The 68,406-nt window shown below is 41.2% G+C and overlaps 2 protein-coding genes across 2 annotated transcripts; both read right to left on the bottom strand.

The window, feature by feature from the left end:
• Positions 1 to 22,730: 22,730 nt before the first annotated feature.
• Positions 22,731 to 23,292, bottom strand: LOC147894762 (uncharacterized). Its single transcript, XM_087385370.1, has 2 exons — positions 23,226 to 23,292; positions 22,731 to 22,972 (listed from the first exon to the last, which is right to left on the bottom strand). Exons 1-2 carry the CDS (start codon positions 23,290 to 23,292, stop codon positions 22,731 to 22,733), a joined length of 309 nt encoding a protein of 102 aa, XP_087241496.1.
• A 2,962-nt stretch (positions 23,293 to 26,254) lies between these two features.
• Positions 26,255 to 27,862, bottom strand: LOC147894761 (trihelix transcription factor GT-3b-like). Its single transcript, XM_087384815.1, has 2 exons — positions 27,511 to 27,862; positions 26,255 to 27,396 (listed from the first exon to the last, which is right to left on the bottom strand). Exons 1-2 carry the CDS (start codon positions 27,787 to 27,789, stop codon positions 26,809 to 26,811), a joined length of 867 nt encoding a protein of 288 aa, XP_087240941.1. The 5' UTR covers positions 27,790 to 27,862; the 3' UTR covers positions 26,255 to 26,808.
• Between the last annotated feature and the right edge of the window lie 40,544 nt (positions 27,863 to 68,406).

Genomic DNA, 68,406 nt, shown 5'->3' with positions numbered 1-68,406 from the left:
CATCAACTAAAACTATATTCATCAAATAATGTTGTTTATCAATTTTTGGCATACCCCCCCCAAAATCAAGACCCCCATTGCAAAGAAAGGTAAGGAACACAAGTGCTTGTTCTTATGCTCATGAGACAACAAAATGCATGAAATAGGTAACCAACGGGGTCCTAATTTTGCTATATGTATGTAAGTATGTATATATGTATGTATGTACATACATATATATCTATATGTGTATATATATGTGTGTGTGTGTGTGTGTGTGTGTGTGTATGTATGTATATATATATATATATATATATATATATATATGTATGTATATGTATATGTTGATGCATATATGTATATATTGATGCATACAATTTTGATATATGGAGAAAATGGACATGAAAACCATCTAAATTGGTTCTTGTCATTCGATTTGATATATAACATGATCCCATTTGGTTTGTAAGTCCAAAGATACGGGGTCCTACTTTTAGGGCCTGGATGCCTAAAATAGGTAGCGTGTTAACGCGTTGCCTATTTTAGGCATCCAGGCCCTAAAAGTAGCACCCCGTATCTTTGGACTTGCATATCCAAATGGGGTCATGTCATATATCAAATCAAACGTCATGTCATATATCAAATCAAACGGCAAGATCCAATTTAGATGGTTTTCATGTTCATTTTCTCCATCAACTAAAACTATATTCATCAAATAATGTTGTTGATCAATTTTTGGCATACCCCCCCAAAATCAAGACCCCCATTGCAAAGAAAGGTAAAGAACACGAGTGCTTGTTGTTATGCTCAAGAGACAACAAAATGCATGACATGGGAAACCAATGGGGTCTTACTTTTGATGTTTGTATGTATGTATGGAGTATGTATGTATGTATATATATGCATGTACATACATACATACATACATACATACATACATACATATATATATATATATATATATGTATGTATGTATGTATATGTTGATGCATATTTGTATATATTGATGTATATATTGATGCATTCAATTTTGATATATGGAGAAAATGGACATGAAAATCATCTAAATTGGCTCTTGCCATTTGATTTGATATATGACATGACCCCATTTTGATTTGTAAGTCCAAAGATACAGGGTCCTACTTTTAAGCCTGAATGCTTGAATTAGGCAGTGCGTTAATGCGCTGCCTATTTCATGCATTTAGGCCTCAAAAGTAGGACCCCATTGGCAACAAACGCACTGCCTATTTCATGCATTTAGGCCTCAAAAGTAGGACCCCATTGTATTGCCAATGGGGTCCTACTTTTGAGGCCTAAATGCATGAAATAGGCAGCGCGTTAACGCGTTGCCTATTTTAGGCATTCAGACCCTAAAAGTAGCACCCCATATCTTTGGACTTGCATATCCGAATGGGTTCATGTCATATATCAAATTGAATGGCAAGATCCAATTTAGATGGTTTTCATGTCCATTTTCTCCATCAACTAAAACTATATTCATCAAATAATGTTGTTTATCAATTTTTGGCATACCCCCCCCAAAATCAAGACCCCCATTTTGCTGTATGTATGTAAGTATGTATATATGTATGTATATACATACATATATATCTATATGTGTATATATGTGTGTGTGTGTGTGTGTGTGTACACACACACATGTATGTATGTATGTATGTATGTATCTATATATATATATATATATATATATATATATATACATACATACATATGTATATATTGATGCATATATTGATGCATATCTTGATGTATATATTTATGCATACAGTTTTGATTGATGGAGAAATCAGGCATGAAAACCATCTAAATTGACTCTTGCCGTTCGATTTGATATAGGACATGATCCCATTGGGATTTGTAAGTCCAAAGATACGGGGTCTTACTTTTAGGACTTAAATTCCTGAAATAGGTAGCTTGTCAATGTGCTGCCTATTTCATGCATTTAGGCCTCAAAAGTAGGACCTCATTTGGTCCTACATGGGGCCCTACTTTTGAGGCCTAAATGTATGAAATAGGCAGTGCATTGGCACGCTGCCTATTTTAGGCATTCAAACCCTAAAAGTAAGACCCCATATCTTTGGAATTACAAATCCAAATGGGGTCATGTCATACATCAAATCAAATGGCAAGAGCCAATTTAGATGTTTTCATGCCCATTTTATCAATTTAATAAAACTATATTCATCAAATAATGTTGTTTATCAATTTTTGGCATACACCCCCAAAATCAAAACCCCCATTGGAAAGAAAGGTAAGGAACACAAGTGCTTGTTCTTATGTTTAGGAAACATTAAAAAAGAGGCCTAGTAGCCCAAAAATGGCAGCGCATCAATGCACTATCATTTTTGGGTTGCCAAGTCTCTTTTTTGTTGTCTCACGAGCATACATATGGAGGTTATTATACAATATAACTAAGAAGTAGTATTGAAGTAGTTCTACAATTTGGATGCATTAAGAGCATTCATATAGCAAGGAAGAATATAATAATTGAATACATTTTTTTTTCAATACATATTGCTAGTGAGACTACCAAAAAGAGGCTCTATCCCTCATGATGTCTCTGGATATAGAATATGAGATTGCTTGAGGCTTGGATTGCAGCTGGAAACATTGCATGGGCAAAGCCACTATATGCCGCAAGTGTTGGAAATTGATATATGGCTCAAGTGCTAGAATGTGCAAATCATGGCCAAAATCAAGACCCCTTAGAGATTCCATGAGGGCTATCCTTTTACTACTACTACACACGTCACCTTTAGTCGAGGGCACAACCATTTGTCGTCATAGGCAGCAGGTTCATGGGACCCCATCCCATGATCCAAGGCATTATTCAAAGACAAAGTATTTCTGACCATTCCCAAATTGAGTTTGCCAATTCCTAATCTGATTGATTTCATTTACTGGACTTGCAATGCTTGCAAAGCCCTTGCTTAAGCTTGAATGAGCCTCTTGATTTTGGGGGTATAATGGTCAAAAATGGCTTAACACGCCCAAAATCAAGAGGCTCATTCAAGCTTAAGCAAGGGCTTTGCAGGTCTTGTTTTTGGGTGGCAAAAGCACGAAAAATGACAGCGCATTAAGGTGTTGCCATTCTTATGCTTCCCTTCTCCAAAAACAAGACCCCCAAGCTATTTATTAGAGACACCAAAATGAGGAGAAGGATGACGTGAGGAGGGACAGCCTTGGAATTGCCAGCAACAAGCATGATGCAAGGAGGTGAGAAGGCAAAGAAGCAAGGAGGTGAGGAGGTGAGGAAGCAAGGAGGCGAGGAGGCAAGAGGCAGTCTTGAAGGGCAACAAGAGGGTGGAGGTGGCTGAAAGAGTAAGCAAGAAAGGGAGGGATGGAGATTGCTTGTAGGAAATGCTTGGATTAATGCTACAAATGCCATTTTTTTGTGTGTATTTTGCAGCATGAAATGTTTATGGCATTTTTCTTTTAAAAAATACAAAATTGTTGTGATTAATTGTGCTACAAACAACTCAAGCCCTAAAGCACCATGGATTAGTACAACAATATACATCACAAATGGATGCATACACTCATACACATCACCGATGGATGCATACACTTATACTCACATCAATTTCCAATATTGTATTAGATGGACCCTTAGCATATATGTGTGCATAGAAGACCATTTCCTACATTGATCCCTGATTTCATAGTTAAATTATTCCCTTTCTCACATTCTAACATGTGAAGATTTAATGTACATGCATTATGGGCACATTATATTGCAGTTTATGACTAACTTTTTTTATGAATGCATGATACTTGTATATGGTCAAGGAAGGTATATTATCATTTTTGAATGATAACATTACTCTATGCTCCATTTTATCCTATATTAGAAACTATGATCACTAGATATTACATAAATGTATTGCTCCATTATATCCTATACTAAAAACTATTTTGACGCAAATACATAATGCCAATTGAGGTTAGTACTGATGACAAGTGATGAAAACAATCTAATGGTATGAATGAGATCTTGTAAATTTTGGATATATAATATGTGTACTATGTTGATTGAGCTATTTTTCTAAGGGAATATTTTCAACTTAATTACTAAATACATACTTACAATGGTGACCTGATTCCCATCTATATGTATAATCAAGTTTTACTTTGTGTTTAAAAAAAAGCTTTTGCATAAGGTTAAAATTTGAATAGTATTTATATTTGTTTAAGACTACCCATTGAGCTGGCTCCTATCCTTATATTGAACATGATAATGTTCATAAAGATTTTATGAATACAAATAGATAGCATTGGCTCTCTTTTTAGTGGTTGGGAATGAACCCTAAAAGTACCCTAAAATGACTATGTATTCCCTTATTTGTAGCATGGAAGTGATCATGGTAGAGTGGCATAATCCCTATTTTGCATTTTTCATAGGTTCTTTTGCTACTCATGGTTGGCGGATACACCACGGCATAGATCCGAATAGATATTTGGTTTTTTGCTTCAACTTGCTTGACTAGACTTTCCTTGATGATTGTTTGATTGTGCATGATGAGTAGTCACTGGCTTAACTGATGCATTAAGTGAAATGTTTTCCTTAAAGTTTTTCATACTACAAGATACGAGTTTGCTTATACGGGTGGAAATAAAAGCTTGTTAATGCCTGGTGCATATTTTTCGTTAGATGCAGTAGGATACTAGTTACCGAGTGTCTTTGCCAATTATTTCACTTGAATCATGCTCCTCTTATGCTTGAGTTTGTGGTCACGTATTGACTTTAACATAATAGTCTATAGGATACTGGATGATTCAACATAGTGGTTAGATGCATTCATTTCTAGTTCCGATAGAACTATCATTCAGACATTGGTCATAATAGAAATATGGAGGGCTAAAATCCTTTTTTGGCTCCCTAAGTTTTTTAAAGCATGGTATTGTCCAGATTACATACGTATTTTCACTAAGCAAAATTAATCCTTATGATGAAAATGTGTTTTTTTTCTTTTGACATAGTTAGTTCTGTTTCCATGTTTTTGGATCGAATGTATGGATGATCTTCTGCAAGCATAAAAGACATGATATGTATATGTAGCACATGATCATGTTTACATATTTTCAGTCATATATTCTACATTGTGATCTATCATTATCTTGCTGTGTGGATGTTCAATCTGAGTAGTGTTTGCTTTTTTTATCGCAAATTTTATGTATTGTTGTGTCTCTACCTCTCCACAATGACTCAAATTGATAGTATGGGGATGAAAGAGAAGTTAATTGTGAGTTTCAGGCATGCCTTCATTGTTGGAATATGTTTAATTTGCTTATGATCACATCAATTGTTCCAATGATATTGAGAGGAATAAGATGCTGGATGAGGTTCTCGCTCGCTTGAAACCTATTTAATCTTGCTCGCTTATTTGGGGCTGCTCGCTTTTCTTCGCTCGCTTTTTGGTAATCCTCAATCAGCATCAGTGTATCCATGCAACTGTATCTGAACCCTAGCCTCATAAAATAGTCCATACTGCAATGTGGACTTCACATACTTGAGTATGCATCTAGCAGCATCCAAATGCGGTTTCCTTGGAGCCTACATAAACTGACTTACCAATCCAACAACATAGCTTAAATCTGGCCTGGTAATAGTCATATAAATCAAACTTCCTACTATGCGTCTGTACATAGCAGGGTCTTCCAGAAGCTCACCTGCATCTGTGCTCAGCTTCACATTCTGCTCCAGAGGAACTGAAATAGGCTTACAGCCTGTCATCCCATATTTGGACAGCATGTCCAATCCATAGTGCCTCTGCAAGAGCTGTATCCTACTTGGTGATCTAATCACCTCAATGCCCAAGAAATAATGCAGCTCTCCCAAATCCTTCATCTCAAACTTCTGCTTCAATAGCATTTTCATATGAAGGATATCTTCATCACTATCACCTGTGATGATCAAATCATCAACATAAATGACAAGCAGCATAATCCCTTTCTCTGTTTTTCTCACATAGAGTGAGAAATCTGCCTTGGAAATCTGAAAGCCAATAGTGACAAGATACTGTCCTATCTTGTCAGACCATGCTCTAGGTGCTTGCTTCAAGCCATACAAGGCTTTCTTCAACTTGCAAACAAACTCAGGATGAATAGCATGAACATAACCTACTGGCTGCTCCATAAAGACCTCTTCTTGCAAATCACCATGCAAGAAGGCATTCTTTACATCCATCTGATGTAAAGACCATCCCTTTGATGCAGCCATAGCAATGACTGCTCTTACAGTTGCCATCCTTGCAACCGAACTGAATGTTTCTTCATAATCAATGCCATATGTCTGTGCATACCCCTTGACAACTAATCTTGCCTTGTATCTATTGACAGAACCATCTGCATTGTGCTTGATCTTATAAACCCACTTACAGCCAATTGCATTCTTGTTTTTAGGCAAAGGCACCAATTCCCATGTAGCATTGGCTTCCAAGGCATCCATTTCTTCATCCATGGCTTTCTCCCATTTTTCATTTCCCATGGCTTGCTCAAAAGAAGTGGGTTCTGGTTCCTATATCACTTTGACCATATAAGCATAGTGAATGGCTGTAAATCCATCATATTTCAGCCTATCCACAGGATACCTAGCTCTGGTAGACCTGTGCAAAATAGGCTCACTTCCAGGTGCTCTCAAAACATCCCTGGTCTTCCTTACTCCAGGTGTAACAACAGAAGGAATACCCAACTCATCATCAATGCTCTGTTTTGAGCCACTGGATTCACCATCCACATAAGAGTGACTTGCATTCACATCAAACATGGGCTGATCTACCTTCTCTTTTCCTTTTCATGATACCTGCGTACCACTATCTGCATTGCTTTGAGGAGATTCTCCTGATCTCAATCTACCTGTCCATGGCAAAGTATGTGATCCACTGCTAGAGGACACTGCAGGTCCACTAATATTTTGTGATTACTGCTGTGAATTCTGTGCAGCATTACCATTTTGTGCATCTACATCAATCATCACATTTACTGGTTTATACCAACTGCTCATCTCATCAAAAACAACATCTCTGCTCACTGTAAACTTACGAGTAGAAGGGTTATAGCATCTATACCCTTTCTGCTGCAGAGAATAAACAATAAAGATGCACTTCTCAGCTTTTGGATCCAATTTGGACCTCAACTCATCTGGCACATGAACATAGGCAATGCAACCAAAAATTTTCAAATGAGAAATGTCTGGTTTCCTACCAGTATACATCTCCTCTGGCGTCATGCCATGTATCACTGCAGTGGGAGTCCTGCTCATTATGTAAACTGCTATAGCAACTGCTTCAGCCCAATAATAATCTGGTAGATCTTTTTCATTTAGCATGGCCCGAGATACCTCTCCAATATGCCTATTTTTCCTTTCTGCAAGTCCATTTTGCTGTGGGGTATGACTGCATGTTGCTTTATGCCATGCTCCTGCAGGAACCTTGCAAACTCATTTGAGAGGTACTCTCCCCCTCCATTTGATCTTAGGAATTTTATTTGCTGGCCTGTTTCTTTTTCAACCATAGCTTTAAAAGCTTTGAAGTGCCCAAACACTTCACTTTGCTTTTTCATAAAATACACCCAAACTTTTCTGCTGAATTCATCAATAAAAGTGACAAAATAGTGACAGCGTCCAATAGATGCAGCTTTAGTAGTCCACACATCAGAGTGGATTAATTCCAATGGCTTTTTACTCTCTTGAACATGCCTAGGAAATGGTTTCCTTGCCTGTTTTCCAAATTGATAGGCTTCACAAACCTTATGCATTTTTGCAACCTTGAATTTAGGCAATCCTGCAATAATATTTTGGGCTTGCATTGATTTAAGTCGCTGTATATTAACATGACCAATGCGTTTATGCCAGATATCAATATCTACAACTACACCGGTCCCATGTGCAAACATTGCTACACTCAATTCAGGCATGTCTGCATCCAACGTAAACATCCTGTCCTTCTTCTTTCCTTTTGCTGTCAAGCGACCGTTATTTTTCATATCCTCAACAAAGCATCCATGAGGATTAAATCTAACCTGCAAGCCCTGGTCAACCATTTGACCAAGAGAAACCAGGTTCTTAGTGATGTTCGGGACATGAAATACATCAGACAGGTATTTATTTTTCCTATCCTGCATAGACAAAGGAATTTTACCAATCTGCACAATAGGATGTGCAGTATCATTACCAGTCTCCACAAATCCTAGTTTTTCCATTTTCCTTGCATCCTGCATCCATTCTGCATGACCTGTCATGTGGTTTGATGCAGTTGTCATCACCCTGTCTACTAGAAGATGCATAACTGCCTTGCTGCAATTTTCCATTCATAATGTCATTCTGCTTTTTGTAGCAGTCCTTAGCCATATGACCCATTTTACCACAGTAGTAGCATTCAACATTGTTGTTTGCATTTTGGCTTCTCTGCCATCCACCACGGCCTCTTTGGCTCCCCCTGCCTCTAGAGTTACCACGTCCTCCTCCATAGGATTGGTTTTCTTGAGTTTGCTGCATATTTTGATTTCTACCACAGCCTGTAGATCGGCCTCCTCTACCTCTACCTCTACCTCTTCCAGCATTTGAGTAGAAGATAGTTTCTTTTGAAGTTCCTCCTGAAGAAGATGCACCCCCATTTCTCTGCTCTTCAGAAATTAGAAGAGCAAACAACTCTTCAAATTCAGGAAATTTTTCAGGGACGGCAATGGATGTCTAGAACTGTGCATAATCCTTTCCTAGACCATTCAAGGTCACAGAAACTAGATCATCATCTTCCACTGGTGACCCAATGGAAGTAAGTGCATCTGCAATTTTCTTCACCTTCATGTGGTAGTCATTTATGCTCAAATTTTCTCTCTGCACATTGTGCAACTCCTGTTTGAGCTGCATTTTCCTGGCTTGCATATTTGTGCTGTACATTTTTGCCAAAGTATCCCATGCCTCCTTTGGCGTACTTGCATCCTGAATATGCACAATCATAGAATCCGAAATACTAATAAACAGCTAGTACATAACTTTTCTAGCTCTCTCATGCCATCCTTTAAATGCCTGCATTTCCTGTTGATTGGGAACATTAGGAAGAATTGGTTCTTCTTCATTTCCTGTAATGAACTCCCAATAGCCTTTTCCCATAAGGAAATTCGTCATTCTAAACTTCCATGCCTGGAAGTTGTTCTTGTCAAGTTTTTCTGTGACAATCTGTGAAAGAGAATCAGACGCCATTATAGAACACTGCAAAATATTCTGTCACTACGAAAAACACAGCTTTTGCCTCACACGGGTAGATTTGCAAAACTAACGAAAGTGGTATTTGACCACACAGTCACTTCCTAGTGAAGATTTTGCATCAACAGGCAACAAGCATGAATCTGCAACTCCCAATATCTCTGCAAACAGGCATACGATGCAATTTCTACGGCAACTTTTCACCGACCAACCGAGCAGTGGTCGCACAGCGAAAATAGGGCCATATCTAATGAATCATTTGAAAAGTACATGTCTAGTGAGCCTGAGAATGAATCTTGTTGCATTGCTTTGACCGTATGCTTGGGAATTTAATTTGGGACCTGCAGATGATGATGACTCCTCAAGTGAATTGCCCTCTTTTTTATGAAGGCATGCCTTGCACGGAGTCCAGCTATTAAGCCAAAGGAGCCAAAGGAGCCATAAAAGTGGACTCTTAGTTCCGAAGGAAAGGGAGTGAGAAATTTGGTTGAGTGTTGTACTTTGAACTAAGAGAGAATTCCTATCCTATTTCAACACCCTGCGTAACTCCCAACAAGAAGGATATGCTTGCATGGGAGGTCTCTTCATCGAATAGTCCACTTTGAGAAATGAAGATTCTAAGCCCCTGTGGCGAAGCTCAATTTGCATCTCACATCACTCAATAATCGAGCCCGACAAGTTAGGACCTCCATTACTAGAGGATCGAGCCCGACAAGTTAGAACCTACATTCTGGCTTAGTACATGAGGATCAAGCCCCCCCCACTAGTCGCATCACCTTTCTTTGTCAATACTATAGACCTTGGGTGTGTCCATCCAAAGGATCAATCATCCTTTTCATGATTAATTTAGTACTAAATTAGTAATGATATATTAGTGTTAATTTAGTACTAATATATCCTTACCTTTTCATGATTAATTTAGTACTAAATTAGGATTGAATTAGCACTAAATTAGCAATAATTAGCACTGATATAGTAGTATTAAATTAGTATATAAAATCAACATATTAGCATTAGCACTAATCATCATATTAGTGTTGATTTAGTGCTTCATTAGTTTTACAATTACTACTAAATTAGGACTAAATTAACACTAATGTATCAGTACTAATGTAGTATTAAATCAACATATCAGCATTAGTACTAATCAGCATATTAGTGGTCATTTTGCACTTCGTTAGTTTTACTATCCTGATGAAGAAATCTCACTGAACGAGGCTCGTGAGGACATGCACAATTTCAAAAGGGGGGAAATAAATGTTAATGCCAAAGAAATTTGTGGTAACACCAGAGTAACACCAAAGACTAAAGGATGCCAATGCTAAAGGATGAAGAGTGAAGATGAAGACATTGACAAAGATCAACAAAAGAGTCATTATCTATCACTGGCCTCCGTGGTAGAATCATTTAGGCAGGACTAAGAGATTGTAGCTTACCTTGCGGTGGATGCTACCGGTTCGTGTTGCTTAAGTATAGAAGAACCTTGATCCCCTCAATTAGTAGAAATGTGGAACTGCCAAAGGGCTTTTTCCGAATTAAATCTGCTCTTTCATGTTGGCATCTGTCTTTCCTTGAAGTCATTTTGTCCTTGGAAGTTGAGAATCTTGGAAAGCTTGGAATTAGTCTCAAAAGTGTAGAATGTGGATTATGGGGGTTAGTCTCCACAGGGGGCTTTCCCTTTTCGAGCCTAAACCCTCGAGCTTCAAGCTTGCATTGCCAAGATACCTTCCAAAAAGAGCCACCCAAACTACTCTTTCTTGCAAAAAGGGTGAAATATATGTCCTTTGAAGGAAGTACTCAACCATGTGCAACGTGAGTCTTGAAGTCTTGGAGTTTTACCCAAGTCCAAGAGTCACACTTGACTATTGTAATTGTCATAGGATGTCTCTGGAACAAGATGAGTTCTAAACTCAAATCACATATTCAAATTCATGTGTATGTGTGCATGTGTGTGTGTCTGTGTCACACACACATACACATGTGCATAAACCCACACACACACAATAGTTTTGCATACTACCTACATCTTTGAGTGAAAGGATACTATTTTACACATGCATTATACTTTTGTATATAACTTATGATAAAAGGAACACACACGCGCGAGAGAGAGAGAGAGAGAGAGAGAGAGAGAGAGAGAGAGAGAGAGAGAGAGAGAAGGGGGGGAGAGAGAGAGAGAGGGGGGAGAGGGGGGGAGAGAGAGAGACAGAGAGAGGAGAGAGAGAGAGAGAGAGAGAGAGAGAGAGAGAGAGAGAGAGAGAGAGAGAGAGGACATTAGATTAATAGTGGCGTATGTAGCGGTACAGCTTCCCTCGAAAACTGTCAATGAATACAACACGTGGTGTCTCCTTCCCCACAAGCTGCAACCTCCTCGACTGTGCACCACCATCTAATGTCAAGGTACACTACTCATACTGCTGCCAACGAACCATCTGCACATCACAAGTATCTAGTGCAACTCGTGGCACTCTAGTAAAGTCACCACACAAAGTACACGTGCCTTGCTAATAAAGGGGTTTATTAACCCTTGAAAACCCTCTTGTTGGGCTTCATCATCATGACTTGTATTGGTTGGGTGGATGAACCACATCTCTCTTCTCCCTACTTTGTGATACCAGTAGGAAAGCCGAGATCTCATAGGGGAAGCAACTACGGGCAACTAAGGCCCTCACACCTACAACACCTTCAACCAGTTGCAACTACAAGTTGCAACTACAAGGTGGCTCCTCCAAGGCCCTCTACAAGACCAACTGCATCAACGGTCTACAAGACCAACTGCATCAACGGCTCCAACCGGGCTTGATGCTGCTGAAATGCAAAGAGCTCCTACACACCAGATCCAGTAGTGTGAGCACTAATAGGACCAAGAAGCAGCACGATGTGCAAACTCAAGCCTCTAGGTACATTGTCGTGAAGCTACGTAGCTCCATAGACAATCATCCTGACAAGCACCTTCTATATGATTGCTTCTTCAATGCTCACAGCCAAGTCATTGACAACAACTAGCTCTCTAGGCTCACAGCCTTCAATGCTCAAGGCTGACTACAGAAGCCTCTCGTATGAACTTTTGCTCCAATGTCCTTCAAGCTCCAGTCGGCTCCATGCACGCTTTCACACAACGACCACTCCTTACACATGACTGTAGCTCTAGCCCGCCGTCTGCTCCTGCAAGCCTTGCCATATTAAAGAGATCTCCCAATGAATAGCCGTTCCATTGCCAAGCTTCAACCCTCACCACATGCTTCTCTCCAGCCAGTTGTGCCTCTTGTAGTGACGGACTCCTGTGTCAACAGCCCAAATGAACCTCCAAATGAACTCTCAGGTGAGCAGCGGCCAGCCACCTTCCATAGCCTTCCCTACAGTTGTCTCCAGCATAATGTCTCCAACAAGCAAGCCTTCTCTACATGACGGGAGCCATCGAGGAAGCTGCTTATTTCTCATCGCCATAGCCAATCCTTATCTCTCACAAGGTATCTTAAGGTTCTTAAAAAGTGACACGTGACAGGTACATAAATCTTTATAAATACATCTTTTTACATCCCATCAATCTGAGCTATAGTTTGAGAGTTATGACCATTTTTACTTCTCATCACGTCTCCATGGACCCTTTCATTGCCGAAAGGATACTAGAAGGATGAAAAGACTTAATTTTGATTTCATGGCTAGATAGAAAAAAAAGAAACCTAATATTTCTTTATTAAAAATTTTACTTTTGATTACATGGTTAGATAGAGCACAAAAAATCCATCTTTTTTTCTTTTTGGAGCTCTTTAATCTGAGCTATGATTTGAGAGTTATGACCAAATTTTCACCATCATCACATCTCCATGGACACTCTATGGCGAAAGGGTCTTATAAGGATGAAAAATATTATTTTTAAGTGCATGGTTAGATGGAGCACAAAAATTACATCACTTTTTATTTTTACACCTCAGCAATCTGAGCTATTGTTTGAGAGTTATGACCCATTTTTTTACATTCATCACACGTCTATGGACCCTTTCTCTAGCCAAAAACTTACTTTTGATTGCACGGTTAGATAGAGAAAGTGTCCTAGAAGGATGCAAAAACTTACTTTTGATTGCACGGTTAGATAGAGAAAAACATTTAAATCACTTTTCCTTTTTACAACTGAGCTATGGCTTCCAAGTTATGACCATTTTTTCATTCCCATCACATCTCCGTGGACCCTTTCATTGGTCGTCTCGAAGGAATATTATATTTGATTGCATTGTTAGATGGATCACAAAAATTACATCACTTTTTCTTTTTTTATCTCACCAAATTTGAGCTACGGTTTGAGGCTTATCACATATCCATGGACCCTTTCATTGGCGAAAGGGTCCTAGAAGGATGCAAAATACTACTTTTGACTACATCTTGGCTAGGAAGAAATATATCCTCGCATACTTTTAAATTTTTTTGTTGCCAAAAGTGTGAATGAACCAAAATTTCATAAGTTTTTTAGGCTCTTTAGTAAAAAATAAGCTCATAGGACCCTTGGTTCAAGGAGATGTGATGATGGTCATAACTCTCAAACTATAGCTCAGATTGATGAACTATAAAAAGGACAAGTGTTTATAAAACTCTATCCAGCCAAATGATCAAGATAATTTTATAAAAAAATTTGGTCCTCCCAACATTATGAGAGAGAGAGAGAGAGAGAGAGAGAGAGAGAGAGAGAGAGGAGAGAGAGAGAGAGGATTACCATGCCAAACATGATTATATACATGATGTAGTGCACCAAAAGAGGCCCTTCCTCTAGAGGAATAGGAAGAAGAGCTTCTCCATGATATTTAGGGGAAAGACCAACATCATGATGAGAAGGAGGAGAGCAAGCATCAAGTATGTAGATGATAGTGAGATAGGTGGGGATCACATTGGTTTGGAGGCCAATGATGCCAACTTTGAATTGGCAAGCGGGGGAGATATCATTAGCAAATGGAGGGTTTTTAGTTCAAATTAATATCCTTGAATACCCTTATGTAGACCAATCATTTGTTCAAGGGTTAGGTGGTATGTAGTAGTCCTTAAGGTGTGTGGGGACTCCATACCCTAGGGTACATATCTAATGTTATGGTTTTATGCTATTTTCAATTGACCAATGTAGTGGTTAGATTGCATGTTGTCAGAAACACTTTGACTATGATATGTTTGCTTGTTTTTGAAGCATGGATATGATCATGACTACAATATGCAGCTTTACATCTTTGGTATATGCTTGAAGGAATGCCCTTGTGGTATGACAAGAATAACATCATATCTATAGTGTTTTGTGGTTTGTGGTTTGGGTGCACATTCTATGTTGGTATTGTATTTTTGGTGCTACATGGTTAGTAAGTATCTATGCTGACCTTGGAGACAATCCTATAGGGTATGGGGTGGAAGCATCAAAAGGGTTCACAACACCATTTCTCTAGGAAAGGGTGTATCATGAAAGGTCATTGGAATCAAGCTCGAAACTATAAGATTGTGGGTTTGAACTTGGGAAAAAATCATACTCGTCTCCACGGTATCTAGATCTTTGGGATAGAAAGGACAATATCTCGCAAATCGGAAAAATTCATGAAATTATGGCCAATAAAGAGATCTTTCTCCAGATAAGTATCACTCTATTTATAACATTTCCCTTCATGCTCGGGTTCACTATCAATAAAGATTAGAGAGAAAGAACATGGAACTCGAAATATGGTGTGCGGGGTGTTGAGATATCAAGCTCTATCCCCGACATATCTCCTGGATGACTATCATTTATGTCACCGTCTATGTTAGTTGTACTCGTGGTGTAGTTAGACTACCACGTATGTTTTGGTTTGGGTTCACATATGAACCACGTATTCTAGGTTTTGACATATAGGGTATTTCCCTCTTCTATTGTATTGTTGTTGTGTGCAAAAGTGAAGAAAGGCTTCACCCTCCAACCTTGTGTCTCCTCTCTTTTGTGTGTTGTGAAGAAAGCTGAACTTGAGTCTCCTATCTCTCTCCCTCTTTCTTTACATGGTATCAGAGCCTTGTTCGTGGTAAGGAGCTCAAGAAAGCTAGCCAAGTTTCTGGTGTCCTGGTAAGAGGACCAGTGTAGCTTTCCTATTTCGAGTTTGGGAGCAAATCTCTGCAGGTAGCACAGCCAAAAGTGCAGGAGTGCACTGCTTCAGATTGAGAGGCCCTTCGTGGTGCGGCGAGAGCGCAGTATATGCTGCGGGATGGGGCGAAGCCCTCGGTGACTTTCTTTTTTTGATTTGAGGCCGTTTCGGGGCCCGTTTTGAAGGCGGAAGTTCTTCGCAGGCACTCAGAAAAAGGCTCTGTTTTTGCTGTGCGACCACCGCGCGGCTAGTCGGTGGAAAGGTGCCGCAGAAATTGCATCGTATGCCTATGTGCAGAGATATTGGGAGTTGCAGATTCATGCCTGTTGCCTGTTGATGCAAAATCGTCACGAGGAAGTGACTGTGTGGTGAAATACCACTTTCGTCAGTGTTGCAGATCTGCCCCTGTGAGGCTTTTCGCAGAAGTTTTGCTATTTGCCCTTGTGAGGCATTTGCTGTGTTTATAGGTTGCTGTTGCAATTCGTGATTTGTAAAATGTCTGAGAATCTGTCTACCATTGTCAGTGAGAAGCTTGACAAGAACAACTTCCAAGCATGGAAGTTCAGGATGACAAACTTCCTTATGGGAAAGGGAGTTTGGGATTACATCAGTGGTGAAACTGCAGAACCAGTTTTGGGTACTGCTCCCACTCCTGCTGAATTGAAGGCCTTTAAAGAATGGCATGAAAAAGCCAGAAAATGCCTGTATTGGCTGTCCGTTAGCATTTCAGATTCTATGATTGTGCATATACAGGATCTAGAGACACCTAAGGAGGCATGGGATACATTGGTGAAGCTGTATAGCACAAATACCAAAGCACGAAAGATGCAGCTAAAGCAGGAGTTGCACAATGTGCAAAGGAAAAATCTGAATATAAATGAGTATTCCTTGAAGGTGAAAGGCCTTGCAGATTCTCTTGCCTCCATTGGAGCACCTGTTGATGATGAGGACTTAGTGTCCGTGACCTTGAATGGTCTTGGGAAAGATTATGCACAGTTTCGGACATCCATTGGAGTCCATGAAACATTTCCTGATTTTCAGGAACTTATTGCTCTCTTGCTGAGTGAAGAGCAAAGGAATGGTGGTTCAGCCACCTCAGCTTCTCAAGAGACTGCTTTCTACTCAAATACAGGTAGAGGCAGGGGTAGAGGAAGAGGCCGTTTTGGTGGCCGTGCAGGAAATCAGAACCAGCAGCAACAACAGGAAAACCAGTCCTATGGAGGAGGACGTGGTAGTTCTAGAGGCAGGGGGAGCCAAAGAGGCCGTGGTTCATGGCAAAGGAACCAGCAAGTAAATAGCAGCACAGAATGCTATTATTGTGGAAAGCCTGGACACAAGGAGAATACATGCTATAAAAAACAGAATGACATCAAAAGTGGGAAGTTGCAGCAAAGCAACTATGCATCATCAAGTGGGCATGGTGACGACAGAAATGAGCACCTTTTTGTGATGCAGCATATGGTTAACTCCATGTCAGGAGATGCTGCAGCTTGCAATGATGTTTGGTATGTTGATTCAGGTGCCTCTAATCACATGACCAGTCATGGTGAGTGGTTTCATGATGTTAGAAATTTGGATAAGCCAGGTTATGTTGAAACAGGTGATGATACTGCGCACCCAATTACGCAGGTTGGTAAAGTGCCATTGGCTATGCAGGATGGCAAAACAAAGTATTTGGCAGATGTACTTCATGTTCCAAAAATCACTAAGAACCTGGTTTCAGTTGGCCAAATGGTTGAGCAAGGTCTGCAGGTTAGATTTAATCCTGATGGATGCTTCATTGAAGACCTGAAAAATAAATGCCGCTTGGTTGCGAAAGGCAACAAAAATGGAAGAATGTTCACCTTGGATGTTGATATGCCTGAGGTGAAAGCTGCTATGTTTGCGCATGGGAGAGGTGTCATTGCAGATATTGAGATATGGCACAAGCGCATTGGGCATGTGAATATACAAAGGCTGAAATCTATGCAAACGAAAAACATTGTTGCAGGTTTGCCTAAATTCAGAGTTGAGGGAATGCAAAAGGTATGTGAAGCATGCCAAATGGGTAAGCAGGCCAGACATGCATTTCCAAAAAATGCTAAGGTGAGCAAAAGACCTTTGGAAGTGATCCATTCAGATGTTTGGACAACAAAAGCTGCTTCTATTGGTGGATGCCATTATTATGTGACGTTTATTGATGACTACACTAGGAAGGTGTGGATTTATTTTATGAAGCACAAAAGTGAAGTGTTCAGCCATTTCAAGGCTTTTAAGGCCATGGTTGAAAAAGAGAAAGGTGTGCATATTAAAGTGCTAAGATCTGATGGAGGGGGAGAGTACTTTTCAGAAGAATTTTGTGAATATCTGAAAGAACAGGGAATTCAAAGGAAGTACTCATGCAGGTCTACCCCTCAGCAGAATGGGGTTGCAGAAAGGAAGAACAGGCATATTGCAGAAGTAGGACGGGCGATCCTAAATGAGAAAAACATGCCTGATTATTTTTGGGCTGAAGCAGTAGCAACTGCTGTTTATATTATGAACAGAACCCCCACTGCAGCTGTCCATGGCATGACGCCTGAAGAAATGTATACAGGCCAAAAACCAGATATTTCTCACTTGAAGGTATTTGGTTGCATAGCTTATGTTCATGTTCCTGATGAGAAGAGAACAAAGCTGGATCCAAAGGCAGAAAAATGCATCTTTATTGGATATGCTCAGCACCAGAAAGGGTATCGCTGTTATAACCCTTCCACCCGCAAAATGCAAGTGAGCAGAGATGTTGTTTTTGATGAAATGAGCAGCTGGTATGCACCAACTGTTATGGTAGGAGATGCAGATGCAGGAAATGGGAATGCTGCAATAAATGCAGAGCAGCAATCTCAAGCCTTGAGTGGACCCAGAGAGTCCTCTACTAGTGGATCTAATGCATGGACAGGGAGATTGAGATCTAGTGAATCGTCACATGGCAGTCCTGATAGTGTTGTGCAGGTATCACATAAGGGAAAAGAAAAAGTGGACCATGCTCCAGTATTTGATGTGTCTGCTGGTAGCTCTCATGTTGATGGAGAGTCAAGCGGCTCTGAAATGAGCCTTGATGAGGAACTTGGGATTCCTTCTGTTGTTACACCTGGTGCAAGGAAAAGCAGGCATGATTTAAAGACTCCTGCAACTGATCCAGTTGTACGGAGGTCCACTCGTATTAAGTATCCAGTTGACAGGCTGAGATATGATGGGTATACAGCACATCACTATGCTTATATGGTCAAGGTTCTAGAGGAGCCAGAGCCCACATGTTTTGAGGATGCAGCAGGGCATAAAAATTGGGAAGCAGCTATGGATGAAGAGATGGCTGCCTTGGATGCAAACCACACTTGGGATTTGATGCCTTTGCCTCATGATAAGAAGGCTATTGGCTGCAAGTGGGTTTACAAAGTAAAGCACAATGCTGATGGGTCTGTTAGCAGGTACAAGGCAAGATTGGTTGCCAAAGGTTTTGCGCAGACATATGGAATTGACTATGAGGAAACTTTCAGCCCAGTTGCAAGGATGGCAACCGTGAGAGCAGTAATTGCTATGGCTGCTGCAAAGGGATGGTCTTTGCATCAGATGGATGTGAAAAATGCCTTCTTGCATGGTGACTTGCAGGAAGAGGTTTATATGATGCAGCCAGAAGGTTATGAGGATAAAGCACACCCCGAATTTGTATGCAGGTTGCGCAAAGCCTTGTATGGCTTAAAACAGGCGCCGAGGGCATGGTCAGACAAGATAGGGCAATATCTTGTCACTATTGGATTTGAGATTTCCAATTCAGATTTTTCACTTTATGTGAAAAGGACAAACAGAGGGATTGTGCTTATAGTCATCTATGTTGATGACTTGATTATTACAGGTGATAGTGATGCAGACATTAATGAAGTGAAGCTGCTGTTGAAGCAGAAATTTGAGATGAAGGATTTGGGAGAGCTGCGTTACTTCTTGGGCATTGAGGTTATTAGATCCCCGAGTGGGATATGGCTGTTGCAAAGGCAATACGGTTTGGACATGCTGTCCAAATATGGGATGACAGGCTGTAAGCCTATTTCTGTTCCATTGGAGCAGAATGTGAAGCTCAATGCAGAGTCAGGTGAGCTTCTTGAAGATATTACTATGTACAGGCGCATAGTAGGTAGCTTGATTTACATGACTATAACCCGACCAGATTTGAGCTATGCTGTGGGGCTGGTGAGTCAGTTTATGCAGGCACCGAGGAAGCCACATTTGGATGCGGCTAGGCGCATATTGCGGTATGTGAAGTCCACATTGCATTATGGACTGTTTTATGAAGCTGGGTGTGCATTACAGGTACATGGATACACAGATGCTGACTGGGCTGGTAGTGTCTCAGACAGGAGATCTACTAGTGGTTTTATGTTTTCCCTTGGGAGTGGTGCCATCAGTTGGAGCAGCAAGAAGCAGCCAACAGTTGCCTTGTCGAGCACAGAGGCTGAGTACAGGGGTGCAGCAATGGCTGCATGTGAGGTAGCTTGGTTACGGAAGCTACTTGCAGATATGGGACAGTCAGTTCATGCAGCAGTTGTCATTCATTGTGACAACATTAGCAGCATCATGCTTGCTAATAACCCAGTTTATCATGCTAGAACGAAGCACATTGAGGTGCATTATCACTTTGTGAGAGAGAAGGTTCTAGCTGGTGAGATTGATCTTGTCTATGTCAGCACTGAGGAGCAAGTGGCTGATATCTTTACGAAGGCATTGGGTACCGAGAAGCTTCGCAGATTTAGGAGCTTGCTTGGTGTACGTGAGATGGATTTGAGCTTGAGGGGGAGTGTTGAGATATCAAGCTCTATCCCCGACATATCTCCTGGATGACTATCATTTATGTCACCGTCTATGTTAGTTGTACTCGTGGTGTAGTTAGACTACCACGTATGTTTTGGTTTGGGTTCACATATGAACCACGTATTCTAGGTTTTGACATATAGGGTATTTCCCTCTTCTATTGTATTGTTGTTGTGTGCAAAAGTGAAGAAAGGCTTCACCCTCCAACCTTGTGTCCTCTCTCTTTTGTGTGTTGTGAAGAAAGCTGAACTTGAGTCTTGTTGAGATATCAAGCTCTATCCCCGACATATCTCCTGGATGACTATCATTTATGTCACCGTCTATGTTAGTTGTACTCGTGGTGTAGTTAGACTACCACGTATGTTTTGGTTTGGGTTCACATATGAACCACGTATTCTAGGTTTTGACATATAGGGTATTTCCCTCTTCTATTGTATTGTTGTTGTGTGCAAAAGTGAAGAAAGGCTTCACCCTCCAACCTTGTGTCCTCTCTCTTTTGTGTGTTGTGAAGAAAGCTGAACTTGAGTCTCCTATCTCTCTCCCTCTTTCTTTACACGGGGTGCAAAATGCGCTCTGTATAAGCTTCAAAGCATGCAAAAGACCTTCCCTGCCGTAGGTGTTGGAATTATTATGCTTAGTAGGGCCCTCTCCCTCCGATAACTTACCCTGATGAGCCCGAGACACTGGTGGGGGTTTCTTTTTCCCCCCAATAGAAACATGAATGGTTGTAATATCACCAAGTGAAGTTATCATATTCCAATAATATGAATTTGGCTGAAATGTAGTACATATTGGTAGTAGCGGTGGTACCAACCACACCCTCTCATTGTTCAAAAACCAACCCTCGTGCCCAGGTGGAACAAAAAAAGCAAAAGCAAATGAGAATTACCTGCCTGATGGGGGAGATTCCTAGGTAGAGCTACCAATCATAACATTTCTATTATTCCCAGTGGATTTGGGAACAAGAACAAATGAGAGTGACCCTTCTATGATATGAGTTTTTTTGAACTAGCAACAGACAACACCATGATAGATGCCCGGAATTGTAGGAATGGTGGAGGAAGTAGTGATGGTTAAACCACAAGAATGGTAATGACGTCACTCATGGCAAGTGGACCATGGAGTGCAAATCCACTGAGAATTGTCCAAGGAATGGGAATCCAATCTTGCCCTTTCTTTCTTAGGCGTACTCAGAAAATAAATTTTTGGAAGGAATTTTGAAATTGCATATTCTGTGGATGCGGCAAAGGCTCGTCGCACCCACCAAGAAGTTGGGCTCGCACTATCATACCTATTGGGGGAGCGTTGGCTCACACTCCCCTACAAGTTGAACTACTGAATCATGTTGGTACACCATTGAATTTCCCTCGGCACCATTCCATGAGTTCATGAATGACAATGGTGGTCCCCCGAGGGCTAAGGAAAGAGAAGAGATAGGTGGGAAGGAACGAAAGTGGGTTTTCCATGTCTAGTAGTTTTGAGTGTAGTAAAAAGGTTTTGGGTTTACTTTTTACCAGGTGGCCCGTGACTAGAAAATTTCATCACAATAGAATGGTAATGCCAAGTCCCTTTCATTGCCGTGGTTAGGACATCATCTTTTCACATCAAAGACATGGGTTCAACTCTATGATAGCCTTAAACTACCATGAATATCCCAAGCTTGAATAACCAACACCTCAAGACATGCCTGAAAATGGAAGAATGATTACAGATCCAATGGTGACGAGTATCGAGGGAAATTTGAGGATTATATAGGGTGACTTCACCAAAGACATAGGCACGCTAAGAAAATTCCCTGAGGCGAGGCGAGGCGATCTCATGAGCTCTTGGAAACCCTTTTGGTTATTCGTAATGCCATCGTGTTGGATATGCAAGTGGTAGCAAGGCCTTTGGTGTTCCAAATTCAGTCAAGGCCTTTAGCCTATCCTACTTGTATTAAATATGAGTTGGGATCAAGTGGGAACTCACGTAACCAATATCACTGAAAAGGTAAACCTGGGGTTGGACGTGTGAGTCTTGGATTATTTCAAGCTGAATTTATTTATTTTTTAATGTATATAATCTCTCTTGTGTATGGAATCTTGGATCTCTAATCTTGGCAATCATTGTACCATTTCTACTAGGAGTAGCCTTTCCAGTGTTAGCCAAAGTCATGGCTTCCATGCAATGTCGGAGGGGTCCTGGTCTCGTGGGATTATTTGGGTTGTAAAAACTTTTAGTAGCAGATGGTTTAAAATTAATTCTAAAGGAACCCATTTCACCTTCAAAGGCTAATTTCTTTATTTCTATAATGGTTTTGGTAATGTTATCTATATCACGTTTGGTTGCTTAAGCTGTTACACCTTTTGATTATGGTATGGTGTCGATGGATTTCCACGCAGGTATGCCCTATCTATTTGCTATATCTTCTTCGGGGGTTTATGGCATTATTATAGCGGGTTGGTCTAGTAATTTTAAATATTCTTTTTTAAGAGCATTACAATCTACCGCTTAAATGGTTTCTTACGAAGTGTCTATTGGTCTTATTATTGTTATTGTATTAATCCATGTAGGTTGTTGTAATTTGAGTGAGATTGTCATAGTGCAAGAGCAGATATGGTTTTGTGTTCCCTTGTTCCTCGTATTGATTATTTTTTCCATTTCTCATTCAGCAAAAAATAATCGATCTTCATTTGATCTACCAAAAGCAGAAGCTGAATTACTGGCAGGCTATAATGTGGAATATTCCTCAATGGGGTTTGCTTTGTTTTTTTTGGGAGAGTATGTTCATATGATCTTAATGAGGTGTGGAGCTTTGCATCTGAGATTTGTTGGGCTTCCAATCTTTGCAAGATCCAACGTCCTCTCAAGGGCCTTGCGTAGTAAGCCCCTCTGAGCAATGATCCGAAGACTAATAGGTCTCACAAAGATTTTAGGGAGGGGTAGCCTGATGTGTAAGCACAGCAACAAACTGCAAACCTATTGGATGACCTTTCTATGATCGGGGGGTATCCTGAGTGGTTACCTTGTGACTCTTCCCTAGACCTATACTATCAAATGCTTATATGGGAAATTGTGTTCCTAGGTCTAGAACTAGGGAGGATTGGTTTGAGAAATCCTCTATCGTCCCCTCCATAGGGTGCGGACACATCTACATGGATTACATGTGACAGCTACAAAGATGGCGGGGAAGGAAATAGTACTCGACATCCACGGATGAATGTAAACCCATTGGATAGATAATCATTCTAGTACTAGGAGAGAAGACGATGGTGGTAGGCACTAGTCCAAGTGGCACAAAGTGCTATGAGTCATTGAGACGATGACAGGGCATGAAGCCCACCCATATACTCAGAACTATTTTAAGCAAAAGACTACTACTAGCATCCCCTGAGCAAATTGAGTCTCAACTAGGCAACTTAAGCCTTGATGAAGAGGGCTAATTTCTAAAAACTTGTTCGTTGGATGGAAGCTCTTTGGAAGGGTTGGAGAGAGACTTGTCGTGCCTCTTGTTAGGTACCTGCTTTGCTCGAGCCTGTGGGGGAGTGATGATACAACTTATTTATGAAAAAGCATTTCTTAAAATCGCATTTGGGGCCTCTTCCAGGGAATTTTTTTTCGTGCAGATGACTCTTTTTCAAAAAATGGGCTTCCGTCCCAAGTTTAGACATCTCACAAGATCATTTTTCATCGGCCTTGTAGGGGGTGAGAGAGGTGGCTTTTCCTTCAGAGTCACCCCTATTATGGAATATTTACTCGCATAATCCTGATCGAGAGATGGAGAGGTTTCGAGAAGAACACGAAACTCCAAAGGCTCACAGAAGAGAATCAGTTTTCTTTAGGATGACAGGTTGGGGGAACTAAAAAAACTATTGGTTTTCTCCCTTCAATAGATGACAAAACCATCGTGGGGGTGAAACGCATCCAACGTAAAGCGTCTCCTTTTCGGACCTCTAGTTGGAGGCCTAGGAAATTCAAAGAGAATTTATCTCTGACCGTGAGATAGGGCGAATTGCTTTTCACTTTCCTGGCTTCACCCCTTCCTACTTCCCTTACCTTGGGCCTTTGAGTTGAGTTAGAGTCGAAGCAAAGCCTTTGTGCCTTCATTCATAGAGCCAACGGTTTCACCTCGAAATGAGCAAAGGCCAAAGGTGAAGAACTCTACATGTTCTCCATGAGAAACCCCTATGGTGGTCTGATAAAGTTGGATGGGGAGGAGGGACTAGCTATCAAGTTGGGACGTAGATGCCTAGCTCATGAGCAAGGGCTATCCCCCATGGACTTCAATGACCTAGACTCCACTAGGATCCATTACGTCTGATATCCCAATGACTTCCCACTAGGAATTGTTGGTCCCATAGAGTTGATAATGAAAATCTAAGAACGTATCACCCACTCTCCATAATCTGACTCGAACCTTGAGGTAGGCTCTATAGGATTCACATAAATATCTGCAGGGATGGTAGAATTCCCCCCGTACGATCATTTGGGGAATCCCAACTTCGAATACTTCCCTACAATTCCTGGGAGATCTGGAAAAGCTTTTGGGAGTAAAACACTGTATTCATCCCATAGCTCCCTACTACTGATGCTTTGCCATCCATTCCAAGTCAAAGGACCAAGGGAAGAGTATCCCAATCTAATAGCTAATGAAGGCGATAAGAGAAACGGGGCATTTACAGGACGTGGGGCTTTAACTAGTAGAGACTCCAAAAATAGGAGGGGTCATCCCTAGGGGAGCATCTTACAGGAGACTGCCAGGGACATCTAACAAAGATTGAGAGAGATGGCACATAGCCCAAGTCGGAGCAATGTGCCATCATATGTTCAATATGCAATCCCATGATTGGGCGAATCTACTACACATGGGACTTTCTGGCCCACCTTAGGATCATAGTTGTAGATTGCTTTCTTCGATCTAGTTTGGGCTCGCTCAAATGTTCCAAGGGCCTTGGAAGAAATGATCGAGGCCATGGTAGTTTGAAGAATGTAATTTACCACTATCATCCTGATGCTAATGGAAGTTTTCATTGTTCTTACATATAGGAGTTGAAGGTGTCGAGCTTGGTTGTCCTCCTCATATCAAGGCTCATATGTGGGGCATTGACCCACTTCTTGTGATAGACCTGAAAGTGAGGTCACTTTCCACTTCTCACAAGCTCTAAGATCCACAATAAAATCGTTCAAACGAAGTCACCTAGAGCCTAGATGACTTTAGGTGCAAAATGTGACTTTTAGACTATGCATCCACCAACTAATTAGACTTAGTGAGTTTCATCTTTTTTTTGACTCATTTTATTGATGGTAAGTTGGTGTAGTGACTAGGAATCCCAATCACACCTAGTAGGTTTTTCCTAGTTTGTGTATTAAGAACATTGTTTGTCAATTTGCATATATTATGTGCTACTTGTTTGAATGTTTAGCTTATGTCACATTTCTAAAGTAATATCTCATTGATATGTCCTTATTATGAATAAATCATCATATTAAAATATCCCTCCTTTGGAATATACATTCTAGCATCGCATACTTTGAATACATCCCTTGGTCCAACTCTTATGAAGCGGATGTTGGTGTGAGGAAAATATCTTAAGGGAGATTGTCTCTATGGTATGGTAGTAGATTATTTTTCCATTGTTTATTAATATTTCGTTCATCAGTGCATTCAACAGACAAACTGCCATTTCTGTATTTGAACCAAAGCTATAAATTATAGCACAAAGCCTTTAAAAGCTTGCGTGTGCTTGTTTTTAAGGAACAATCTACTATTTGTGCAACCTATTTCAAGTACAACCAAGCACCAACTTTTGAAAACTGATGCTAAGACCCAATCGCATTTATTCCCTTTGAAAGACATGTCCTAGTGGGAACTAACTTAAAGGCTCATTTCCTACCAACTTAGCTATCCATCCATCAAACTAAGATAGTTGTGCCTCACTTCCTTTTATGATGTAAATGTATAAAAAATGACAGCGACTAAGCACCTTATAAGCCTTGTCTATAACATCTCGTAGAGGTCTTTGATGGTGTAGCAAGATTTAGCAAGCAAACGGGTCACTCGAATAGAATTTTACTTACAAGAAATTATGAGAAGGTACATTAATGTGTGCACAATTTTTCCTTACCCTTAAAAGTAAACATACTCATTTAGTAACATTGGCATTATAATACATGATCCCTCCATGTGCATTTTGCTGGTCGAAAACTATTTTGCAAGTTTTGTCTCCTCAAAGCGATTGATTTGCATTTAGTGCATTCACGTAGCTCAATTTCTCTTGGTTCAACCTTTTACAGAAGGTGATAGTTTAAGAGAGGAGGCTAGAAAGTTTGTGCTTCCTAGTGTGTGGACAACAATTGGTGCTAAAAGCTTGAGCTGCCGTAATGTAACACGGGAGGGAAGGGGAGAGGAACCCAACGAGGTGAAAGTGGGGTGGAGAATTGACAATGAGTGAGGGGGGAATGGGGTGGGAAAGTCCTCTCTTGAAACTTGAAGAGATTGGGATGAGGTATATGAGAGGGAAGGGAAACTACTAATGCAAAGAAAAGAGTTTATGAGAGGCTAGAGGCGTGCATGTAAGAGCCCACATGAGTTGGGGACCAAAGTTCTGTTGGTCTTCCGGCTTATCGTTGCAACAACAAGCAGGACAGATCCCATACTGGAGCTCAGCTCTAACTCTGGCTATGGCGGTTTACCTCAAAGTACATACTCTTTTAAGTTACTAATCCTTAATCCTCCCCTGCTAGCCTTGACAATAGCGCTGAGAAGAGGGCATCCCTCTTGGCCGCCCTTGCCTCCTCCATCGCCCTCCTATGCTCCTCTCTCTCCCTCCACATCCTCTCTGTTTCTATCCTTTCCTTCTCCAGCCTCTCCATCGTTTCCCTCCATTGCTGCTCCCTCACCCTCCTCTCCTCCTCCCTCCTCTGCAACGCCTCCATCCACTCCCTCTCCACCCTCTGCTGCTGCTGGAAGAAATCCTCTAGCACCTCCTGCATGGTGTTCGCCCTGCATTTCTCCGCCGTCGACCGCGTTCTTTCCCTCTCCGCTTTCCTCGGCTTCTTCGACCTCTTCATCGGCCGCTCTTCTTCGCTCTCTTCGTCCTCTTCCTCCTCTTCGTCCGATAAGTCTTCAGAGGACCTCTCCCCCAATACGCCCCTTCTTCCTTTCTTCTTGCCAGGCCTGTCGCTCTCCGCGAGAAGTAAACCATCCAAATTCTTGTCGGTCTCGGAGAAAATGGCGTGCAATTCGTCATAAAACGGGCAAGGCCGCCCATTCTCGAGGTCGGTGGCCTCCATTCCTTGCGTGATCGCTATCGTCTGCCATAAAAAGATCGGTTAATTCGCAGGGTCAACAGATAGATCGAGCCCTCGAGGGGCAACAAAGAACACGATTTGCAGGAGCAAAACAAACGATGCGAGGTCTGCCTTTACCTTGTATCGATTGTACAAGTTCTTCCATTTGCATTTGCACTGATCCGCGCTCCGGCGGTGCCCTCTCTCCTTCATCTTGGTGGCAATCATCTCCCACAGAGACTTATTGCGCTTGGTCTGGGTGAAGTCCTTCTCGAGCTCGGCGCGGATGGCGATAAAATCCTTGGTTTCTTGGTGACCCCACTGGGGGATGCGGTCCTCTTTGCGGGCACAGTTGAAGGAAGAGGGGGGGAGGTCAGCGGGGAGGTGGAGGGGGGGGAGGGAGGCGATGGCAGCCATGGAGTCGGGCCCGGAGCAGGGTTGGGGGTGACGGGAAGCCAGGGTGGGGAGGAAGAGCAGCAGGGAGGAGGTGAAGAAGACAATGGATTGCTTGAGTGAAGGGGGAAGATGAAGAAGATAAGAGGGGGTGGTGGAGTGCGTTTGCGCCGTGTGAACGCGGAATGCAGGCAGGTGACCCATGGGGACCCATGGCACCCAAGATCGAAGGTGCAGAAAACGCGTTCTGGAGTCGACTTCGAGGGGTTTGCAAGTCAAACAAGCAGGACCTTGTATCCCTTCACTATTTTATCAGATGCCCCGATTCCCATGCAATTGTTTTGCCCGCGCCCCGTCAATTGTGGGCGCCGGCGACCGGCCACGTCTGCATTCCCGATAACCCTTCTTCCCCGTTGGCCGTCCCTTCTGTTGCCTGATCCCCCACGCTCTCCGCTCACGTGATCCGTTGACACGCGTGCCAGTCGCCTTGACCTCACCTACACGTCCAATTCACTCCAAGCTTTGCACTTGGACCCAACAATGCCGCATTGGTAGCACTTTGCCAAAGCCCAAACCCTCAACTAGGGCACGACTTTGGTGCATGCATCCCACTCTAACATTGCAATCCACAGTTGCACACCGTCAATGGGAAATGCGATCTGGCCCGTTTAACAAGCTGCCTTAATAATAGTAATGCGTGCGCCCCCCTTTAACCAACAAAATTACCAAGAATTTGCATATGTACTTGGTTACCGGTAGCACCTCCTTCGATCGCAAAAACCACGTCGCGATTGACACACAAACTGTGCTGATCGACATGCGATATTGCCCAATCATGCCTTGCCATGTGGCTCGCTCCTAATGTCGTTAGCGGTCGGTAATCGTCTCTGATCAGAAATCGGATCAACCAGTTCCTAGCTTGTCAACTGATCACCAGTGTAGCCGGTTTCCTCCCGAGAATCACCTCTTGAAAGCGATTCCCTACTCCTTGACAAGGTGCTCTATACAAGGCAATGAAAAATGGCCTGCTCTCACATGTAGAGCTCCCCTACAACTAGCCAAATGTAATCATTTGGTTGAAGCTAGTTGGGCAATTAGGGCACATGAACAAAAATGCTGAAAACTATGGCAATTACACCAAATGCACTTTTTTTCCTCCAGTGTGCAGCCTCTTACAAGCACAAGATAGCTTCAACTTACAAATTGAAAGCCCACAAATCCATATCTTGAAGAAAAATGATTTTTTAAAAACACTTGGCCAACTACAAGAAACACGTCCACCCTCGTGGTTGGCTTCACAAGGCCCACGTGGACGCTCACAATGGAAAGCCTAATTAAACTCAATAAATGCTCAATTTGCACACCAATGAGAGGTTCTCCAGTTGGTAAGGTTGATAACGTGCAGCCTAGTTCGATCCTCGCAATTGGCTCATAACTAGCGAACATTCTCTTGGGCGACACCTTAAGTCCTTGAGTTATATCTCCCACCAATCCGTGACTCAGCTACCAAGTCATTTGGGTCATCTTTGGTAGGCGATTGGTAGTTCCTCTATGATACAACTTTTGATTGGATAGGGCGCCTTGTGAAACCTACCTATCATAACATCATCTTCAGAGTGCAACCACATGCCTGTACTCAATTGGAGTAGATTTAACCAAGGTAAACGACTAACAGCTGGATTGCTCACTCCGATATTCCCCATGGAATCTTTAACCAAATTGCCGTGGCGAAAATAATATACCCGTCTTCTTCCGTCGTTCTAAATTGCGTGAGTCAAATACTTAGCTTTCCTCCGCGGCACGGTGGACCTGTGTTATATTTTTCTCAGAGTCAAAATGCATGGTCCCCTCGCCCTGCCGATGCGTTCGAGGTTCCAGAAGCCTGAAGCCCGCGTACTCCAACAGCCTGTCATCGTTTAGATCATCTCTCCCGTTGTTGCGTTCCCACTCACCCACAAAGCCTCATCGCTGGCATCCACATGAGCTCGACCGACCCTTCTTCTCAGGGTAGATAAACCCCGCTCACAACCCGTTCACGGTAAAACACTATGGACGACGGACGTTCAACAAGAAGTTGCTCCCCCGCAGCGAGACAGATGCCCAACAGAATTCACTGCCGCTCAATCGCTAACAGGTGGCACGGACTTTCTCCTCCAACCGTCGTTCTCAATTCTTGTGCCGGGAGCCAGCAGAGTTCGCTTTTTCGGTCAAGTCAATTGGCACGAAGCGCGTCAATTCAAATTTTCTCTGTGTGTCAAGTCAATTGATATGCCTAGCCAGTTGGCGAGCTTTTGACAAACTTTGCATTCGCGCTGAACCAATCTGGGTTCCGCTATAGATCTTTATCATGCTATGCTCAGTTTCTAAGAGCGCTTTCCCATGGTTTGCAGCCCTGGCAAAAATGCTACGATGCAAGCAGACTCTGGCACAGCACAGCAAAGGTTCCCGTGAGGGGAAAGGCGGAAGGCAATTCCACGGTGAAGTGTAATCCCTCAGATTTTGTAACTTATCTTATGATTCCTCATTCAAAAATATGTAAAACCAGAAATGCAAAAGCCAAGTGTGTTTCTTAAATGGCCACATCAAAGCTTGCACTAATGCTTGACCCCACATGACTTCAATGGAGCATTCACAAGATATGTGCAAATGGAAAATAAGTCATGATTATACAATCATCTTTAGAAAGTTTGTTGTTTCTCATTTGGATATGGCATTACAATATTGGATATCTTATGGAATCTTTGAATATGCACTTATTACGTGAACAAGTATATCAATCATTCTTCAAAATATCTCCTTAACACACTCTATCTTCATTAAATTAATATGCATGAACTATCCATTAATCTTTAAGGTCATCTAGTTGTAAAATTAATCTTTGGTTCAATAGTCTTGACCTCCCATTTAGTTTAATCATTCAATTGCTCTCTTCATATCTCCACAACTAATTGCCCCCTTACTAATTAAATTTTCACGTCGTCTATGTTTCTCCATCTCATATAAAATAGATAATTGGCCTGGTATACATAACAAGAAAATAAATGGGTGTGTTTTCATTAGACAAACTTGCATCTCAATTGGCCCCCCCAGTGAAAGAAAACCGGCGTATTAATTAATTCTTTGCACTGGGGGGCATTGTGCACGTATTAAGGTAAGGTGGGTGATTAAATTGTGATGTGCGGGGGACACAAAAATTAAGGTACAGTTGCTGAAAGATTTGAGAGTACGGGAGCTTCTTGGAGAAGCTTCTATTCTTCAGAAGCTTTTGCAGCCTAAATTAAAGACCAGGGCATTTGAGGGAAGGAGGGTAGAGGAGAAGGGGTTGTGAAAGCCTCTTGAAGACAAGGAGGAAGGCTGAGGGGAATGGAGGGAGGGAGGGAGAGAATGGGAGCACCTTGAGAGGCGAGGGGGAGGAGGGAGCGAGGTAGTGGGGCTGAGAGGCAGGGAGGGAGAGGCACGGATGGAGGGGCAAGCGAGAGAGGGAGAGGATATGTTAATGCACATATATGGACACAAATTCATCGGATAGCATAGGCTACTGCATCAAATTAGGAGCATAAGAGCTAGGAACAAATTAATTAATTGAATTTCGGAGCAAGAGCGATTATGAATTACATCTCAATACAATTGACTTCTTGCACCACATGCATCATGACCATATAGTACAATCGGCACCAGAGTCGATGGGGCCATTGCTAACCCTAAGATGACAACAACTTCATGCTTATGCCCCTTGTCCTTCCATGTCAAGATATTAGTTGTTTCATGAGAATTTCAAATTCTAGAAGATTCATGATAACAATTTAAGTGAATATCAAAGGATGTAGCTATAATAATTGGTGCGACTTTTGAGCTAGATGGAAATGTAGATTTCTCAATGGTCCCAACATAAGTCATCATGTGGATAATTTGTATGTTTCCTTTACTGTCTCTTTTATGAAGCTAAGAATAGTGTACAATCATGAAGGCATCTATCATGTTATTTGTCTCTATAAGAACTAAGTATCATTGATGAAAGCATGACAAGAGTCAAGTGCTCTTTATTAGCTTTATATGCCATGTAACTATGGCTTGATTGAAGGTCACATGTTTCTATGATCATGAATGTGTGTGTGTATGTGTAAGCACACATGCACTTGGATGTATGCGTGCGTGCATGCGCACACACATACACACACATGCATAGATGTATCCCTAATATTTTAAGTAATTGTTCTCACTTTTTGAATTTTTTCTCATTAGTATTTACAAGTAAATATTTCTTTGCCTTACATGTCTTGTGGATTCTCAATATATATCTTTGTGTTCTCTGAGCGAAACCATATCATCATATTTCCTTTCTGCAATGAGTCCACTTTTAACTATCATTTAAAAATATACATGGGATAATTTCTCTTTTAGCTGTAAGCTAAACATATACATGGGATCTGCATTTATAAGTTCAATCATTAACTAGGGGAATATTAAAATAGTAATAAGTGTAAAGGGCCTCTTTTTGCCACTTTGTTGGTTATAAAGGGACAAAGTTTATGAGAATGGATGAGTGTCTTCCATTTATAGTTTTCCTATTTTCTTTATTAGCTACCCTTTTGGACATGGAAGGTGGACATTCACATGCATTATGTTCCTTTGTAAAGATTTTTATGGGCCCTTTTTGTACTTTTTGGAAGTAGAAGTAAGGAGGAAGTAAGGGAAAGAATTTGTTTGAAGTCACTCACATTCTTGATTATGTCTTTTAATATCAATTCACAAAGATGCACTTTATATCACCTATTGGTGGTTTTTAGTTCTACACCTTCCATTAGACTAATCAAATGGGAACATGACATGCAAATGTAACTTTGGACTATGCTTCATAATCTAGTTCACTGTTGGAGCTTTCCATCTCTTATTGGACATGAAGGATCCTTGATTAATGATAAACCATTGATAAGGAAATTCAAGGTTTTATACAGTCATGAGTGCATATAAACTGTGGGAATCATACATAATTAATGCCATATTAAGAATGCACAAGATAGTGTCATACGAGGGAACTAAAGACTTCTCGATACTTTTTGAAACTTGGATCTCTATGGAAATATCCAATGATAAGGAAATCCAAGGAAGATATATGAAGAGCCAAGAGATGTGACATTTTTCTTATGGGTAAACTTTTTGCATATTCCTCTAAAAACTAAACTTAAGGAAAGACTTGAAGCACTATGCTAAGAGATAAATAACCATGTGCATACTATTCTGTAGGAAAGTAGTGTGTACTATTTGGAACCTTAACAAATGTTTTAAGGTTGGATACTATGTCTAGAAGTGGCCTTTCCAATCAAATTATAGATTACAATGACCAACATGTAGAACACACGGGGAACACAACAAGCAACAATTGATATTTCAATGGTCTACTCCATCTTAAATTTTATATTGAAGTCAAGTGGTGTGGTTCTTCATTTAAATGCATTGAGAGATGATTGTAGCTTACCCAAACCCTTGTTGAAATCAATGGTAGGCTCATCGTATTGCCTTTGTTGAAATCAATGGTGTACTAACCTCATCACCTTTGTAGAAAGAGCCGATGAAAATTTTAGTTCTACCACATTGTGAGTTTATTGTGAGTAGCATGAGCTAAATTGTCATCACAGCTATGAACTAATATTAGGATAGCCCTCCATTAAAGATGATTCTTCCACCAAATCGATAATATCTTTGTGGCCTCCACTTTGCACTTAGGCAATGATCAACCTCATGTTTTTTCCATGCCTCCTACGTTTTCAAAAGGCCAATCTCTTTCAACATCTAAAACACTTTTCAAATCTTATGGCAACTGAGTAGGTCAAAAGCAAAGATCTATCACACAGGGGGTGAAAGCGCATATGCTATGGTGTATGTACTATTGGCAAAATGTAGTTCTATATATTAGTACTGTTTCAAAAGAACTCGAGTTAATGCATGCACAAATTATCATGCACAAGCATGACACAAACTTAAGATACGTTCAACAAAATCTTTTTGAATCCTAATGGGGGTTTTGGCTTTGTCTTTCATTTTCAGGCGCACATAGGTTTTCAGGATTCTGTCAACCACCTCATTCTCATTGTGACCTCCAGCCACCTCATTCTCACTATGACCTCCTAATTGGTTCAAGAATTTGTCAAGCACATTAGCATGTTGGCCAGTCCATTGAAGTCTTCTAGACAAAAAAAAAGCACAACTGGGCTAGAGAGAGCACATCAAAGCTGGAGGGATAATAAACCAAAAGGTAACTATTTGAGTGTTTCTCTCTCTCTCTCTCTCTCTCTCTCTCTCTCCTTATTTTTTGACTTTTACCTCTGCATATGACTTTTGCGAGATGTAAAAGGTGGACGGATGGGGTCTGGTAATAGGGAACATTAGGGACACGAGCAGCAATCAGGTGATGGAGGAGGAGGCTAGAACAAGTAAGTTTCCTTGTATTGATTTGTTTGGTTGCCTCACGTAGATTGCAGAGATAGTCAATAAAAAACTCCTCTTCTTCTTTTTCAAGTTTTTCATTTGCATACAACTATTACATATGGCTGAGCCGTAACATTATTTACAAGTAAACAGAAGCAAACATGTCCCTGAAGAAAAACCTGAAGTCGCTAGGAAAGATCAGCAAACCCAAGAAAGATCCTTAGATCCTCTTTCCAACAAAGTGAACTGTAACAAAGGAAAAGGGGAAGGGCAAGGCCCTTCAAACCCTTTCAATTCCAATCAAGGTGAAGCTTGGGTGGAAGCTTTTCTTTAAAGCTAGGCTAGAAGTCTACCATGCCATGGATAAGTGGATCCAAGGCACCTAGGGCACCCCGAACAAGGCAAGACAATGAGGCTATCACATTGGAAACCTCAAGAAAGAATTTTATGAAGACTTTATTTCTATATATAGAAGGATATACCAGACTGCTATAGTCATGAACAATGAGGTGGGCACTTTATTGGCCCGAGCATATGCTACATGGATTCATGGCACTAAGGTGGATTGGGATGATTTTCCCCACCATAGAGAAACCAATGTGAGGAGTACTAGTCAAGACAACACCTGTATCAAATAGGATCATGTTGCGAGAATCTCATTGGAAGGCCTTACAAAGGAACACCCTGTGAAGACGGACATGAGTACTACATTGTGTGAGACACTGACCGATGATCGACAAGTGGTCTTATCTGATTGGAAGAGAACGGTGAGGGAGGTGAAACAAAAGTTGGAGTAAATGGCTACTGCACACGAGCCAGAAGTCATAGGCTCTATGAGACTCACAACTGACTGGGTTCATACCAAACTCAAAAATGCCAGTAGCACCATGCAAGATAAATTGTTAGCGGATTTGAAAAAGTTGAAAGTAGAGCTATAATGCACCACAAAAATTTTCAATTTGGAAAGAATGCACCATGTTCGGATCTCAGAGCAGTTGGAGTCAAAAGCTACGTCCAACATTCATATGCAGCAATTGACGGAGTAGTTAATAAAGCATGGGTCGTAGGTTCTCATCCCTGCACCAATACATCATCCAACATGCTCTCCGAGTATTCTAGTGGTCATTGAAAAGTAGGGTGAACTTTTTTTATTGACTTAATCTGTGTTTTATTTTAGGCTCACGTCTTTGCAGTTAGTACGCACTAACCCTTTCTATACATATGCAGGTGTGTATTATGTGGGTTGGGATTTAATACAGACTCTCTTGAAGTGGTGTTCGCACCCTACTTGCACAAATACCACATGGTGTGTGCAACAGTTTATTTTATTGATCAAATCGAGTGCATTTTTCTATCTTGCAAGAAGAGTGTTTCAGACCCAGGGGGTCCACTGGGGTTTATCGTATGGTACCATGTCAGTGTAAGGGAGGGGGGTTACATAAGGGAAGGAAGATACATTTTATAAGGTAAGGTCTCGTAAATAGGGGGTAGAAAAGGGGGATTTTCATATATTTATTGCACGCAGGTGACGTCTCCTTATTACTACTAGTGAATCCCCCGTGGTTTCAGAAGATTGGGTGGCTGCCATGGGATTAAAAAACACTGGTAAGTCTGCTTTGCAACATGCGTGTTAAAATTCTAGTTTTTAAAATAATGTTTGAAATTTGTGATATAGAAGAATACCAAAATAGTACTTTTTAGCATTAAAACATTCTATTATAAAGCTAAAAAATTACTGTGTACTACATATGCTGATTGAATTAAGTAGACTTAGATAGATTGTTACACTAGTTTTAGTACTATATGTAACAATGGTGATGCGTTAGATCTAAATTTGGCAGCAATACAGTACTAATATAACACTATTTTGGTTTTAATATAGTAGATTATAATACATACTAACATACTAATAAACTATTGCAGTACTAACAGAGAAGTCAGTGTGTTTCTATTCTAGTACTAATATATTACTATATTAATATTGATATAGTACAATCTATTGTTATTCAGTACTAATATAGTGGACTATTTGTTTCTATTCTAGTACTAATATATTAGAGTAGTAATATAGTACTGATATAGTACTAAAACAACACTATTCCATTATTAATATAGTAGACTCACTACTACACAAAGATCCTATTGCGATGCTTAAGTACCGACGTTTAGCGTGCGCGGGGCACTAATCGTCAATATTGGAACCAGGGTTCGTTAAGGGTCGCTATATAGTGGCTTTTAACAATTAGTAATGGTTGTTATATAGTGACATTGAGACAGTTTTCTATAGTGACGTTTTACAGAGAGTTTTTTTTTCCATACCGATCTTAAAAGATAGTTTTTCCCAATGATAATTTTTTTATTATTTTCATACATGTTTGATCTTTTGAGAGAATAAAAGTACGAGAGCATGTACATCAGGCCTTGAAGCTCATATATTCATGTCCAAGTTTGAGATGAAAAAAATCAATGAAGAGCATTTACATCAACGGTTTCAAGTCTAACACACCAAACAAGTCTATCTCAAACTCTATACCGAGTTGATCTCCTATATCATCATCGCACATTCACCTAAGAGTACTTGATCATCTTCTTCAATAAAGTGTGGTGGTTCTTAATGATCGTTGTCTTCTTCCTCAATATCGTGATCTCCATCTTCCTCCCATACGATGTCATTATGCACATCTTCCTCTTGGCTCATATTGTGATCTTCATCTTCTTCGCTAGATTCATCCGGATCAATTGGATCTGGCATTGGTAGTGGCATCTCCATATCCACATCTCTATCTTTAAAAATTTGCTTACTTCGTGGTGCAACTTGGATCACATACCACCATCTTGGATCAGAATGATCCGGATGAAAAACCACCTATATTGAAGATAGGTGCCAAATGCCATCAATTATATATATGAAATTATGCTTAAGTACATGGATCAATGGATCTTTAAAAACGAAAGCTTCGATTAATTAAATCATTACTATGCACCTGCTCACAGTGCTCGGGAAGAACAAAAGTATCACTTTCATCAATCCAAAGTTTGGTGGAGTCTATTGCAAAGAAACTGCTACTATCTTTTCTCACTGTCACATGGGGATTGTTGTAAATAGTTCTAAACCATTTTACATCAAGAATGAAAATACTAAATCGTCTGAAATCAACTTCATAGATTTCGCATATGGTTCCACAATAATCCAACTGTGAGGAGAGATTGGTATCCGAAGCACTTGCTCGGCTATCTTGTGTGAAGTTAGCCATGACTCCACAATCATACGTGACTCTCTTTGAATCAATGCCTTCCACGCGAAAATGTCGTCCATATGACCATAATGCACTGTACTTTTTGTACTGTAAAAGAGCATCATTAAAACAATGAAGATGCATCTATTTTATAGCGTATATTGTCATAAATAATTACTTAATTACATCAAGAGGTAAGAAACTTACATGCATCATACATCCAGATGATAACTCTCACTCGCACTCATTTATTGTCTCTCCATCGCGTTCGGCTTTACGTAGAGCCAGTTGTAGCCAATCAAGTGACATGTGAGTGGGGAGAAGAGCCAGATCCCATGGATATGGTTGCGATCACCTGTACATTACTCTGAATCTTGTCCTTGCATTTATTCTTTCTGCTTTGGCCACTTCATATCTCTCAATCCACTTTTGCATCTCCTTGCTATTGAGGATACAGAACTTATTGAATTTCTCCATTTGCTATTCGCTCATCTTTCTTTCAATCCCTTTTCCTTGGGGAACCTCTCGTCAATGATGCGATCATCATCCTTGTTATGCCAAACATGTGGCATATCGGGATCCGTGGATGCAAGAAACTCCGTGATATATACTAATGACTCTTGCACAAGCCATCCCTCTGCCATGCTTGCTTTTGCTCTTGCTCTTTGTCTTAGAAATCCCTTCAAAGTTTTCATAAACTGCTCGAGAAAAAACATCCATCGACTATGAATGGTACCTGTAATGGCCACCTCATCAACTATGTGCACAAGCAAGCATACGGCTTCGATGGATTCCACCCTAGCCTTCTCGATGCTTGATATTCTTTCCCCTCTTTCGATCTCTTTTCATAAGCATATGTATTTGCCTATGCTTAAGTTTTCTCTCTTTTTCTTTTATGCTCATATGCTCATGCATAAGCATAAGCATAAGCATATGCTTTCTTTCTGTATCTCTTATGCTTATGCTCTTTTTCCCTCTTCCTTCTCTTATGCTTATGCTTATGCATGAGCATATGTCTCCTTCTCTTATGCCTATGCATGTCCTTCTCCTTTCTTTCTCTTCTTTTTTTCTCTCTTTTTCTCTTCTTTTCATAAGCATATGCCTATGCATGTCCTTCTCCTTCTCCTTCTCCTTTCTTTCTCTTCTTTTTTCCTCTCTTTTTCTCATCTTTTCATAAGCATATGCCTATGCCTATGCTTATGCTTATGCATGAGCATATGCTCATATGCTTATGCATAAGCGTAAATAAGCATATGCTTTCTCAATGCATTCTCTTATGCTTTGTCAATGTATTCTCATATGCTTTCTCAATGTGTTTTTTATTTTCGTGTTTGTGTCTATGTTAGACATGGGATCACGTCACACGTCCGACGAGTATGGAAACCCTCATAGGAGGAGACATCATAATCTCTATTCTCCAGAGGACTTTGATTCCCATCAGGTGACACCTCAGGGGCCTACCCCTGCGACTATCCCTAGCCCAACTCCTCTCAGATGTAGCACTGCGACTACCCCTCGGGGAACTCCTTTGCTAGCAGCCCATGGCTTTGTTGGGAGTCCCGACGAGTTTGTGGCAAAGATGACCGATGAGGAGGCAGTGAGATTCTTCTCTCTACTATCCCAGAGGACCTCAGCAATTCCCTCTCCTACACCGATGGTTGGACCTACTGCCTAGCCATCCCCTCATGCCCCTTCGACTGAGGGGTCATCACCTAGGTGTGCACATCGTAAGGGAAGGAAGAGTAGGAGGGGTCGCTTATGTTGTGCTAACTCGGGAGATGTAGATGAGTCAGCACACACATCCCTACAAGTCTTTACTTGGTCCTGAGACCCAGTACCATTTAAGTCCCTTGCCCTTTCCCACTGCTACTCCTCGCTTCGGAAGCGCTCGCACAAACACCACTCGCTCTGACTCTGCCACTACCATGAGTCCTCTTTACCCAGTCGAGGACCTGTCCTATCAAAACACGGCTGCTGGAGAGATAATAGAAGATAAAAAGGGCAAAGTAGTGATGGCCACTGGTTGATGAGCCACCACTTCAGGAGCGTACTAATTGGTGGTATCAAGATGACCAAAAGAAGCAGGCGGTCATCGATGAATTGAAAGCAAAATACCCTAACTAGCCAAATTGGGAGTTCAATGAGAATTACATGCGAGAGCACATGGGTTTGGTCTTGAAGCATCGTAGATCAATCTTGCGTACTTCCATCGCAAAGGGGAGAGCTAAACCCAGCTGGGCAGACAAAGCTGATTGGAAGTTTTTCAAGATGTAGAACAAGGACCATCCCGAAATGTTCGAGGGTCAAAGGAGAGCTGCGAGGAGATGGTTGGATGCCGTAGGTACTTCGCACTTTGGTGCAGGTGGAGGGTTGGCGTTTGAGGCAACCGTGGTAAGTCTACTTCTTCTCATTTAATGTATTGTTCTATTTGTTTTACTACATATTACATGCACTTTATCTAGCTCTCGTAAATGGGATCCATAGCAAGTTGCGATGGGTCACCTTCCTACAGATGCAGAGACGAGACATGCCTTTCGTGTAGGAACAAAGCCATGGTTTATTGAGCAGGAGGCAATGGGAGCGACGGTCAATTGGGCTGAGGTGGCTACTTGCATGGTATAAGTCTACTCCTACTTGTAATGTCACTTTTTAAATTGTTTTATTCTTTAATTTCCAATCTAATTTCCAATTAATATGGTTTCACTCTTAAGAGTCAAAGTTCGAGCATCCCATCACTGGAGGCTAGCGGTGATGAGGGCCAAGGATCAAGCGCAGCTCACAAGGGTCAAGGATCAGGCACAGCTCACGAGGGCCAAGGATTAGGCCAGCAAGACGAGGACGATGATTCAAATGAGCAGCAGCAGTAGTAGTAGTTTGCATATACTTTGCCATGTATATCCTTTTGTATATTGGCTCGTTTAAGCAATTTTGTATTACCCTTTTCGCAAGGGTAATTTTGTAACAAACAATGTTGTATATCTTCGACATGTATATGCTTTCGCCACTCGATCGGTTCATTTGTGCGATTTTGTATCACCCTTTTTGCAAGGGAAATTTTGTAATAAAAAACATTTTTTTGTAATTACTATAAAAAAAAAATTAGTGGGGCAAAATAGGGCTTGCTGTGGCCCTGTTTAGCCCCACTAATGTTTTTTTAAAGTTCTATTAATTGTTGCTATATAGTGATGTTTATCAGTGTCGTTATATAGTGACGTTTATTAGAGTCGCTATATAGCGACCGTTCTTTTCCGATGCTTATAACGACGTAAATAACAACCTTTGCACTCATAAAAAAAATTGTGTAAAAAACATCGGTATTTTTGTCGAAAAAGGGCCTATGCCTTGTAATGACTACTAATGCCTACTAATTTACTCCTAACATAGTACTATCATAGTACTAACATAACACTATTTATTTCTATTCTAGTACTAATATACAGTGCCCTAATGGAGTACTCATATAGTACTATATGAATATTAATTTAGTACTATATGTTTCTATTCAATACTACAAAAATAGGACACTAATATAATACTATTCTATTTCTATAGTAGAGTAGTAATATAGTACTATCCGACTAATACAATAGAGTGTTGTAGTTTCTATAGTATAGTAGTAATATAGTACTAACATAGTGCAATCTGTGACTGTTGTAGTACTATCTTTTTCTCTATTACAACTAGTCTAATTGTTAGAACTAAGGTGGTATTGTCGGTTTAGTACTAAACTGTTTCCTTGTGGTACTGAGATGGAATGCATATGGATTTCATGTTGCTCAAGCTTTAGAGAAGTCTAGGAGTGTACATGTCCAAGATGAATTTTTAAAAACTCTAGCAATACCATTTTGAATCCCAACGTGAAGAAAGAGCAACATGGATCCGCACAGGACTCATGTGGTAAACCCACCAATGATGTTCTGTTAGATGGCAATCTCATGTTTGGTGAGAACTTCGGGTGCTACCTTGGTTGTTGTAAGAATGGGTGAGAAGGACAGTGATGATGAGGTAATACCATTCCGAATCCCAACGTGAAGAAAGAGCAGCATGGATCCGCACAGGTCTCATGTGGTAAACCCACCAATGATGTCTTGTTAGATGGAAATCTCATGTCTGAGGACTCGAGGACGACCCTGGAGGAATTAAATACTCTAGGTGCTACCTTGGTTGTTGTAAGAATGGGTGAGGAGGATAGTGATGATGAGGTTTTGGGAAAGGGTAAGAAGGTAGAAGGAAGCTATTAAGAGAGAGATGGCAAAGGGGGGGTTCGGATCCAAAAGATGGAGAGGGAGGGAGATGACGGTATGATGTGTCTTTGGCATTCTTCCTCTTTTAATGTGTTTTTCCTATTACATTACATATGGACTAAACATAATTGACAAACTTGTAACTTGTTATCTATTTCACAAGGTAAATCACCTCAAAAGATGCGACGGCTACCTCGATGAAGGGAGGAGTAGAAGCAAAAAGAAGTGCTATAAGATCCTTGTACAGTAGCAAGAAGATAAAAGATAAAGAGTATGGGGTTATATTTGTATGTGCTTAATTTCAATTGTATCTAATTTATGCTAACTAGATTTTAATTGACATTGCAGACATGGAAAACTAAGGTGACTCAGATAGTTTTGAAGAGGAAGTACGGATGTTGGATGCCATTGCAGTCCAAGCTGTGAAGCTTCTAGGCTAGATGTTTTGGTAGAGGACATCCTTGAAGGGATATTGTGGATAGCTAGAAGGACATCCTAGAAAGGTTGATGGGCAGCCTGAAGGATAGCTAGGAGAACATCCCAGAAGGGGTCAAGGATAGCGAGAAGGATAGCCCGAAGAAGGTGGTAGAGGCTGCTGAACTATTTTTGCTATTTCAAGCTCAACCTTTGAAGATGATGACATGCTAGATGACATGCCGCTCGATAGGTTTCTCCTAGTTTCCTAAAGAATCCTAGGGATTCTGTGACTGACATTGGAAAATGCCCCACCCCATTGCATAGGACAAGATCCTCAAAGCAATGATACATTGTATTTGAGCTAGTTCCTTTATTCTTTTTAAAAAAATTCTCTTTGAGCTGGTTTTGTGCTTATTGTGCACAATCCAATTTTATCTACACTTTTAGTGTTTTTCGTTACTTCTCATGTATTTAAACTTGTTATCTTTCATGTATGTGAACTTGTTAAGTTTCAAGAATTTATCACGAAGCTGGTAATATTATTTTTTGTTAGTTTGCCATGTATGTAGCTTTGTGTTTTTGTCCTTCCTTATAGGTGCTCATTAGATGTCACCCCTCCAAAGAAGCTGATTATTTTTTATATGAATGGGACCTTTCTAAAGAGATGGTGGAAGAATGATCCTCCAGTGTCCAAAGGGGGTGCCATTCACTAGGTTGGATCATACATTGTGTCTTTGTGGCCTGACTTGATGAAGTTTTTGGCATATTTGTGGACCCGCTTTGAGATCGCTACATGGAGTAGCATGACCAAGAGGAATGTAGATCCCTTGGTGGCTTTGATAGAGAGAAACATGGCATGGGATGGTGGATTGAGTTCTTTCAAGATTCAACTTTTTGCAAGAAGAAAGCAACACTTCTAAAGAATACCGTCATCTAGGATGACAAGTGCTACCTAAAACCCTTTACCGCAATAGGCAGCAATGGCATTGATATTGATCTAGAGCACATAATGCTTGTAGATGACACATCTCTAAAGGCAGTGTTGAACCCGCCTAAAACTTGCATCACTCCATCCAAATATGATGGATATCCTCACGATGAGCAGTTATGTAAGTTCTTGTTGCCATACTTTTGGAAGCTAGCAAATTCCAAGAAAACTCCCAAAATTTATTTCAAGGTTTCCCTATGAGGGCCACTGTAATCGATACCATAGCATATGATTCTGGACAACACCCATTTCAGCTATTTATTGGAGAATTTTTTGGTGGTATGACTAATGCTAAAAAAGTTATTAGATTTATGCTGGTTGATCCAGTGCCTACAAAGTGGCGGGATGTGATGCAGAGAATTACATAGTTGCCAATGGACGTGTTGACAAAAATCCTTGCATTTTAAACCCATTTTCAAAACACTATCCCCCATTCTAGGGGAGTTGAATACATCTTGAACATGGATATTTTGTTGCCTGTTGTAATGACACTGGGTCACCAATTATACATAAAGAATCAAATTCATTTAGTCATGTTGTTTCTTGTGAGATCTCTCTGTCTCTCTCTCTCTCTCTCTCTCTCTCTCTCTCTCTCTTTAATCTCTTATTAGTGTCGCAGTATAAAGTACAAATTTTCTTATTTATCTAGTAGTATTTTAATTTCAAGTACATTAGTGTTGCAGTATGAGCACTCTCTTCATCATGTTTGCACTTAGGCTACAACCTCCTTAGATTAGTGTTTCATTAGGATGTTGTCTCATTAGTAGAGAGCTTGATCCATTCTTTTACACACACTAGGGATGGCATCTTACAATGGAAATTTGGGAAAGAGGAAGAGCATGTTTTAGTAGAATTTCTAGGAAAGAGGAAAAGGAAACTACTTATGTGATGAATATGTTTTCATTGTTTTTCTTTTGTAGTCCAAAAGAGAAAGTCTGTCCTCTAAAAGAATATGTTCTCATTGTTGGTAATTGTTCTGTCGAGAAGGCACGTACAATCTTTGGCATGTAAAAATGCCATAGATTGAGCAATTTGCATTAATCTACAATAGATTCAGTATTTGAATAAGGGACATGGAAGTAGGAAGGAATGGCCAATCCTATGATTTTGCGATGAGGAAATCCGAAGTTTGGTTTGGATGAAGACAACCTTTAAGGAACAAGAGAGATGAAGATTGGTGGGAAGTGCTTGCAAGCCACAACAAAGAGAGGAGGTCGATGAGGCAAATGCATGTTCCTAGACTGCCATGATTTTTAGCATGAGAACACTGGCCACTATCCTCTACCGCAAAGATGAAATCATTGAATTGGTGAGGCAAAAAGTGTTCAAGGCATAGACCTTGAGTTTTCCAAGGCCAAGCAAGGATGAAGTCCCCTTTTGGCAATTTCAAGCACATCGGTCGAGGGAATCCCCCACAACATCTATTCAACACCACAAACATCATTGAGGGGTCAATTGGAGGAGATCTGAGTTCCCAATTGGTGCTACAAGATTTCTGACTTGTAGATTTCTACTATCAGAAGGCAAAGCAAAAGTCACGTCTAAGGGCCCAACATATGATCACCACAACCTGTGCTTCCTACAACAACTTGGAGAGAATCTCATGAAGAGCAAGGATATCTAGCCTTAACTGCATTATCAAAATTTGCAAGGTAAGTGATAGCATACTCTTTGTAACACTACAAATGGTGAGGTTACACTACAAATCTATACATGTCCTTGCATTGTCACAAATGCTCTTCAATGTAGATCCATCATAGAGAAGAGGACGTAGAGGTAGCATCTATGGTGTTGATGCAAGGAGCCATGCTTTAAGGTCACCACACTAGCCAATAGAAATTCTTCCCAAGTGCCCCATGATGAGGAGATGTTGCTCTATGTGGATGGCTCGGCAAATACCAGATATCCTTTGATATTAATGGCAAGCCATAAAAAACACACTTAGCCAACCAATGGGAGCTTCTTTCTTCCTAAGGTGTGGATGAATGCTAGTATATATGCTTCCTTACTTAACCTAGACAAAGGTTGCAGCCCACATGCATTCTCATTGGCCTATCAAAAAGGGAGAATGATTCAAAAGGGCATATACTGCATGGATGGCACATGAGAGCAAAATAGACTTTAGATTAGGGGGAGCTTACGAATCCTATATTTTTCACAGTCGAGTTTAGGTTAGGAGCCTAATTGACTCTATGTCCCTAGGAGAAAACAAAAGAAGAAGAAGATTGGTCTAATGATGTTTTACACTTTAGTCCCCTTGCTTTATCTAATATTATCCTTATTTCAAAGTTTCATGTGGTACTCAAATGGCATGGCAACATGGCCCCTCTCCTTCTCCTCCTGAGTGCCACATTACACTCAAGTGAACTCCTTTGTTGAATAAGCTTTAGAGCTTTGGGGCTATCAATTCAAAATTTGAATTTTCCACCCACATGAATTCTCCATGAATTTGAAGAAGCAAAGAATAAGACCACTTGAGAGTGACAGTTTAGACTTTGGCCCCCCTCTATTGTGTCTGACCAAAGGCTTCCAATCCTTTTTCTAAAGCTCAAGCTCCAGATGAGTATTAGCAAGCTCCAGATGAGTATTAGCAAGTTCAACCCTTTGCCAATGAATCCAATTAGCTCCTCACTAAGAGATATATATGGTTCAATGTAAGTTGTAAAAGGCTCTAAAATGCCTCTAATATAGGTAGTATTATGTTACATCACAAATCATTGCATCAAAGCTTAGATAGCTAGCATTAAACATGGAGTCCTGTCTCAAATTTGCTTGGGAGTGACATTTTAGACTTTGGCCCCGCTCTGTTATGTCTAAGCAAAGGTATCCGATCCTTTTTCTACAATTCGAGATCCATACAAGCAATAGCAAGATCAACCCTTTGTTAAAAATCACTACATCAAAGCTTAGATAGCTACCAATAAACTTGGGCTCTTGATTCAAATCCTTGAGAAAAAAGGAATCCAAATGTTTTTTTTTAGCACGTCCAAATAATAGATGGACATTATGATCCAAGGGTTTCCATGAGGTGCCTTGCAAAATTCCTTGGTTTCCCATAAAGAATATGCTACCTAGTTGACATGTTGGGAGCCTACAAGTTGCTAGAGAGAGTGAGAAGCTAATGTGCCGGTGCCTGTTGGGGGTGTTCGGCCACTTGAAATGGAGCAACAATGGGCAGATTTCTTTGGCTTGTGGATACGAATGAACGTTCTGTCCCCTTAACGCTGTGTCTGGCTCTGTGCTTTGACGTTAGACAGATTTGCTCTCTGGCCTGCTCTTTGGTATTCCTTTACAAGGGAATAGCTACGGGAGATGTGAGCTGAGCCAACTTGGCCATGAGCGCATCAAGCGCTAGGGGACTGACACTTTCTAAACCTACTAGACGATTGCTTACCTCTCTTGCTTGCATCGGGACAGCTCATTAGTTTGGTTTGAGAGCAAGTGTATGGCCAGTGAGCTATGAGATATAGCTGGCACAGAGATAGTTCATCCTACTATAGTATGAACTTCCTCACTCGAATGCTTCTCGTGGCACATGAAGAAGGTGTATTACTTCTTTTGCGCATATTTTATGCTTAGCCAGCGTATAATCTATTGCTGCATAGTTTTCAACTGCTCTACCTTCGTTCGACTGCTCTACCGTCAGTGGGAAGAGAATCGCAAACTTCAACTAGACATTTTTCAGTACTAGTGATCAAAGAGGCTTCTGGTTTGGATGCAACTGCCTCTTGTTCTTACACTGGGCTTGAAGGGAAGTGAAAAATGATACATGGCTCAGGACGGGCAGTTTGAAGCTTGTGCGTACTATTTCTCTACTAGTGGCTCATGAGGAGAGGTGTTGTTAGTAGAGTTCCTTAGTGATCTCCTTTCGGAAACGCCTTACGACTTCCCTAGCTTAGTCATAGGACTTCTGAGCTCTTGAACTTTTTGTCCTTCACCCTCGTGTCCCTGCTATATGCCAATACTTCCTATATGTATCTACCCTAGAAACGGTCGTGAACCAGAAGAACCCTTATATGTAAGTCATTCTTTTGGGCTTAGTTCGCAAATCCATGCAGCAGCTTGCCTTGTCTCTGATTAGCAAATGCATCAGACAACAGCAGCACATTGTCAAGCCACCCGTGAAGTCTCTTGGACGGTGAGCATTGAACTCGCACGGATATTTTCAGGATATATCTACTCTAAGAGGTGTCTTAAAAGTTTGAATCCTTTCCTCGAAACTGCATTCTAATCATTTTAATCTTGTTCTAGAAAATGTACCTTCACGAAAAATGGTGTATTATGAAGAGGGGAGAGGACATGATATTGCCTTTTCTAGTAATCATTACAAGCATGCTTTACTTGGGGCATGATGATACAAGGGAGTATATTGGTCCCTTTGATAATGGAGTCTAGGAAAGCTAGACATATGATTACTACAGTTTGGTAAGCGTGTAGGTCATATTTGATTTTGACACAAGTCTTAGGTTGGAGGATCCTTATGTGCAAAAAAGCATTGGGACTTGGACGAAGGCATGTTGAACTAATTCTTTGAATACACTTGGATATGGTGTGATGGTAGTTTGCCTCGTATGGACAGAATCTGCAATGGAATGTGGTAGCTATTCACTAAGCGAAGAGAATAGTCTTGGGACATCATACAAATACTGGAAGGCAAGAATCATAGACATTGAGGATCTCCATAGGCATTTCCCAGCTGGGCCTACATATGTCTAATAAGGGAACTGACTATGCATCTATGGTTTCATTGTTTACACTTCACTTTTGCGAACTAGCTAGTTGCTGTAATTTACTGGCTGTAACAACAACTTTTAGCCATTTTGTAGAGAGTATAACTTTTGCTACAAATGTCTGATTGATACGCTTCCAAAATAAAAATTATAGCCTGTCCAAAGATCTGTAACTTCTTAGTTCAAAGTAGAATGCGATTCCTTATGTATCGGGAGATATGTAGCTTGCAATATGGCTGTCCACAAATTTTTGTGAGAACGCAGTAATTTACTGGCTGTAACAAAACATCAACTTTTAGCTTTTTTGTAGAAGATATAACTTTTGCTACAAATGTCTGATCGATATGATTCCAAAAGAAAAATTATAGCTTGTCCATAGATCTGCAGCTTCTCAGTTCAAGTCAGAATGCGATTCCTTATGGATTGGAAGATATGCAGCATGCAATATGGCTGTCCACAAATTTGTGTCATTGCTTGAGAAGGGAGTCCTTTATGAAACTGATTCCCTTTTGCTTATAACACCCTCTATTTTGGGACAGTCAAAAGCATGTTATCTAATTCAGGATATATTCTAGACATGCTTTATCTTAATCTCCCGTATGGATGTAGATTTCATGCGAATTACTTGTATAAGCACTTGATAAAATTTATAAATGCCAGTTGCTATGAAAATGCCAAGATTTTATTAATGCTAATCTAGATTGAGTGACAAGGATGACAACTATGAGCCGGCCTTGAAGCCTGGCTTCCACATAAAAAATGTATTGTTCTAACTTTCATTTTTGTTGTGATGGTGCTAGGTGATTTGGCACACCTCTCTGTCAGATTTGCAAGTAGAATCTTGGGCATGATATTGTCGAAGACGACGGCAACCTGGAGGAATACTCTTGAGAGAGAGATATAGTGCTCTCGACCCTGTTATGCACGTGTACATAATTAAATGTATTTGCAATTTAAGAACTTGAAAGTGAACTAACTTACTTAATTTGAGAATTGTCTTATGGCTTTCACCATGGGAATAATTGATAAAACGTTATTTCTTGGATTGAGGATTTGAAATGTAGCTAGAGTAATTAAATGGATTTCTCTTTTCTTGAGGATTATCTCTAGACTCTACTCCACCCTTTAGTAATAAAGTAACTGTGTACATAGTCTTGATAAAGCAATGGCTGCCAGGGGCCTTTCAAGCATTGACTAAGAGCATGGATTAGTGGAGGTTTAGATTCATTGAAATAATAGGTAACACACACCCAACTACCTAGAAATAGTAGAGCATGTGCCAAAATAAAGGCAATATCAAGGCTCAATTGGTATCTAAATATATATACACATATAGAAACATATATACATATACACACATACATGTATATTTCAATGTGCCATTTCTTTAATCTTTAAATTGTTTAATATGCAATATTTTGATATATGGCTACCACATGATAGAGTCGGGTCTCTAACCCATCGTCAAAGGGTCATGCTACTCATTCTCTTAATAGGAGCCATATCACCTCTCCCATATTTTGAAAGGGGAGGAGTTAGCATCTCCTCCCCCCTTTCTAGAGAGGAGAGCCCTCTTGTCCCCCCTTTTCCTACTCCATGTTGTATTTATCATGACGTCCTTCTCATTGCATTATTGATGTACTCTCTATGATCTATACTTAAATGCATGTTCATTTGACCTTAAAGTGAATGCTCTAACATACATGTAAAAAACAAATCAATATTTCATGGACCAAGCACAGAAATTGGATACTAAAACATGATGTAGAAGACAATCTATTCAATTGATACGTTCAGTTACTTGCATGTACCATGGCTATGTTATGATTCAGCACATGCATCAAAGCTTAAGATTGTCATTTGATTAACACACATGCAATGTTTTCATCATAAGAAAGGGGAATTCTAGGTAAGAAAATATCAAGGTTGAAATGACACATTTTGTGACTAGTTATGTAGGGTGTTCCAATAGCTATGTTTGGTCTTCTATCTAAGACTATGTAGGCAATGTGGTTTAGCCTATTTATATTCAATCCAATATATATCCACATACAAGTGTGACTTAATGCAAGTGTATATAAATAATTGATTGCATAAGGTGTATGTATCAATGTTCCTTCTAAAGTCAAACTTGCTTCCCAAGTAGATAATGCTCAAATGATAAGTTATCTTTTCCATGTGTTACAAGCTATGAAGAATCCCCTTTTCTATAGTAGAGTTTTTTTTCATTATGGACATGATTTGTGAGGTTAAAGGTTGGGAAGGAGTGAACAAGGGTAATGAGGAGAAAGGAAAGGGAGTAGGAGAGGGAAGATGGAGGGAGAAGGAGGAGGAGGATGAGGGAGGAGGAAGGAAAAGGAAGGAGAAGCAGGAGGGAGGAGGGAGGAAGGAGGAGGAGATAGGATAAAAGTAAGACTACAAGGTTTACAAAATGTTAGGACATGTTGATAGTGTAAGGGACATGGACGCCATAAGATCAAGGAAATGAACACCAAAGTGAACAAAATATTGAGCCCCAAAGAGTGGGATCTTATTTTGATTAAGAGATATGTATATATTCTAGTGTCTACACAATGGGATGGTTTGTACACAATTCATAAGGCACCTCTTGGGTCTCTATACTTTTTTGTAGCGGCTTCTTGGGGCCCCTACACTTTTTGTAAGGGACCGCATGGGGTCATTACACTTTTTGTAGGAGGCCACATGGGATCATTACAATTTTTGTATGGGATCTCTTAGGGTTTCTAAACTTTTTTTAGTGGACCTCTTGGGGCCTCTGCACCTTTTATAGGATACCTATTTGGGATCTCTCCACTTTTCTTCGGGACCTCTTGGCATTTGTACACTTTTTGTATGGGAAATCAAAAAGTTCTCTCTCTCTCTCTCTCTCTCTCCTATTTTAGTATTTCTATCTAGATCCCTATTTTGCAAGTATGATCAGATCTCTGGTCAAACCTTTTTTTTGGTCGTGCCTTCTCCACTCGAAGGCAATAGGCTACACAAAATCTTGTTTCCACTAGCCATTCGAGATTGAATGAAGCGGTCGCCAAGGAATTTTTGGTGAGCCTTTCCTTGACGGTGATGAGGAGGCTGGGCACTACATATTCCATTGGCATAACTGCTTCCACCCCAAAAGGCTAGGCTGAAGGGGGTGCAGTTCTTTGTCATACATTCGGTAGGCCAACAATGTGGCAATGAGCTGGTGTTTCCAGTCGGTATGACTGGCTTCCACGGTGCAAGTTATAATCTTGCAGTATGTTTTGCTAGAGCTCTTAGCCAGGCAGTTTTCCCTGGAGTAGTATGGTGTCAACTTCCTATGTATGATCATGAATTCAATAGGCAGGATCGCTATACTTTCATTGAGGAATCGGTCACTGACCAATTCTAAGGGGCACCTAAACCGCATGATGACTTGTTCGTATAAGGACTTAGTTGTGGACCGCGCATCGGTTTTTCTTGTGGCTCCGCCCTCCACCCATTTGGTGAAATAATATGTGGGGCCAGGATAATGTATCTGGCCCCTGTTCCTCTAGCTGCTGGACTGATCGGGCCAATAAAGTCTATGCCCCATTTTTCAAAGGGTTGATCGATTAATATTCCCATTAGGGGCATCATGTCTGCTTTATGTGGGATTTGCACTCTTTGGAAGGGATTGCATCGCTTGATGAACTCAACTGCATCTTCAAAGAGAGTTGGCCACCATAGGCCTATGTGCAACACTTTACGTGCTGTAACGTCAGCAAATGAAGTGACCACTTGCTATCCCAAAATGTGCTTCTTCGAGCATGTTGATGTATTCATGCTCACACATGCATCTATCCATGATGTCATACTTGCCAATGCGGTATAGCTAGCCTGCAATTAGTTGATATGGTGCTACATCCTTGGTGAGTTTGTGGGCTCTATCTCTCTTGAGGGCTTTGTCTAGAGGCAACCCGTTTACCAAGTAGTGGCCTATTTTGACAGACCACTCCAAAATTATGTCAGTGAGGAATAGGGGAGCATCTTGAAGGTCATCATCGACTCACATTTGAGCCTCCCCATTGGGAACCCTTGAGAGGTGGTCGGCTAGGGCATGGGTCTTCCCTTTATGTACCGCAAGTGTGAAGTCACACTCTAAGAGGATTAGCACCCACCTTATGATGCATCCCGTCATGCAGGGCTTGTTAACCAAGTACAGTAGGGCTTGATGATCTACAAAAAAGACAAACTTGCTAGCCAACAAGTAATGCCTGAACTTTTAACCACATAGACCATGGCCAGGCCTTGCCTCTCCTTTATCACATGTAATTAACCTCGGCATCGTTTAATTGTTGACTAGCAAAGTACACCGGGTAGTCCAGGTTGTACTCCCTTTGTTGGGCTAACACACATTTGATGGCAAAGTTTGAGGCATCTATGTGGATGTGGAATATTAGAGTCCAGTCTAGGGCCTGCAATATCGGTGCTGTGGTTAGAGCTAGCTTGAGGGTTTCAAAGGATTTATGACAATCCTTGGTCCACTCAAAGACTACTAACAGCTTGTATAATGGCCGGGCTATGTCTGTGTAAAACAGGATGAACCATCGATAGTAGCCTGTATGGCCCATAAACCATTGCACTCCTTTAAAATTGGTGGGGGGAGGTGATTCTAGAATGATCTTAACCTTGTTGTAATCCGTGGAGATGCCAGTCTTGGACACTATGTGACTAAGAATCATGCCACTTTAAACCCAAAATTGCCACTTGAGGAGATTCAAAGATATTCGATACAACCTGCATCTTTCAAGGACTAGTTCCAAGTATCTTAGGTGATTATCCCACGATGCACACATCATCCAAGAGAACTTCTACAAAGTCCCTTAGGTACTCCTTGAAGATAGTGATCATCAACGGCCCGCTAGAATGTGGCAAGCACATTGGTAAGCCCAAATATCATTACTTTGGCCGAAAACATACCCCATACGGTTGTAAAGTTAGTTTAATGTTGATCTTGTGGGGTGATAGATACCTGATTGTATCTCGAGACTTCATCTAGGAAGCTATAAGCTTCCTCTCTAGCTACTCTTTTTAGAACATGTTTCATGAAAGGCAAGGGATAGTGGTCATGCCTGGTGGTGGCATTGGCCTTTTTTATATCCACGCATACTCAAATCTCTCCATTCTTCTTTAAGACTATCATGATGGGTGACACCCAGTATGTATGCTCTATCTCATATATGAATCCTGCATCTATGATTTTTTGGATCTCCTCCCTTCCTATGAGCGCATATTTGGGATTCATAGGATAGGGATGCTAACGGCCTAACATCGTGTAGCATGGGTATCATGTGCTGCATCACTTCAATGGGCACACCCTTGATATCATGTGCTACACAAATTCAATGGGCACATGTGACGCCAAAAATTGATATTTTTTAACTTGGCATTGATATTGTTTTTCTCTACGTTTGATAAGAGTTTGAGTATCAAGTGATAGCCTAGAGACTCTCACTTATTTCTATTTTCTATGATATTGTATGGGATTGAGAGGATGAGTGGAATGGCTCATTGTAAATACCATAGGTATGAATTATAAATACCTTGGTATGGGGTGAGAGTTATTTGTGTATGGGATATTATGAGTTTTTAGAAAATAGGAAGAGTGAGTCATATAAAGAGGTGGGCTCATGTCCATGTGTTCCAATAATATAAGAGAGGTCACATGCCAAGCGTGTGGAAGGCATGTGGAGGAGTGTGAAGTCAAGAGGAATCCTTCTAAAACTCCTATGTGGAATAAGGAGGATGTGGACATGTGGAAAAGAGAGGGTCCCTATGGGCTCCATGTGAGGAGACTCTTAACTTTCTCAATATTTTAAGAGTCTTGAGCATCTTTTGATGGGACACATGGCAAGAGTAGCCAAAAAGGACATGGATGGTGACATACGTGCTTATGTGATTGATGGGGAAAGGAATCTATAGGCAGCGATTGTAAATGGGTGAAGGAGGGTAACAAAATCTCTATAAAAGGAACCCTCCTCTCCCTTGTTCATCAGAATCTCTTCCACCATTAGGCCTCATGTTGCTGTAGCTCTAGTCTCCCCAAGCCTCTTCCATGAGCCTTCTCTCCCTCTTGTAGATATTCTCTTATGTAGACTCTTGAGTCCTTCTCTCTCTAGTTTATTCTCTCTCTATGAGTAGTCTTGGAGCTTCCGCTCCCTTTTGTATGTATGAAACCTCTTCTTCTCCCTTGTGTTTCTTCTCTCTCTATGAGTAGTCTTGGAGCTTCCGCTCCCTTTTGTATGTATGAAACCTCTTCTTCTCCCTTTTGTATGTATGAAACCTCTTCTTCTCCCTTGTGTTGAAGTGGATTCTCACTCTATTTGTAATGAAGGTCACTTCAGGTTCTCTCTCTCTTGAGTGTCTCGTCCCTTTTCTCTTTTAAAGCCTTGAAAGTTCTTTCTAATCGGCCGCTCACTGTGCAAGGTCCATTTGTTTCTCGAGCCACCATGCAAACTTCTTCCCCTCTTCTAGGCAAAATGTATGAGGGGTGGCTCGTTGATGAAGGTGGAGTCTTGAGGGAGCATCCTGCTCAGGCGAAATTAGCCTGGGGGAGGGTAGTTTTCATGACAGTTTGACCCCTGTTAGTGTTTTTCTCATAACTTTCTGCTTGGTAGTCCGATTGTAATGAAATTTATATCAGTGCGAAGCTCTCTTCAAGGCGCATGTTTTTATGTGATCAGATCTTGAATCAGATATTGCTGCAAAAAGTTATGAGTCTCTGTGTCTGACAGTCTATTTTCATGACAGTTTTTACCCCCGTCTAGTAAACTGTCCATAACGTTTTGGCCGCTTCTCTGTTTCTTACGAAGCATATATCAACGCGAAGCTCTCTTTAAGCCGCAGGTCTCTATGTGCTTAGATCTTGAATCAGATATTGCTGCAAAATGTTATGAGTCTCTGTGTTTGACAGTCTGTTTTCATGACGGTTTTTACCCCCTTCCAGTAAACTGTCCATATCTCTTCAACCGTCTATTTGTTTTCAATGAAACTTATATCAGCGCGAAGCCCATCTCAAGGCGCATCTCTTTGTGTGCTTGAATCTCTGTATCATGTCTCTACTGAAAGTTATAGGCCTCTGTGTCTAATGATAGTTCATAGAGTGTTTTGAGCTAAGTATAAGGGTGTCTATGAAGGAGGTGCAATGTTTCCTCGGAATCTACCCATCCGACCCAATCAGCCCCTTCAAACTCATCGATATATATCAGTTCATGTCATGTTGAGCCGCAAGATCTTCTTTCAACAATGTATCGCTCTTCTCTTTGGTGCAGACCGGCTCGTTGAGATTATGGCCTTTGCTGATCCTTTCCTTCTCCCTATGCTTGATTACAACATCACTTGGGATGATACCATCTTCATTCTCATCTGAGGGAGGAAAGTATGGTGTGGTATCTTGGCATAAAAGCTTCTTTCTAATGTCCCATTCTCAATGATAAATATCTTTGGCTGTCAGTTCGAAAGCAGCAGGAAGTGAAGAGGTGCGTGAAGTTTATTACCCCCAACTTCATGTCACATCTTTTGGTGGAGACGCTGGGTACGTTTGGTATTGGATTCATCCCACCTTACTAAACGGTCTCGGGTGTACTTGATTTCATGTTATGCCTAGAAGAGGCATGTGTTTTGATGAGATAAAGAAGATGCCTGGAAGAACTCCATTAGAAGAGATTGCAACCCATTTAAGAGAACTTGAAGATTGTGAAGGTGATGCTCAAGCTATTCGCATAGTCACCATGATCATATCCTTTATGTTTGCACTCTTGAATATGTTGGTGAATCGACAACGCCGTCAGCAGGCACAATGATAGATTGGGGATTGTTCCATGCACTAGCAGCTTGGTGTGAAGAAGAGTTGAGTCTTTGGGTAGTTTTCGACTATAACAATGGAGTGGTGATTCTTAATGCTTTCAACTTCTTTTGCTATGCAAATGATGAAGAGTACAATATCTTGAAGCTTTTACGTGCACTTCCTATTGTGAGAAGGGTGATTCTAGAATGCATGTATACAGATGTTTTCATGGTGTTGGTTGGTCACTTATTTTTGAAGATTTTGTTGAGGATCACATTGTGGAGGGTTTTCAACAAGTGGTTATGCATAATCAGTTGGTCTTGGTATACTAAGGCTCTGTGGGATCTTGTTTGGGATATTATTTGGATCTTGGTGTTTCCTTTTTATGTTTCATCATGGGTAAGATTCCAGTGTTTCAAGGGACCCAAGGGGAGGACCCGGAGTCTTATCTTCAGGATTTTGTTCGAGGATGCCGGCTTTCTGGATGGTCCATGAAGGATCGGGTAGAAATTTTTCCTGATTTCCTTGAAGGTGTAGCCTTGAGTTGGCATGAGACCTTGCCGGACTCTACCAAGGAGGACTCGGACCAAGTGGTGGCAGCAATGAAGCAGAGATTTGGGGCAGTGGAGTTGCCAAATGCTTTGATATTGCAGTTGGACCAGTTCTATCAAGGAGAGGGTGAGTTGGTCTCTGCGTTGGCAATCCGATATGAAACTTTATGGACAAAGTATGAAAGGGCAGCTTTGCGAGCTATGGCATCTGCATCATCGGCCCCTCAAAGTCTCTCAGGGATGGAGCACTTAAAGATGAGCAAATTTGTTATGGCTTTGGAGCCTCGTCTTCGCTCAAAGGTAATGAGTAAAGATCCAACAACATATGTGGAGGCACTTCGCATTGCGACCAAGAAAGAAGCTTCTCTAAAGATCGAATCCTCTTTTGTGTCTTCAATAGCTTCAACTTCTAAGGTGGAGGTAATGGGCACTCCTCAGGTACCAAAATCCTCTGAGTTAGATCATAATATCTCCCAATTGATGGCAGAGTTTGCTAATTTGAAATTGCATTTGGTTAATGCACGACAACCTAGAGCACCAAAGAGTGAAGTAGGCCTCGAGATAGGAGTGGGGTCACTTGCTATGAATGTAATGAAAAAGGTCACTATCGCCCCGAGTGTCCTAGATTGAGAAAGAAAGAAGAAAAACAAGTATCCTTGTTAGAAGCTTCTTCAGGGGATGAGGAAAGAGAGGTAATGATGGCTAAACGGGGGCGTGGTAAAGCGAGAGAAGAAGAAGAAAGCAAGGAAGAAGTAGATGAGGAACATCAGGAAGAGGAACACCGTAGTAAGAAAAAGAAGGCATCTAGAAGGAGAATTAGCCAGTCAGACTTTCCTTTAGGACAAGGAATTGGAAGCTATGACTTGTTGTCCGACCTTAAAGAAAAGGAAGCTCATATCACCTTTGGTCAATTACTTGCTTTGTCTCCAAAACTACGGAAGGAATGGGGAAAACTAGCAAGCACAAGGGTGTCAAAGAAGAAAAAGAAGAAAAGTGCCAATCTTGTTGTTCAAAAGGTAGATATAGATGTTGGTTATGATGTACCTGTGGTTGATGTGATCATTGATGGTCAAGTGATTTCTAATGTGTACATTGATGGAGGTGCATCGATTAATGTCATGAGTGAGAAGACCATGATTGATGCTGATTTAAAATACTCTAGTACTACCTCTCCTTGTCGCATCAAATTGGCTGACAACACTAGGGTTAAGACCTTGGGAGTTGTGAAGAATCTAGAAGTGGATGTATGTGGAATTTCTGTGCCGACTACTTTTCAGGTGATCCCTACCAAGCCGGATGCACGTGCCTATCCATTGATTTTGGGAAGGCCTTGGCTACGCAAGGTGAAGGCTGTTCAAAAGTGGGATACTGGAGAATTGATTTTGCAGGGAAATGATAAGAAGGTGCACTACAACATCAGAAGACGCAAAAAGGAAGTTGTCAAGGAGGAGTCTTCAACATCAGAGAGTTCAAGCTCTGACTTAACTGATGAAGAAGAAGAGACAGGGTGTAGCTCCGAGGAGTCCAACTCAGAGGGTGAGGTGGAAGGAGTGGCCTTTGGTCTTTGTCTTGGTGTTGATCGGGATGAGTCAGGAAGGAACAAGGTGGTGGTGCAAGAAGATCCTATAGAGACACTTCATGTGGAGGATGTGGAGCACACTAAACGATGCCGATGCAATGAAGAGCTTCTTGGTGATTCTCTATCAGGTAGTGAGAAGCTCCAGTGATATGCTAGATGATTTTCCATGTCTCTTTGCAACAAGCTATTCACAGGTTCGACCAGTCTCTCTTGTGGAACACAAGATTGAGTTGAAGCCAGAAAGCAAGCCAGTTGTGCAATGCTTAAGGCGATTGGGGGTGATCCAAGCTGAGGCACTAAAGAAAGAGGTAACACAACTACTTGAGGCAGGATTCATCTTTCCTGTTGATGATTCAGAATGGATATCTCCTGTAGTTGTCACACCAAAGAAAGGAAATAAGTGGCGAGTCTGTGTGGACTTTCGTCCTTTGAATGCATGCACTAAGAGGGATCATTTTCCTTTGCCGTTCCAAGATGAAATACTAGACCAAGTGGCAGGGCATGAGATGTATTCTGTATGTGATGGGTATTCTGGGTACTTTCAAATTCGTATTCGGGAGGAAGATCAAAAGAAAACATCATTTGTCACACCTTGGGGAGTTTTTGCTTACCGAGTGATGCCTTTTGGGTTGACCAATGCACCAGCTACATTTCAAAGGTTCATGAGTCAAGTTCTTGAGCCTTACTTGGGAACTCGGGGGGGTTACTATGTATAAACCCTCTATATCACGTGCGTTCAAGGCCTATATTTAAAATCCCTTATCTGTAAAAGATTTTGTTAATAAAATGTACCCCTTTTCTATACAAATCTGTAAATTTTTCCCAAAACTATTTTAAATAGTCCCTTATGTATATTTATTTTTGTATATTTTAGAAATAAAAAATATCCTTCTGTTGAACTCACGTGATAGGGTTACATATGATGAGTGACACCCCTGAGCTTGGGAAAGTTCATAAGGGTGTTTTTGGATGATTTTTGCATCTATATTCTCAGTGCATGGATCACATAGAGAAGTTAAAGATGGCCTTAGCTAGGATTGATGAAGCAAAAGGGTGTCTAAATCCTAGCAAGTGTCATTTGGCTCAAACAAAAGTAGTCTTGTTGGGGGATATTGTGTCTCAAGAAGGCCTGCAAATGGATCCTGACAAGGTTCAAGCAATCATGGCATTGCCAAGTCCTGAGAATGTCACTGGTGTTCGCAGAATTCTAGGAAAGAGCAAGTATTAGGCATGTGGAGGAGTGTGAAGTCAAGAGGAATCCTTCTAGAACTCCTATGTGGAATAAGGAGGATGTGGACATGTGGAAAAGAGAGGGTCCCTATGGGCTCCATGTGAGGAAACTCTTGACTTTCTTAGTATTTTAAGAGTCTTGAGCATCTTTTGATGGGACACATGGCAAGAGTAGCCAAAAAGGACATGGATGGTGACATACGTGCTTATGTGATTGATGGGGAAAGGAATCTACAGGCAGCAATTGTAAATGGGTGAAGGAGGAACAAAATCTCTATAAAAGAAACCCTCCTCTCCCTTGTTCATCAGAATCTCTTCCACCATTAGGCCTCATGTTGCTGTAGCTCTAGTCTCCCCAAGCCTCTTCCATGAGCCTTCTCCCTCTTGTAGATATTCTCTTATGTAGACTCTTGAGTCCTTCTCTCTCTAGTTTATTCTCTCTCTATGAGTAGTCTTGGAGCTTCCGCTCCCTTTTATATGTATTAAACCTCTTCTTCTCCCTTGTGTTTGTAGTGTTAAAGTGGATTCTCACTCTATTTGTAATGAAGGTCACTTCAGGTTCTCTCTCTCTTGAGTGTCTTGTCCCTTTTCTCTTTTAAAGCCTTGAAAGTTCTTTCTAATCGGCCGCTCACTGTGCATACATGGTCCATTTGTTTCTCGAGCCACCATGCAAACTTCTTCCCCTCTTCTAGGCGAAATGTATGAGGGGTGGATCGTTGATGAAGGTGGAGTCTTGAGGGAGCATCCTGCTCACGCGAAATTAGCCTGGGGGAGGGTAGTTTTCATGACAGTTTGACCCCCTGTTAGTGTTTTTCTCATAACTTTCTACTTGGTAGTCCGATTGTAATGAAATTTATATCAGTGTGAAGCTCTCTTCAAGGCGCATGTTTTTATGTGATCAGATCTTGAATCAGATATTGTTGCAAAAAGTTATGAGTCTCTGTGTCTGACAGTCTGTTTTCATGATAGTTTTTACCCCCGTCTAGTAAACTGTCCATAACTTTTTGGCCGCCTCTTTGTTTCTTACGAAACATATATCAGCGCGAAGCTCTCTTTAAGCTGCAGGTCTCTATTGCTTAGATCTTGAATCAGATATTGTTGCAAAATGTTATGAGTCTCTGTGTTTGACAGTCTGTTTTCATATTAGTTTTGACCCCCTTCCAGTAAACTGTCCATATCTCTTCAACCGTCTGTTTGTTTTCAATGAAACTTATATCAACGCGAAGCCCATCTCAAGGCGCATCTCTTTGTATGCTTGAATCTCTGTATCATGTCTCTACTGAAAGTTATAGGCTTCTGTGTCTAATGATAGTTCATAGAGTGTTTTGAGCTAAGTATAAGGGTGTCTATGAAGGAGGTGCAATGTTTCCTCGGAATCTACCCATCCGACCCAATCAGCCCCTTCAAACTCATCAATATATATCAGTTCATGTCATGTTGAGCCGCAAGATCTTCTTTCAACAACGTATCGCTCTTCTCTTTGGTGCAGACCGACTCGTTGAGATTATGGCCTCCGCTGATCCTTTCCTTCTCCCTATGCTTGATTACAACATCACTTGGGATGTTACCATCTTCATTCTCATCTGAGGGAGGAAAGTATGGTGTGGTATCTTGGCATAAAAGCTTCTTTCTAATGTCCCATTCTCAATGATAAATATCTTTGGCTGTCAGTTCGAAAGCAGCAGGAAGTGAAGAGGTGCGTGAAGTTTATTACCCCCAACTTCATGTCATAGCACACCCTTCATATCTATGCATTTCTAGGCCATGCAACCCTTGTACTCTCAAAGGAGGACAATTAAATCATTCTCCTCATTGGGGGTGAGGTCATCTATTATGAATATTGGTTGTTGGTCCTCCCCTTCCAGTACTAGGTTTGCCTCCTTAACCTTAGCTGGGGGTTGTTGTATCCTTGGAAGAACTGTTCTTCTTGAGCTCTCTTGGCTTCATGGTATAAGATCTTGCGATCCTCAATCATGTAGGCCTTGTAATGGGAAGGTACCTAGGTATCCTTCTCTTCGTCCTCCTCCTAAACTCTACTTGGGGTGGTATTCCTCCTAGCCCTGCCGGGAGCCTTTGAGATTTTGGGAGTTGGGAGCTTCGCACTTGAGGTGGGCTCCTTCATGGCACTTATGGAGCTGACTGGGAAGGTAACCTTGCTCAATTGTGATCCCCAATTGGAGGAGAACTCATGGTGGTGAACAGTCGTGGCACCCACATATGTTAGCAAGTGGAGATCTGATTTGACACTTATTGTTCCTTTGCTCACCTCGTGGGGTTTGAGCATGTTAAACATTATGAGGGAAATTATCGTCCTCAACCGTTTGTGCTCAAGGGTTGTTATTTGGAACCCTATTCTTTTTGGGACCTTGATATTTGCCAAAATGTGCATCCAATTCTAAGACAACTTTGGCTTAGCGGGATGGGCATACCAAAATATATCTGCCTCCTTCTTGTCCTCTTCTCTCTCACAAGTTTGGAAATGGTTTTAGGGGTGCGGTCCTATCGGTTGTGTCAGATTCCATGGCAAATATTTGTCTATGGATAGATGTTATCGGTGCGCCAATCATGTATGAGTTTGGACATTTGCAAGAAGGGCCTTCCTAGGATGGTTTCATATCCAGGCTGCTAGGTAAAGTCCATGACTAAAAATCTAATGGGGTACATGAAGTTGAATACCTGAATGTTTATACATGCAAGGACTCCCAATGGTTTAGCGGTTCCACCGTCACAGCTAGCTTCACCACCAGGTGGGTTTGCTCGAGGGAAGGTTTTGCCCACCATTCCCAGGATTCCTTGGTGCAGACACTCACACCTGCTTCCCCCGTCTAGGATGGCATCAACCTTTTGGTTCTGGTAGGTTCTGGGAAGAGCTGCATTTGTATCATCACCTTTGAAGCATTGGCCTAACTTATGATGGGGACCTTGGGTAGATTCTAGCTTTCCTCCTATGGTTGGCCGACTTTGGGGTTGGTAGACCCTGGGGGCAGTAATTGCCCATTTATCCAATTTGAGAGGTCTCACTAGAGGTTAGTATTCCCTCTTAACAAGGATGCGATTGGCATCTTAACCTCTATGGAGAGGAAGGCTACTAACCTGGTACTATCGCATGGTTCCTGGGAGGTCTCCCCACCTACTGATAGCAAATCCTCAAGACCGTAGATGTCTCCTTCCTCTCATAGCTTTTGTAGTACTGGATCCTCTTGGAATGTCCATTGCATCAAGTCTGGAGCCTCTGATTTGCCATGGAGCTAGATAGTTACTGTTCTTCCACCCTCTCCAGCACCCTAAGTGCCTTTGTCTACCTATGAGTCGTCAGGTGGTCTAGGTGAATGGTATTTGACCCTTTATTAGCCTTAAGCCTATGCTCGAATTTCTCTTGGAATTCCCATACCAAGTTCTGAGCGTTTATTAAGTTTTTTTCTTTTGGAATGGGTCTGGATATGATATAGAGGTGGAGATGTGAGGCCTTGGGACCACACTGGCTTGTTTACATCTGGGTATAGAGGCACCTGAATCATCTTGAGAAGGGCTCATCCAGAGGTAGAAGAGGTGGCGAGGGTGGCTGTCTCCTCATCTGAACCATCTTGGATGAGCACTTGGTTTTTCCTTCGCCCACCCTGGTGACTTTCTTTGGCTTGATTTGCAGGGGTTGGGGTGCCTTGAGATTTTATAACATAGACATTTTGTCCTTCCTTACCTATGGCCCTTGCCCACACACTTGTGATGACCTTCAAGGGTACTGCTACTACTTGACCCTGTTCAATACTCTTAGGTGGGGTGGCTGGAGTTACTAGTATCCTCAGCAGAGTATCCTTGAATAAATACTCAACTTTGCACCCAATATACATAAGGGCATGGGGCCTATTATAGGATAGGGTAAGATCCCTATATGGGCACTCCTTTAGAAAATGCACCCCTTGGCATTTAAAGCATGACACGAGAGGGTTTAATGAGCCCTTATATTGGCATTCACTTGCTCTATGTGGACCTTGGCAAGTATAACATTGGATCAGGGGCCTTCATGCCATGGAGTTCATCTGTCTTACCCTCATAGCCATGGGCATTGTATGGAACACTAAGACATGTTGATCCTCGTGTAAGAGGTAGTGACTTATGATGCCACTTTCCTCCTCATAATAAGGATAATATTCGAGGTGTATGTGATCATGTTCCATCTCCTCCCAATCATTAGGTAGTTCTTCCACCAATAGTTGCTTGACTAGAGTTATATGAGCTAGGGGCGGCGGTTGCTGGCCCAGTATAGGCAGTGATAAGGGAGCTTGTTGTGTCCTATATTGCCATAGATTAGCTAGAGGGGCACTTTGTGCATTCATCGAGTTGTGTGGGGCCATAAGGGCTAATGGGGGTCTCGTTTGATAGATCGGTTGGGGAAGGATCTTTGGAAATTGGCATTGGGAGGTGTCGTGGTTTCCCCATCTATAGCTGTGTGCACAATAGAGGGCTTGCCTTGCCCTGAGGTGGGGGCATGGGGTGATTGCCATTGCATACCCCCTTGCCAAAGATTATCCCTCATAGGAAATAAGTTAGGGTTACTCAGTTTTTCCTTGGAGGTTCTTGACTTCCACTGTTGGCCTAGCTGATTCAGTAGGTTGGAAGCCAACTCACTCATATCCAAACCCTTAGGTTCGTTGTTCTCCTTCTTGGTAGGCTCTGTATTGGAAGACCTTACCGATGGGGATACCGCAGATGGAGTTGTAGTTTTGTCCTGGACAATCTTATCCATCATATTATCACTTATACAAATGAATATTTGCTACTGCAAAGTTTGAAGGAAGTGGGATTCATAACCATTAATGGTCATGCAGCTTTAGGTCTACCAATCTGATGAGGAAGCATGGAAACAATCGTTCATCGCTCATCCTCTCATATGGTTCACAACGAGAATCGAGGTGTTTGATCCTAGCAATGTAATCACGGAGGGATTCCTTGTCATTCCATTTCATCTCATATAATTGATCAATCTGGCTCCACTTATGACCACTGGGGGGCAAAACCTACGATGAAATCTTTCCATAATGCCTCCCCCTTGACTTTCTCTTTCAGGCTGAGGGCCCTATACCATTGGCATGCCTTGCCATCCAAACTGAGGCCAAAAGCATTAACCATTTCTAGATCTCTGGGACCACCAAATGCTTCACATATTTTCTTGAATCACTCCACGTGGGAGACCGGATCTCCTTCCCCAAGAAATTTAATTATCAATTTGGAGATGGCTATGGGTCAACTCCTAGAGGGATTGGTGATCCCTGCTGGAAATACGGATGCAATCGGGGGTGAGGTGGCCCGCCTTCCTAGTGCATTCACGAAGATGTGCATCATTGCATCCAATAGCACCGTTTGGGAATCTTGTGGAGGCAGTGTTGTTGTGAGCCTAATGGGTTGTAGAGGCAGACTCAAGCCTTGCCCTAGTAGTGGGTTCCATTGGGTCACCAGAACCAATGTTGTGGCTATGAAGCCTGCTCCCCTGTACATCGGAGCTACAGCTGTGGGAGTAAACTATCGACCTCTAGGAGGAAGCAGTCTAAGGTGGGGCTTGTGAGACCACATAGTTGGCGAATATCATGGGCACTTGGAAGGTCAAAAGTTCATAAGAGTTCCCCCCTTGGAAGTGTTGTGCATTTCCTTGGCTAGGATTTTCCCCTATGAAGTCCCTCATTCAATTTCTGTTCAAAGTTTTTTATGATGGGGGGATGCAAAACTACCTAATCTACCTACCCAATGCAAAAAACAACAAAAAAGAGCAACATTTGAATGACAAAAGGGGTGTTGTGTAAAAGGTGATAGTTTCTCCTTCCAAACCAACTTCAAAATTCACTCAAAGCATCACTTTGGGTGTTTTTGTTGGAGTTTGCTATCACACACATCTTAGCAATCCTCTAAACTATCTTCCTATCAGTTCAAAACACTAAAAAACATAAAAAATAAGCTTTTCGTGATCCAAAATGCATTCCAACAAGAAAATGATAGTTTCATCTTTTTCCATCACAACTCACCCTTCTTTCCTCATTACTCTCCTATAACTCCACTATCAAAGCTCCAAGTTAAGCATGGAACAATGAACAATCGGTAGATGACGAGAGAAAGTAGGTGCAATGAAAAAGCATACCTTGATCTCTCCCCGATAGTGGCACCAAAGATATGTAGTCTCAATGGTTACTCGTGTCATGAGGATCTTAAAGGAATGGTCTCGGAGCCTCCACTCTAAGCTACACCTTATGAGAGCAATGCAAATCACGAGCCCTCCCCACAGGTGTCACTCAAGTGGCTCTTGGATTGTTGCAGTATGTTTCCACACAATGTTTCCACACAAGAGAAAAGGGAAAAGGGGAGAGGGAAGAAGAGAGGGAGAAGAGAGGGAGAAGGGACAGAGAAGGAGGAGGGACCCTAGGGTGCCAACTCCCTTTACTAAGAAAACTTATCAAAATCTTGAGTATGAATTGAATTTAACAATATGCCATGAGTAAAAATTAGTCAAATTAACATGGTTGTGTTCTGCACTAAAAGAGCTTCAAATATGTCTTTACACCTTGAAATTTGGGTAACACATGAAAAAGTTACATTAATTTGAAAGGAGATGGGTTTTTATATTTTAGTGTATCTTTTGTTTTACCCCCCCCCATCCAAAAGACACACCCCTTGGGCCTCACATATTATGAAAAATATGTACAAATCTTAAAATCTTGAATATTTTTCAAGGTATATACCTTATATTTTATGGGAGGGGGGACATGTAATTTTCATATTTTTCCCTTACATATTTGAAAATCTTAAAAGAAATCCATGCATATTCTATATGGACCTTGTCCCCCCATACCCTAGATTTTGGACGAGGGTAGTAACATATTACATATTGAGTTGGCACCCCAGGGGAGGGAAGAAGGGAGTGAAGGGGGATGGAGTGGCAAACACAAAGGCACTACCAAGGAAACAAGAGAACACCAAAGACAATCTTGAAAGAGAAGAGGAAGATTGTATTCCAAACTTTTGCATATAATAATGATGACCAAATTCAACCATTTGGCCTTTTATACAAGCCACCTTTTGAAGGGAGGGCCAACCCTTTTCCTTATACCACTCTCACTTGTCTCTCTTTTGTTACAACCACTTGGACCCATATGGTGCCAAGGCATTCTCTCAACATCCTCTTGTCTTCAAATTGCTCTTGTATTATCCATATATGGGATCCAAATGGCTCTTTTGTTATCCTTGCCAATCTGGATGATGCCGCTGGAACCTATCTCTAACCTAAGCCATTTGAGGCTCAAAAGCCATAGGACTAGATCAATGTTGAGCCATTTGTGGCTAAAACCCATTGGGCCAAATTGATGTTGAGCCATTTGCGGCTCAAAACCCATAGGGCCAGATTGAGGTTGAGCCATTTGTGGCTCAAAACCCATAGGGCCACATCCTTCACTGTGCTCCATGGTTGTGGCTGTTAACATAGGAAATAAAGGATTTTCAACCACTAGTCTAGTTTAAGACACTCACATTAAGTCCAAGCCATCCCAGTTTAGAAATTAAACAATTAAAATATTCCAAACTCACTCATAGACAACCACTATGTTGGTGAAATATATTGTTGTTCAACCACGCTAGATTAGGAAAATTGCATAAATGGTATATGATGAGCACGGTGATATATTGCATGATGTTCTAACCGCCAGGATGGTTGAGGACAATCACATTAAGTCCAAGCTATTCTAGTTTAGAAATTAAGTTAAACAATTAAAATATTCCAAAACTCATTCACTGACAACCATTTGGATGGTTTAGGCAACCACTAACCTACATTGTATCAAGCATGTGTATGATGTGCTTGTCCCACTGCTTGTATCCCATCTACTTTTTAGGGATGTCCTTCTTATTCAAAGAAAATCTTGTATTCTTGTGCCAAGACGTTGTCACTCAATCAATAACTTCCACACTTAGGCCGTCTCTCCTTTTCTTGCATTCTATTGAAGCTCAAAGCCTTATCACATCGTGATAATCCTACATTGCTTCTACTCTACATCCAATCATTGGAAATGTTGGTCCTTTTGATTGAAAATATCTTTGACATCATGCACCCAACCCATTTCTCCTTTGTTTCAAAGAATACCACCATAGCCAATGTCACCCTCTTTGCAGCTAGGTGATCTAGGTTGTGCACCCCTTTCACTTTGTATAGGCTATTTCTTGCATTAGATAGCATCACTCTTGGGCATGCATTTCTTGAGGTATTGGTTAGGGTTGTCACTCCATGAATTTTAGGGTGCAAGCTAAAGGTTGTAAAGGTTTGCAACTAGTTCCCTTGAATGGCCTAATGTTGTTTCCTCAAACGCTCCCACAAAATGTGAGACCATAGGTCTTGTTCTTTGCTTTGATGGTAATGATCCAATGCATGCATTTGCAACAACCGCTTCCTATTATTGCTTTGTAAGGAGTCTTATTTCTTGTCATTTCTCCCTCTTCAAATGTTGCAAAAGTGCCTTCTGTTGCCATTGACAAAACATGCGTGCCTCAGGATCTATGGAGCGCTCTAAGGTGGATGGAACCTATGTGGAAACATGATGAAGAGAGTGCTCATGACATGTATCTCAAGTCAATTAGGTTCCAAGATAGATTAGCTTGGACTCATAAAGAGAATCTTGAGATAGTGCAAAGTGCTTGATTGATATTACTTCAAATGAACCTCCCTTTTATAGGTGAGGGTACTTACATCCATTTTGCTTGCTCACATGTGGGATAGCTCCTCTCCATGCCATGTGGCAGCTTATCCTTTGCTCATACCTTTGCTCTATATGTGCTTATGGCACCATATCTCTCAACACCTCCCCTTGGTGCCATAATCCTTTGGCTACTGCAAGGTGGTCAGATGTGAGTTACATTCCATCACCTCCCCTTAGTGCATGCATGCTACTTAAGGTGGTCAAGTGTGGCTTTTACATGTCAATACCTCCCCTGGGTGCTTTCATAGCTACTCTCAGGTGGTCAGGTTTGATTACAAAACATAGGCAAGGTTGGTAAGGTTTTTGCTTTTCAATACATTCCATTTATGTCATCTTTTGGCTCATGGCTTGATGATGACTCGTTTGCTTCTTTGCTTGGTGTAGCTACCTGCATGATGCTTTGTTCTACCATATGCCTTGATGCTTTATGTGTGGATGCCATGGTTTCTGCTATGGTCATCTCATGCACTTGTGCTTTCGGCTTGCTTTTTACATCGATGTTTGCATTCATGCTTTGCTTTTCCAATTGTTGCAAAGGTCTTACCAATTGATTTCTTTCAATATTGGCAGTGTCTAATTGCATACAATGATTCTGATCTGACAGGCGCGTAGAGCTTGAAAAGACGATCACTTTTCCTTTTTGGAGCGTGTGCAAATTCTTCCTGGATTGCAAGTTATGGCTTGTTGAAGCTTTTGTGAAGAAGAGG

This window comes from Dipteris shenzhenensis, chromosome 14, assembly GCF_047967505.1.
Source record: "Dipteris shenzhenensis isolate YYH24624 ecotype China chromosome 14, Dip_SZ_1.0, whole genome shotgun sequence".
NCBI classification, from domain to species: domain Eukaryota; kingdom Viridiplantae; phylum Streptophyta; class Polypodiopsida; order Gleicheniales; family Dipteridaceae; genus Dipteris; species Dipteris shenzhenensis.
This window is presented reverse-complemented; position numbering and strand designations above follow the sequence as displayed.

What these genes read in the sequence shown, in the direction of transcription:
- LOC147894762 (XM_087385370.1), bottom strand. Translation starts at nt 23,292, where the DNA reads ATGTCGAGTACTATTTCCTTCCCCGCCATCTTTGTAGCTGTCACATGT. An exon ending in TAATCCATGTAGATGTGTCC is followed by an intron (nt 22,973 to 23,225) that starts GCACCCTATGGA and finishes CATTGCTCAGAG; the next exon opens with GGGCTTACTACGCAAGGCCC.
- LOC147894761 (XM_087384815.1), bottom strand. Translation starts at nt 27,789, where the DNA reads ATGGCTGCCATCGCCTCCCTCCCCCCCCTCCACCTCCCCGCTGACCTC. An exon ending in ACTTGTACAATCGATACAAG is followed by an intron (nt 27,397 to 27,510) that starts GTAAAGGCAGAC and finishes TTTTTATGGCAG; the next exon opens with ACGATAGCGATCACGCAAGG.